This window comes from Puma concolor, chromosome B1 (genome assembly GCF_028749965.1).
Source record: "Puma concolor isolate L17-30 chromosome B1, mPumCon1.1.hap2, whole genome shotgun sequence".
Classification (NCBI taxonomy): domain Eukaryota; kingdom Metazoa; phylum Chordata; class Mammalia; order Carnivora; family Felidae; genus Puma; species Puma concolor.
Genome location: NC_141670.1, coordinates 68,383,388 through 68,455,476, shown reverse-complemented (window position 1 = coordinate 68,455,476; position 72,089 = coordinate 68,383,388).

The window sequence follows — 72,089 nt, the reverse complement described above, 5'->3', positions numbered from 1 at the left end:
TGTAGTGATGTCTCTGGTACTTTGTCTCACAGGGTCCCCCTTAGGATCTCTTGTAGGGCTGGTTTAGTGGTGACAAATTCCTTCAGTTTTTGTTTGTTTGGGAAGACCTTTATCTCTCCTTCTATTCTAAATGACAGACTTGCTGGATAAAGGATTCTCGGCTGCATATTTTTTCTGTCTAGCACACTGAAAATCTCGTGCCAATTCTTTCTGGCCTGCCAAGTTTCAAAAGAGAGATCAGTCACGAGTCTTATAGGTCTCCCTTTATATGTGAGGGCACGTTTACCCCTTGCTGCTTTCAGAATTTTCTCTTTATCCTTGTATTTTGCCAGTTTCACTATGATATGTCGTGCAGAAGATCGATTCAAGTTACGTCTGAAGGGAGTTCTCTGTGCCTCTTGGATTTCAATGCCTTTTTCCTTCCCCAGTTCAGGGAAGTTCTCAGCTATTATTTCTTCAAGTACCCCTTCAGCACCTTTCCCTCTCTCTTCCTCCTCTGGGATACCAATGATGCGTAGATTATTTCTTTTTAGTGTATCACTTAGTTCTCTAATTTTCCCCTCATATTCCTGGATTTTTTTATCCCTCTTTTTCTCAGCTTCCTCTTTTTCCATAACTTTATCTTCTAGTTCACCTATTCTCTCCTCTGCCTCTTCAATCCGAGCCGTGGTGGTTTCCATTTTGTTATGCATTTCGTTTAAAGCGTTTTTCAGCTCCTCGTGACTGTTCCTTAGTCCCTTGATCTCTGTAGCAAGAGATTCTCTGCTGTCAGCTATACTGTTTTCAAGCCCAGCGATTAATTTTATGACTATTATTCTAAATTCACTTTCTGTTATATTATTTAAATCCTTTTTGATCAGCTCATTAGCTGTTGTTATTTCCTGGAGATTCTTCTGAGGGGAATTCTTCCGCTTGGTCATTTTGGATAGTCCCTGGCGTGGTGAGGACCTGCAGGGCACTTCCCCTGTGCTGTGGTGTATAACTGGAGTTGGTGGGCGGAGCCACAGTCAGACCTGATGTCTGCCCCCAGCCCACCGCTGGGGCCACAGTCAGACTGGTGCGTGCCTTCTCTTCCCCTCTCCTAGGGGCGGGATTCACTGTGGGGTGGGGTGGTCTGTCTGGGCTACTTGCACACTGCCAGGCTTGTGATGCTGGGGATCTGGCGTCTTAGCTGGGGTGGGTAGGCAAGGTGCACAGGGGCAGGAGGGGCAGGCTTAGCTTGCTTCTCCTTAGGTGATCCACTTCAGGAGGGGCCCTGTGGCAGCAAGAGGGAGTCAGATCCGCTGCCGGAGGTTTGGCTCCGCAGAAGCGCAGAGTTGGGTGTTTGCGCGGAGCGAGCAAGTTCCCTGGCAGGAACTGGTTCTCTTTGGGATTTTGGCTGAGGGATGGGCGGGGAAGATGGCGCTGGCGAGCGCCTTTGTTCCCCACCAAACTGAGCTCTGTCGTCCGGGGGCTCAGCAGCTCTCCTTCCCTTTGTCCTCCAGCCTTCCCGCTTTCTGAGCAGAGCTGTTAACTTATGACTTCCCAGACGCTAAGTCGTGCTTGCTGTCGGAACACAGTCCGTCAGGCCCCTCTGCTTTTTGCAAGCCAGACTCGGGGGCTCTGCTTGGCCGGCGAGCCGCCCCTCCGCCCCGGCTCCCTCCCACCAGTCCGTGGAGCACGCACCGCCTCGCCGCCCTTCCTACCCTCTTCCGTGGGCCTCTCGTCTGTGCTTGGCACCGGCGACTCCGTTCTGCTAATCCTCTGGTGGTTTTCTGGGTTATTTAGGCAGGTGTAGGTGGAATCTAAGTGATCAGCAGGACGCGCGGTGAGCCCAGCGTCCTCCTACGCCGCCATCTTCCTCAAGGTCCTCAGTGGTTTTCTTTTTAACAGGTTTATTCTTAATAAATTCTACAGCATACTCTTCCATATCATTTGCTTTCTGTTTTGTGTTTATTCCAGAATATACTGCATCTACTGAATTTTTTTATTATAATAATTACATTTCTCTAGTACCTCAAATCAATTGTTTTGGATGTCTATCTGGGTTTGAATTATGCAGCCTATTTTATTTTATAATTTCTTATTGTTTTTATGAATATTTTTTGCCTTCACTTTTTTGATAGTCTTCATTGTAGTTATTTTTCACATCCTTTGAAAATGTGATGTCATTTACGTGTCATCAGTGACTTAATCTTCTGACTCTTCACTTGTTTTGGTGCTTTCTATAATATAATTTTTCCTCATGTGCTTGTGATTTTAATTTTAATCTCCATGCTCTTCTGTTTTACTTTTTTTTTAAATGTCTATTCTTGTTTTTTCTTGTCTGATAGTTTTGCAGTTACAACTTTTTGTATTTGAGATGCCCTGGTTTTATTGGCAAGTCAGAGTTTCTTTCCTGTGGAGAGATTGGGAATTTTGGAGATCAGTTTCTCAGTTCTGTATGCTTATGTTGCAGGATTTTTACCTCAATACCTGAGTTCATTGTCTCGCTGCTTCGAAGAATAAGGAGGTGGACACAAATAAAATGAGCAGCAGGCAAAAGTTTATTAAAGTATAAGATTATAAAGTAGGAGTGTGAAAGCTCTCTTTACAGAGAGGGGGCATTCGAAAGTGAATGTCCTCGACTATAGGCAAGGGACTTTGCTTTATAAGGTTCTGGTTGGCCCCCTTCCCCCTTGTTCTTTCTCAGGTTCTACCCTTACTGGCTGCACAACTCTAGGTGCTGGGTTGTCCATTCCTGATTGGATGGATTCCATTGTGTGAGGAGTCAGACTAAAATCATACTGTCCCTCATATAACATAAGTTTTATAGTTTACTTATTTTAGTTAGGTATTTTGATTGTCAAATTCCTCAGGGGAACCTGAGGGGGTGCGGGTGACGTCTTGTTACATTCTTAAGAGGAAACTTAGGCCTGAAGGAGTTTGCTCCTGGTCAGACACTCCCAGCATTGTTCTAAAATATGTGTTTTCCTCACTCAGGGGTCTCAGGTCCTAACCTTTCCTTCTCTGCCTATTTCATCCTACCTTTCCCTATCATACTTATACTTCTTACTGTCTCATTCACCAGCAAGTGTGCTGTTCTATATGAGCCATAGACCTAGGAATGTGCTCAATTTTATTTACCCTTATTTTCTGAGCAATTCTCAGTGTAAGACCCTTTGCCTCACTCCTATGTGCTGCTCTCCACCCTATGGATTCGACTATGGGTTCGACAACTGGGACCCAGCTGTGTATCAATCACTGTGGCTTCAGACTGTTATTAATGTGTTTATTTGTATTTCAATATATTTTCTTTCAGTGCCTCATTTAGGAAACATTTATTGTAGAATTCATAGAACCATATTTCTTAAAATCTGCAAGCACTTTTTAAAACACTGTTTTATATCATAAATCTTTATGTCTAGATTTTTTTCTCATTGTCATGTGTCTTAATTAGTCTCCTCATATCTGTTCTTGATTATCAACTCTTGCGACTGTAACTACCACCCTTGTGGCATTGTATATATTTCAAATGCAGGCTTAATGTGTATTAGGGATGCAGAAAGTTAGGATTAAAATGATGACATGGAGACTGAGAAATTGCAAAAACAGAAATAACATGTAAGGGAAATTTGTAGCTTCTGCCAGCCTTAGCCAGTGATGCAAAACTGATGCTCTAGACTTTGATTCTTAGAGTTTAATAGAAAGTGGGAAAATACACTTTAGTGTTGAAATGGCTTTAGCATTTTATTTTATTTTTGTAAATATTTTTAATGTTTATTCATTTTTGAGGGAAGGAGAGAGAGAGGAAGAAAGCCAGAGTGTGAGTGGGGGAGGAGCAGAGAGAGAGAGAGAGAGAGGGAGACACAGAATCCAAAGTAGGTTCCAGGGTCTGAGCTGTCACCCCAGAACCCGATGTGGGGCTTGAACCCAAAGATTGTGAGATCATGACCTGAGCTGAAGTTGACTGCTTGCCCAACTGAGCCACCCAGGCACCCCAAGCTTTAGCATTTTAAATAAATGGAAATATACTTTACTAACTTTACTTTTCTTTGATGACCACAAAAGAAGTCTCGTATTTTATATTAGTGGATATCTTAGGTGAATACCAGTGAAGTCAAAATGTAACTTTGCATTAAACTATCCTTTAAAATGTTGTCTATAATTTTAAAGCAAGCAATATTTAACTATCTAGTTAAAAATAATCTCTATGGGCGTAAAGAGTCCGATTAAGATTTTTGATTAACTTAGAGGTTTTCAAAAATGTTAACAGAGGAGTTCATATTTAAATGGAATCTAACAGGAGATTGATTTAAAAAAAAGCAAGCAAATATAAGTAGAAGAGTTATGCCTGGCCCCTGGATTAAGTAGGTGACTCAGTGCAAATTTTCTCCTAGCATTTGTTCCCTTGTCTCAGTAAGCTGTTTAGAAACCAGTGAGTTGGACAGATCAGTCACGGTGAATATTAGACATAATGGAAGTACTTTCAATCTGTACTTGAATTACTTCAAGGTAATGAATACTCTTTTTGACCTGAAAAGAGAAATTGCCTATAGATTGAGGAGAATTTATACATAGAAAACCTCCCCTGGTGCCTACCTCAAGGATTTTGTTTGTTTGTTTGTTTGTTTGTTTGTTTTAGTTTTAAGTGTTTTTTTATTTGTTGTACATCCCATTTTTCCTATAGAATAAGAGAAAATGATTATGTTTGTAATGCAGGCGGGCTGAGTCCAAGAACCCAGGGGAGAGTCCCACAGGACCAGCCAAGAGAGTCCTTGGCTTCAGAGAGAATAGGAATCAAACTCGAGCCAGAGAAAGTGAAAACCGAGTTTATTAAAATAGCATGAGTGACAGAGAATAGCAGACACAGTGTCTCGGAGACTCAGAAAGGAGAAAAAAATGGGTCCCATTGTTGCTTGGAGCTAGGGGTTTATGTTGGAAAAGGGTCTAGGGGATTGTCTCTTCAGAATCCACTATAGGGTCCAATCAAAAGTGAGTGTTGGGTGAAAAATAGACATTATTCCATAAATTACCAAAGGTAGAGGTATCCATGCCGACATCAGCTGAGGCCATTTGAAGCTAATGTCCTGGAACATTTTGGGATCTGGCTCTTCTAAGGTGTTACCAGGTGTTTGGAGCCTAGGACAAAACCCAGAGAATGATTAACCTCCTTGCTTCCCCCTTGAAGTGGGAACATAACTTCTTGGCTTATTCAGAGGCGAACTCTGGAATATGAGTACATGGAGTCTAGCAAGAAAAGAGCAGAGATGAGCTTTTCTAAAGTGTAGTCCCTTCAGCTTCCCTATGTCACTTGGGCTTTGTACAATGTACTTCTACTGCTTATAGATATGTTATTTATTAAATCAACTTCATATTTTCTTATGATTTCATTTTAAATACATTTCCAGTATTTTACAAAATGTCTATTTTCATTCTCATGGTTTCAACAAGGAGCAAATGCTTCCCTTTCTCTGCATATTTCTGGAAAAAGACAACGCTGACCAGGTGTCCTGTTAAATGAAAGCAATCTGACAGGCAGCACAAGTGGAGTAAGAGACAGACAGTCCAGGGAGTTTGGCAAGGTCTGAAGTCTGGGCATAAGAAAAGCAGCATTATAGAACAGTTGATCCTAGAACAGAGACTGACTGCTCTTTTTAATGTTTTATTCTCTTTGCCAGATCTAAGAATGTTGCCTGACAAGAGTAGACGGCAGGCAGAATGAGGTCAAAGGTATACAGGGAAGCCTTGTCCTTGATTAAATGATGTTCAGAATTGAGGTCTCCTTACACTACTATCTAGTTGGTGTTATTATAACAGAGTCTATTAATTCTGACTTGTCTTCTTAAATTGCATTTTTTCTCAATAAGAAGAAAAACTATGAAAAAGAAATAAAAATGAGGAATAAGGTGAGAGGGACAGAGGAATGAAGGGCAGCAAAGAACAATTGAATGCACAGTACCATTCTTTGTTGTTCTTACTTGGAATGAAAGGCTTCTCCTTTCAAAAGAATGGATTAGTGAAAAGCAAACACAGTGAAATGACACAGATATTGTTTGTGAATTTATGATGATTTGTTGGAAGCTTCATTCTACTCCCGTATTTCTTTTCATTTTAACACGGAATTAACAGGGTAAAACCAGGAAGAACACTTTATCATTTTAATTAACCTTGTGTCCTATGAATTGTGGTAGTAACCAAGAGATCACTTATAAATAAATGTTTTATAAAATGCATGTGTCCATTAATAAGTTTTACTGACAAGTTTTTTATTGTGTTTTCCTCTCATGGGATGTCATTCCATTTATCCAGAAATTGTGTGGTAACCAAATAAATGAAAAAATGCATATAGCTATCAACATCTTACTTTGATGAGCCAATTTCATTAGATACTTGGAAACGATGAGAAAACTAACAGGCGTACTAATAAATTTATGATATTTGTGGTTTTGGTGCCAGGCAGACAATTACAATTATCAGTAAAAGTAAAACAGTAATCCACATTATTTGATAGCTTGTTCAATAAATGTCAAAGGCTGCTGTGAATAGTATATTCACTTTTACTTATGTACAATGCTTATTTCCAATACTCCATAAAATGTAAAGTTAATATCAGTAATTTCCTAAGTCAACTTTTTTCAATATAAAGTCCAAACATCACCAGTATAGGGGCCACGGGTAGCCAGCTGTAAGACGGGCCATGTTGGCATGAAGATTATTTTGAGTTAAAAAGCCATCAAAATCCAGAAAATTCAGGAGAAGCTCTTTACTTCCCTGACAATTGCCAAAAAGGAATATAGATGGAGGACCTCCTGTAGGAAGAGAGCTATCACCATAGGTAACTACATTATACTCTGAACTAAGTATGGTAGACAGGGAGGAACCTAGCAAGGCCTATTTGATCAAAGTCCTCTATGTCCCCTCCTTTGTGAGTGGGCCAGCAAATATTTGTTTACCCAACATATTTCTCTTTTCCATCTTTCTGCGAATTGCATTCCTTCCCTTGGAAATCTCAGACAGCTACCCCCTTCTCCTTAGTTCAAAATGACATATATACCATGTTTTACCTGTCTTTGGGATTTCCATGTCTATGTGGATTTCCAGTATGTACACTATTAAATTAGATTTTCTCCTGTTAATCTGTCTCATGTCAATTTGATTATTAGCCTGGCTAGATGGATCTTGAGGGGACAGGACATTATTGTTCCCTGACACCAGTAAGACATGGGAGCTTTAAACAAAATTCTGATTACTAAACTAATCCCAGGCTTATTGGTTCAGTATATCTGAGGTGGAGATTGAGAATCTGACTTTTTATGAGACTTTTATGGGATTTTTATATACAAAAAAAAATGGAAAATCCTTACTCTGTGTTGTTGTGTTAGTTCCATTTAGCTGATACAATTATTGTAAGACTGCCTTCAATTTCAATTTCAAAGGCACATTTCCATTCATTGTTAGTAATCCAGTTAATTTAATTAAGAAAGAAAGTATAAGGGTATCAAACTAAAAGAAGGCACTTGAGGAATTCCTGTATGCTTTTTGTGCCAGAAAATGTTAAAGAAAATTTACTTTATATTCATAGAAGAAAGAAAACATACTCTAAATCTCAACTTAGAGACTGATTTTTTCTCCCAACATTTTCCCCCTGATTTTTTTATTATTTCCCACTTTATTTATTTATTTTTTTTTTAGTTTTTTTTTTTTTTTTTTTTCCAACGTTTATTTATTTTTGGGACAGAGAGAGACAGAGCATGAACGGGGGAGGGGCAGAGAGAGAGGGAGACACAGAATCGAAACAGGCTCCAGGCTCTGAGCCATCAGCCCAGAGCCTGACGCGGGGCTCGAACTCACGGACCGCGAGATCGTGACCTGGCTGAAGTCGGACGCTTAACCGACTGCGCCACCCAGGCGCCCCTATTATTTCCCACTTTAAAGAACCATATTTAAAAGCAAATGGTCAATCATTATATCATTATTAAGAAGACTGAATTGGTTGAAAAATTGCAAGGAAATGAAAATTCTATTGGAAAGGAGCAGCTATGGTAAGAAAATCAAGAAAGGGTTTCAGATAACTAAATGTAAGAAAGCACTGTAGATTCGCTGAAACAGAGGTTAATGATCTAAAATTGACAATCATGTTGATAACAGGCAATTCCAGGCATGCTATTTCATGACCTGTGAATTATTTCCTTAGTGAATAGTTGTTTTGAAGAATGCCTCCATTCACAGTTTTTTCTCTGAGCGGTAAAAGGTAGCAGTTCTGAGAGTCCGTAACAGGGATGCATTTTTAATGTCCTCATGTTTTTAGCATTCCTTATTTATGTTTGTCACAGTAAATTCTAACTGTAAAAACAAAATGTTTAATAGCTTACAAGTGTATTTTGTTCTTGCTGCTATTATTTAAAACCTATTTTCCTGCTTTAAAATCTACAATAGAAAGTCATGCTTATTATTGGATGTTTTGACAGTGTAGAAATGGACAAATAAAAACTCCTTTAATTATAACATGTAGTGATGTTTATACCTAACATTTTGGGATATGTTCTTCTAGTCCTGCTTCTATAAGACTACGAGTTTGCCTATTTTATGTTTGAAATGTATCACATATTGGTTTGTTATCCACTTTTCACTTCACCAGAGACATTGTTCATTAATAATTCCATATTAATATTTTAATGAAATTATGTATTAACATTTCAATGTTTATATTTAATTTCATTCAGTGAATGGACACATATGTATTCAGTAATGTCAACTATTTTGGTTTATATTGTTCATTTTTGATTGTAGAGGTGATACTACAGTAAACACAAATCTTTTAGTGGCTACTTTGTAATCATTAATCTATATTCCTGAACATAACATCTTTGACCAAATTTTATGGTCAATAGTTTTGATACAAGAATTGTGGTAGCAATTTAAATTTCCACAGCAATGGTCTGGATCCATTTTTCTATACACTTTGGAGGACATTTTTAGGAAAAAAGTGCTATTCTGTTATTTTATTTCTTGAAATTTTTATATAGATAATACTTTTCTTTACACTTCTTTTGCTCACATATATTTTTTATTTGTGAAATTCCTCAAATTTTTCTTTATTCTTTTTAGGGGGGGTTGAATTCTTACTAATGTGTAGCATAGCTTTATGTATATTCATGGGTATGTCCTTTCATATGTTTGTAACATATTGCTATAGTTACAGATTTTTTTTAAATTTTTTTTAATGTTTATTTATTTTTGAGACAGAGAGAGACAGAGCATGAATGGGGGAGGGGCAGAGAGAGGGAGACACAGAATTGGAAGCAGACTCCAGGCTCTGGGCCATCAGCCCAGAGCCTGACGCGGGGCTCGAACTCACCAACCGTGAGATCGTGACCTGAGCTGAAGTTGGATGCTCAACTGACTGAGCCACCCAGGCGCCCCTATAGTTACAGATTTTAAGAAATTATTAATATCTATTTTGTCAAATAAAGCAGCATACTTTTCTCACTTTTTCCATTTTTACTCTAAAAGTTTTCCCTTAGGCTGTATTAATTCCTACTTAGAGTTACTTATAAGCAAATTAGTAGCTGCAATGATAATAAGCTGGAGTATGTGTATTCTATTTACCCTAACATATATTGTGTTACTAACATTTACTGCATGCTGTTAGTATGTTCACAGTTTGGCACTTTGGTCTCTGTCTATTTCATACCTTAATGGGACGTTTTCTGCACAGTAATACACAGGAATGAAATTCAACACACAGATAGTATCTGGGTTTATTGGCCCTACTTGATGTATATTAGTAATAAAATCTTAATGAGACAAAGAAAAAGATTTGGCTGCAGATTAAACTCTATAGAAATATTTCTACCATGTTTAAGAAGTCTGCATTTATTTACATAATGCAGTATTTTTGGGTGGTTAGATTCTTAAAAGTGTAAATATCTCAGGGAGCTCTTAACTTGATAGGTTTTTGAAAATGTGACAATATCGTGACAATGTTGACAAAAGTTTTGGAGGATGGCCACTACTATATTCTGCTGATGAGAATATAAAATTTTAGAGCCTTATGGAAAATAATTTGGGAAGGTATTTTTAAATCATTTCTAGGACATTAATATCACAGTGTTTGAAGTAATATAGGAAAGACAGAAGCTGGTGTGACTTTTTGACATATTCATGAGAAATTAAAATGATGCCATACTAGAATAGCAGGATGGTTAAAGAGAATCTCTGTGTAGATGAAATCCCTTTTTAGTTAGAGTATCTTGTTATCTTTCTTTTTATCTTCTGAAACACTACCATTAGCCCAGCAACAGAGATATTTATCTCCAGAAATTTTATCTTTTGCGAATATCCAGTTTTACAGGTAAACACGCTTCCATGAGGACTAAAAGTTTTCCAGATTATTCTGGAGTTTATTTATAATTTGGCACTAAAGACATGACAAGAACTTTAGATCTTTTTACAGTAGCCTAGCCTAATAAAAATGTATTATATACAGATTCCTTAAATAAAATGTGAAAGTGAACATTTCCTCTCCTGTAAGACCATGAAAACTGCATTAATACCTAATGTTATAGAATGAAGGGAAGAAATCATTCATTAAAGCAACTGTGACTTCCAGACCTTACTACTTAAATGGAGAGTACAAAGTAAGTACTATATATAGTTCTTACTGGGAAACTCTAAAAACGTGTTTAAAAACTCAATAAAAATTACATAATAAGCTTAACTTGAATTCCACTTTTATTAATTAAATTAAATAAGGTTTTTAATAAAGTTTTCCCTATAATGATGTTAGTTGAAATTTTTTATAATGGTTAAAAAGTATAAACCATTTCGGGCTGCCTGGGTGGCTCAATTGATTTAAGGGTCCAGTTTTGGCTCAGGTCATGATCTCATGGTTTGTGAGTTGAAGCCTGACATTAGGCTCCGTGCTGACAGCTCAGAGACTGGAGCCTACTTCAGATTCTGTGTGTGTATGTGTCTCTCTCTCTCTGCCCCTCCTCCGCTTATGTTCTGTCTTTCTCTCTCTCTGAAAAAAAAAAATAGCATTAAAAAAAAGTGTAAACATTTCAATGCTTAACAATGAAAGATCTATTAAATTGGTGCAAATACTCTGCAGTCATTACAAATGAACATACAAATATCAATATGTATAACATATTTTGAGTGAAAAATTATAAAGAAAGAATGCACATCAACATGCTTAGAAAAAAAGATTAAATTTTTATTTTTAAAATTTTTTTTCAACGTTTTTATTTTATTTTTGGGACAGAGAGAGACAGAGCATGAACAGGGGAGGGGCAGAGACAGAGGGAGACACAGAATCGGAAACAGGCTCCAGGCTCCGAGCCATCAGCCCAGAGCCTGACGCGGGGCTCGAACTCACGGACCGCGAGATCGTGACCTAGCTGAAGTCGGACGCTTAACCGACTGCGCCACCCAGGCGCCCCAAAAAGATTAAATTTTTAAATCATTTTGAGGTCTTTGTACTTATATGTAGTTTATAATTTTTTACAGCAAATGCACATTATTTTATAATGAGAAAAATAAAGGTAACTGAAACATGCATTATTGAAGACAGAGCTGGAAGAGCTAAGTGACCCTTTAATTTTGCAAATCATATAACCAAGTTTATACTTGTTTAAGTTCACTTATAACAGAACCAATTAAAACCCATGTCTTTTTTTTCTCCCCACTTTTGGTCTTTCCTGTGCATAGTAAGGGTTTTTGCATTCTCTGGGCCAGTTTGAATATTATTAATCTACATGTCACTTATCATATGCTTTTCAAAACATATTTAATCAGATGATGCAAAGACTGCTAAAAATCAGTAATCTTGTCATACTACATCTTTTTCAGGAAGTCAAATGGGATAAAATTACCCCAGGGCAGTGTATTATAGATTTTACTCTGTGTATGCTAACATAATATCTACCCTCAATAGACATGAATATGAATCAAAGAGATGCAGCAAAGAAAGGTAAAATTTTGCCCAATTCCACTGTGTCACCGTGGTTTCAGCCTTTTGTTTTGAAAGATGGACCAGTGAAAAGGGATGCTCAGCCCCTAAAGTGACTCCCAGCAGAGCCCTTCTTTGGGCCAGTTTCTTATGCTCTTGGAAAACAAAAGAAAAAAATAAAAAAAGAGCCAAACTTAGAAATGCATTCAAATATCTAATGTTAGGGGACTTGCTTTTTGCTGAGAAAGCTCTGCTCATTCTGAATCCATCTCTGATGTGGAATTTTCTTATTTTCTTCCGTGTAGACCTTTGAATTAAATTTATGAAGTAGTACAATGAAGGATGAATACATAAACCATTCTTCAGGTGCAATTAACAGCAAGCATGGCACTCCAGCTGAGTTTTTATCCAGTACACCAAAGATATACCCTTTCCATTGTGGTCCCTTTAGGCATTTAAGCAGTAATCCCCTACAACTACTGAACTACTAGTTTTAAATTGCAGTCCCTGGGAAGACTTCAGTTAGATAAATTCTAACATCCTTATGATGTCAATTTCTACAAACCAAGAAATAATCTGAATCTTTAAATGCAGAACACTCATTGAAGTAGAAAGTAGGAGGAATAATGAATATAAACAAAACAAATAAAATAAATAAGACCAGAAGAGACTAGAGCTATTTTTCTGCTTTGTTCATCATTGATACTTTCTTTGAAAGGAATTGAGAACTTGTATTTAACATCTAATTTAGCTAAAATCTGTAATGTAACTGAGTATAAAGTTGATTTTTTCACCGGGTTGACAAATTAAATTTGTCAAATTAATATAGTGTAAAAGTGAAGATTAAATACTCATTAGCCTAAAAAGACGTCAGGTAAATTGTCACTTACAGTTTTATGAAAACATTTGCTCAGAACTCAGAATGTAGCTTTGTAATTTTCTCAATTCATTTTTCAAAGAAATACATTCTCTCTTGTATTCTATTTGTTCTTATGCTTGTTCTCACACTTTCTCTGCTACTTATGTTTCATTTTTCTCTCTCTTCTTCTTTTCTATATTCCCTTCCTTTCTGGCTCTCCTCTACATTGTATCATTCGTGTAATATGTGTATCTTTGTGTGTGTGTATGGAACTATGTGTAAATATATTTATGATCTGTAATATATATGATTTATATAAGATATACTCCCTTATCCTTAATTTGTTGGCCTGAAAATATTGACTTAGAATATGCAGGGCCAAAGATGTGTGTTCAGGTCTGTGAAACTAGAATTAGTCAATAAAATCATAGATCTTTTATTAGTTAATATTTTCTGATGTGTTTTAGAAGGAATAAAACAAGATTTGAAGTCCTTAATAAAAATATTGTGGATAGAAATATATGTAACACCGAAACATATGAGATATCAAGATGTATAATCTACAAATACTTCTATAGCACCACTTATATATTGATTTCTTTTGTATCAATATATGTGTCATGTTAAAGCGGGCATATCCTGCTAGACCATCAGCACATGTGAAACAATCCAATCGCTTGATTACTGCCTCTTCCTTGAAACATCCCCTCATTTGTTTTATAGAGCAACTTCCCTGGTTTTCCTTTTACCTCGCTGGCTGCTTCTGTTTCCTTTGCTTGTTTTCATTTTATCTATGACCATTTAATATTGGATGATCCATGGGCTTTTCTTAATCTACTTATATTCCCTGAATACACTCTCAATACACTCTCTCTGTTAGTGATCTAATGAAATTTTATTGATGTAAACAACATCAGTAAGGTGATACCATCAGGTTTTATTTGCAGTCCAAACATCCCTGCTTGGAATTAAAAGTCAAATATCCAACTTCTTACTTGACATTTTCATTTGATGTCTAATATCTCAATTCAGCATGTATTAAAGAGAATCCCTCATTATTCTGTCCCCAACATTGTTTTACTCTCATCATACCCTACCTCAATTAATACAGTCTTATTTTTCCAGTTGTTCAGGCCAATTTTGGGGATTTACTCATATTCTCTATTCCCTTTGTAAAATGAATTGAATGGATACCCATGATATTTATTTTCCATTATTAGTAGGTCAATCTTTGGTAAGCCTATAAAAGTCTGCATTGAACAGGGGAGAGAATTTCATGTTGACAAAAAGATAGGTACAATGGTACCCAAATGATTGTTATATAGCAATCATATGATTTAATTAAATATTATATGAACTGATAAGTTGGTGCAAATACATAGTTGTTTATTCTATGAAAAGTAAGTGGAGAACTTTCAGATGATAGGAAAATTCTTTTTGAATAGAGTATTAAAGAGATATCTTAAAAAGTTTGGGAGAAAAGAATGACCTGCCAGGAAATAAATAATTCTTCAAAATAAGCTTATTTTCCCACAAGCCATTAGCTTAATTAACAAGCTGCGGGAGACTAAAGATCTGTAGTGGATTGCAAAATTGGCTATGACTGTCACTTCTCCCATCAAAATGTGGAACACTTACTCACTATCTTGAATTTAAACTAATCCATCTCTTTAAAGGCAATAAATTATTCAGAATTTCCATTTCCTTTTTGTCACCTTTGTTAAGTAGTTTTTTTAAAATTATGCACTTCAGCCAAAATTTAAACCTATTGGCATAAGTATACCAAATGTGCCTTAACCATCTTCTTAATATAGGTAGGATTTGTATTGATATTCTAATTTCATTCCTAATAGAGTGTGTTCTCTATTTCTTGATTACTCTTTGCAGGATTTATTAAGGTTAATAAAGTTTCATACAACTAAAATTTGACTTTTTAATATTCTGTAGTGTACATTTGTTTTCTGTCTTATTGATCTCTACTCTTTTTATTATTTATTCTACTTTCCTTGCATTTGATCTGCTGTTCTTTATATTCTTTAGCTGGAAACTAAGATCATTGAGTTTCAGTGTTTTCTAACACATGTGTGTGAAACTACAATTTTTGCTCTAAGCTTTGTTTCTGCAGTATCACACAAATGTTAAGAGGCCATATATTAATGATTTTTCTGATCAATTTACTTCTTAATACAAGTTTTTATTTCTTCTTTGATTAATTAATCATTTATTAGTTATGTCCATTTAGTATACAGAAGTACATAAAAAACCTTTGCTTCTATGACAACATCAGCGAAAACCACATAAATAATAATTTTTTAAAAGTTAACTCTTCATAATAGGCTAGCAAAGAGTGGTGCACATAAGGAAGTTCCAGTGAACCATGGCACCTTGCATACTTGGTGTGGGCACAGGTGAATGCTAACAGAAGCCAGCCATAGGTAGAGAGACAATGGAGATACTGCAGTAAGTCAGCGAAGCCTTCGAAAATGACATGGGTTTGTGGGATTAATTAGAATTTGGATGAGTCCCAAAAGTAAAAAAAATCTCTTGCCTTGATCCCACACCCCATACAAATTTTTCCCCAGAATATAGCATAAAAAAAAGAGAGGTGTCGGGAGCAGGGACAAATCCTATCACCTCATACATTTTGATGATGTTTGCATTTGCATTCTGGGGACCTACTGAAGTTAAATCAAAATGTTAACTAAGTATATCTGAAACTGCAGCTTAACTGCCTCTGGGCTTAAATATTGACATAACCAAGAAGGTAGAAGCAGCAAAGGATGTTATAAGTTGCACTAATTATAGATGAACTCAATCTAACTAAAAATGAAGCCTGGCTCAACTTAACTCAATTCTAGGAAGCATATGAATAAGTAGCTCTTAAGTGTAATTTCAGACAAGAGTCAAGACTTGTATTCCCTTAAAAATCTATATATCCATGCATCTGTTTCTTTATAGATACATAGGTATGTATGCATTTGTCTACAGAATCCCAATGTCTGAAGTACAATAAAAATTATGTGCAGAGAAAAAGAGAAATATGACTCATGATTCAGAGAAAACATAGTCAATGGAAGCAGATGTTACCTAATCGTTGGAATTATAAGCCTATTGTTTAATATCAAGGAAGCTAAGATTTTTCAAGTTATATTTTTATTACTAATTTATAGCACAGTTGCATGTTTTCATATAAAACATGCTTGAAATTTCATAAGGAATTAAAATCTGTGAGGATATCTTTGTGACCCAATATATAATCTATTTTAGTCAGTGTTTTATGTGTGCTTGAAAACATATAAATACTACTTGTGTTTGGACCTGGTGCTGTATATGACTGTTAGGTCACCTTTGTAAACTGTCTTATTCATATTTTTATAAATGTTTTGTCTGCTTCTATCAGCTAAAAGGAAAGCATGTTACAATCTCTTATTATAAGTTAAAATTTATTAGTTTTCCTTTAGTTTTGCCATTTTTCTCTATGTGTGACGCTTGTTATTTATAGCATACAAATTTAGCATTGTGATGTATTCTTAATGAATTAAACTCTTTAGTTTTTTGAATTATTGTTAATCATATATCTTTTTAATTTTTTACGTTTATTTTTATTTTTGACAATACAAGAGAGACAGAGTGTGAGTGGGGAAGGGGTAGAGACAGAGGGAAATAGAATCCTAAGCAGGGTCCAGGCTCTGAGCTGTCATCACAAAGCCTGATGCAGGGCTTGAACCCACAAACTGCGAGATCGTGACCTGATCTGAAGTCAAACGCTCAAACGACTGAGCCACCCATGCACCCCTGTTAGTAATATATTTGCTTTGAAATTTATCTGAGATGAGTATAGCTCTTGCAGCTTTCTTTGGGTTTGTGTTTTTATGGATTTTTAAAATATTCTTTTACTTTCAAAATTTCAGTTTTCTTATATTTACTATATATTTAAATGTGTATCTTATAAGCAGGATATATTTATGTAGCCTAAAATACTACTTCATTTACATTATTTGATCAAATTACATTGAAAGTAATTAATGTTATAGTTTGGTTTATGTCTTCTATATTTTCTACTTAGCATATGTATGTTGTATATCCTTTTTGCTCCTTGTTTGCTGCACTTTTTATTTAATTTTTTAAAAGTTGAGTATTTCTTACTGTTAACTTATTAGATATACATTTTTGCCTACTTTTTGAGAGGTTACTTGTTACAATCTAAATCAAATTATTTTATCACTAGCCAAAACTGCTGGAGCCTTAGAAGCTTAACTTTATTTTATTCCTTTTTGCCTGTGTTCCTATTGTCATTCAGTTTAGCTAGATATATATTTTACAGTATGAAAGATTTGTAATTTTGTTATGCACAGTCAATATTGTTTTATTCATTCACAAATTCATGTGCTTTTGGTTGTATTGATTCTCCTGGACTGCATACTTTTACTTGGGACTATTTACTTCCACATAAATATGTGGATAAATATAAAATAAATGATTTCTCATTAAAAAAATAACAAGATAGCTACTGTTTAGAAGAAATATTATCAGAATATATATTGTGAGGTTTATAACATGTAGAAAAGTTATGCAAACAACTGCACAAAGGTTGAAAGAAAAAATTGAAATATACTAGTGTAATAAAAAGCACCTGTGGTAATTTAAAGAAAAAATTGAAAGAAAAAATTGAAATATACTAGTGTAATAAAAAGCACCTGTGGTAATTTAAAGATTCACTTCCTAAACCAGAAATGAAACAAAATGTTAGGGCTAAAAGACCAATGGTGAAGATAAAACTTAATACCACCTATATGTTCAAATAGTCCAAAATACACTAGGAAAATAGAAAAAAAAAGTTACAATTATTGCACAAGTGGAAAACAAATAGCAGGATGACACAATTAAATCTGAACATTCCAATATTTATACTAAAAGTAAATGGTCAATATCTGAAATTTTTAGTACAGTACACACATGTGACTGTTTAAATCTAAAATAATTAAAAAATAAAAGTTCAGTATCTTTGTCATATTAGCCATATTTCAAGTACTCAGTATTGTAGAACACTTCCAACATCACTGTTCTATTAGCTAGTACTTGTCTGAATTCCCTGATTAAATGATACCAATTGCTTTTTAGCATGGATTAAAAAGGAATATTCAATGATTTGTTGTCTTAAACTCAATTTAAATATAAACAGGTTGGAAACATCCCAAAATTTATCATATATGTACTTAATGAATTAATCCTTTTAACCACTATTAAGTGACTGTATTTCTGGTAATATATTAACAGAGCTGCAAAGAAAATATTAAGCAAAGCCTGACAATTAAACTGAGAAAGACAAATCCATAATTATGTTTTTAGATTTCAATACTACTCTGTCAGAGTAAGTAGAGAAATAATTAAAAGTTACCAAATAGAAGATATGAATGACACTAGTTTCACATGGAATAGTCACAAATGCTGGGCTATAAAATATTTCAGTAAATTTTAAATGATTGAAAATATACAAAGGATGATTCTAAATGTAGTGGGATTAAATTAGAAATCATTATACAAAGAAAAGGAAAAACAAAACAAAACAATAAATTGAAACATGACCAAAGAATAAAAGCAAGTTAAAAGGACTCGGCCATCAAAAAGAATGAAATCTTGCCATTTGCAACTACATGGATGTAACTGGAGGGTATTATGCTAAGTGAAATTAGTCAGAGAAAGACAAATATCATATGACTTTTGATTTTGGCTCAGGTCATAATCCCAGGAGCCTGTTTAAGATTCTCTCTTTCCCTCTGTCCTTCCCACCCACTCACCCTCTCTCTCTCTCTCTTAAAAAAGAAAAAAGTAAATGAAAAGTAAACATTAGATCCAAGTAGATTAGATTGTAATAGAAGAAGCCAGGAACTGCTGGTTTGGGATTGAAAACAACAGCAACAACAACAACAACACCTTTTCCAAAGCATTTGAACTAGCAGAGTATAAGAGTTCAATTTGCCCAACATCTTCACTAACATTTGGTTATGATCAGTTGTCTTAATTTTTTAGGCATTCTAATGGGCATGTAATGGTACCTCATTGTGGTTTTAATTTGCGTTTCTCCAGTTACTAATGACTGCAGTTTCTCTTTGTTTTTAAACATATTTTGAGAATTGTCAGGTTTCATTTCATTAGCAGCATAGTGCTTGTTAAATAAAATATATTTTAAATATGCATTATGATGATAATGCATTTTTATGGAAAGACTCAATTGTAATATGACATCAGTGGCATTGGTGATACCAGATTTAATTGGTGTGCTTTCATTCTAAATGTCTTAAATTTAAATCATAAGTACATTTTAGATATTACTTAATTCAGTCATAAAATTAAAAGGACCACTAGTTTAATCATTCGTATTCATTTTTAATACCAGCTAATTTAAAGCAAAAACGCAATAAATGCATTTGGGGTTTTTTTTAATGTTTATTTATTTTGAGAGAGAAAAGGAGAGAGAGAGGTCAGAGAGAGGGAGGGAGAGAATCCCAGAATCTGTGCTGTCAGCCTAGAGCCCAATCCAAGGCTAGATCTCAGGAACCCATGAGATCATGACCTGAGGCGATATCAAGAGTTAGAGGCTTAACCAGTTGAGCCACCCAGGTGACCCTAACTGCATTTAGTTTCTTAAGATTGCTTGCACATATGTAAATTCTACTTCCTCATGAATATAGTTTTTTTGGAGGAAATATTACAAAAATGTTTCTTATTGTATATGCTGTGTCAGTATGAGTTACTAAATAGGTAATTCACATGTTTAGCCCATTTATCGCATATTAATTTCAAAACATTAATAAAATTTCTTGAGCAAGAATCTTTGAGAAGTATACATAATTGTTGAGAATATATTCTTTTAAAATGAATATTTATTTCATTTTGTTCAATTATAAGAACTGCATTTTCCAAAGTCAAAACCTTAGGAGCTTTGAGTTATCAACTATTACTACAAACATAAGTATATATTTATGTAGTTATACATGTAAGTAATTATATAATATTAATGAAATATATTTATATCATTATATATCTATGTATAATTACATATATAACTATTTATATATATAACTATTTATAACTGCAAATTACAATTACAAGTATACATACACACATAATTAGTTATCTGAGGTAACAAATTACCACAAAATTTATCAGCTTAAAACAATACACATATATTACCTCACAGTTTCTGTAAGTCAAGCTTCCAGCTATGGTTTAGCTGGCTTTTCCATCTCAGATTACCTCATATAGACACCATTGAAGTGTCAACAGAGGCTACAGTGTCCTCTTGGCATTGGTGTTTGACTGGGAAGGATGCACTTACAAGATCGCCCATCTTTTTTGTTGTCAGGATTCATTCCTTACAATCTTTTGTAATGAGACCTCAGTTTCTCAGATGTTGTCTAAGGGCTTCCTTAGTAGTTCCTTACCATGTAAGTCTCTCTATAAAACATGTCACAACATAGCAGGGAGCAAGTAAGAGGTCCAGAGACTCCAAGCAAGAAGAAAGTCACAGAAATTTATAATTTAATTATCCAGGGATGTCCTATCATTTTCGCTAAGTTTATTTTACAGGAATGCCACTCTGAGGAATTGTGAGGTTGAGGTGTGGAGATATCTAATTTCCCATCTCATACCATTTAGCAGACTCTGTTTTTTCCTTTCTCTCCCTTTCTCCTTTGCTTCACTCTACACCACATTTTCAGAAACTAAAGAATTATTTTTCTTGTCTTGTAACGTTAGAAAATAGGGAGCCTCTCTCAGTGCTTGTAAGTTTGGGGAAGAGCTTTCTGTGTTTTAGCATGCTGTTTGTGACATCAGTCTCCAATGTAGTCAGTTTATTATGGTAGTTCTTCCAGGATAAAATCTGGTAAGGTTTTATCCACCTAATTACACACATAGTATACTTACACATCTTGGCGTTTCATTTAATATATTGCATCTACAGGCAAAATTACTACATACTTTTTTATGACTCTCCAGTTATGGTCATTGTTTCCTTGTGATTTTTCCTATCATCCACTCTATGAAGTGCCCATAGAAGAACTGGATCCCTCAAAGTCAAGAACAGAATTTTGGCTAAAGCCTAACTTTTGGGGAAAAAAAAATTAAAAGAGATTTCCATAATTCTCAGTATACTCATGAGGTGTATTCATAGGCACTTAGATCATCCTTAATCTGCCATAGTAACATTATAAAGTTTATAAATAAATACATAAGTGAGTGTATTGGGGGAAAAATAAATAATCAGTATTAACTTCCATGTAGAAGCTCTCAGTGAGAGTTTGCTATCTCCTCTGAAGGACAGACAGCTTTGATTTACTTTTTTAAGTGTAAAATGTTATTTTTCATCTATATTGTTTTTACTACTATACCAGGCTGAAACCTTAAAGTCATGTTCATTTAACCCAATATAGATAATTTTTTTTAAATACCTAGAAGACTTAGAAACATCTAGGCAAATCAGAGCAACCCAATTTTGTGTACAAAAAGACTTCTGCCTTAGAGAAACTTCATGAAGACAGTGGGCTTTAAGAATGGAGATCTACTGACATTTTCTTTGGAGGAACTTATTGATCTTTCAAAAGTACCTGTTTTATTCCATCACCATGAGAATGCCTGCTTTAGCCCTTTTATAGCAACACTCACCTGGCCATCCTCCTGTCCCTAGCCCCTAATATCATTAATCTGTTCTTCATTTCTATAATTTTGTCATTTCAGGAATGTTATATAAGTATAATCACATTGTTTTTAATTTTTGATTACATAGCAATGTCAGTGTACTCAATGTTTTATTGGACTATGGTTTTGTAAGATGTTATCACTGGGGAAACTGAACTGGGTAAAGGGACTCTCCATATTATTTCTCCCAACTGCATGTGAATCTAAAATTATTCAATATAAAAACTAAAATTAAAGCAAAATAAAAAAAAAAAAGGGAAGGAACCCCAAAGTAGTAATATAAGTATATTTTAGGAAATATGCTTATAAATGCTGTTTTTCTGACTTAGAGGCAGCAACTGATCCTAGACTGGATCCTATACTGGAAAAAAAGAATTTGACATTATTCTGTAAACTGACAAAATTAGAATATAAGGAGTAATTAGATAAATTATTATTGATGTTAAATATACTGAAGTTGATAACTATACTTTGTTTATGTAAAAGAATATCCTTATTCTTAGGAAAATTTGCTGAATTATTTAAAGCTAAAATGCCATAGCGTAAGTGACTTACTCTGCAATATTTAAGGAAAAATTGTGTGTGTGTGTGTGTTTGTAAAGAGAGAGTGCATGTGCACAAATGATAATGGAAATATAATATTAGGTAGATCTTGGCAAAGGTTATATAGGTGTTGTTTGTATTAATTTCGCTATAGTCTTTCTCTAAATTTGAAACTATTGAAAATAAAAAGTAAAAGTTAATACAACAAATTCTGAAAAATGCATTTGCTTCCGTATACATTTTTAAAAACAGAAGCTATATTACTACCAAGAAAATCTTATGTTTAATATTCTAGATAAAGAATAAATGGTATGTTTTACGTATTATATAGAATTCATAATTTTAACAAATGAAAGAGTTAAAGAGAATGAGGAGACACATCACAGACTGGATGAAAATGTTTGCCAATGACACATCTGTTAACAGACTGTTGTCCAAAAGACAAAAAGAACACATAAAACTCAACAATAAGAAAATAAAATGCCTGATTAAAAAATGGGCAAAAGATCTGGAAAGGCATCTCATTAAAGAAGTTATACAGGTGGCAAACAAGCATATGGACAAAATGCTCAACATGATATGCCAGTAGGGGATTGCAAATTAAAACAACAATGAAATACCATTAAAAACCTAAAATGGTCAAAATCCTAGACAGTGACATAACTAAATATTGGCAACAATGTGTATCAGTGGGGACTCTCATTCTTTGCTAGTGGGAATGCAAAATGGTTCAGCCATATCAAAGATAATTTGGCAGTTTCTTACAGAAAGAAACATACTCTTGCCATACACTCCAGCCTTCATATTCCTCAGTGTTTACCCAGTATAGCTGAAAACTTATGTACCTACAAAGAAATGCACACTGAGGTTTATAGTACTTTGTTAATAATTGCCAAAACTGGGAAGCAACCAAGATGTCCTTCAGCAGGTGAATGGATAAATAAACTATGGTTTATTCAGACAATGGAATATTATTCAATATGAAAAAGAAATGAACAATCAAGCCATGGGAAAATATGGAAGAACCTTAAATGTCTGCTACTAAGTAAAAAGAAACCAATCTGAATAAGCTATATGCTTGATGATTCCAACTATATGACATTCTGAAAAAAACAAATCTATGGGAATAGTAAAAAGATCAATGGTTGCCAAAGGTTGCTATAGGGAGGGATGAATAGTCAAAATGCAGAATTTTTAGGACAGTAGAACTATGTATAGTAAGATCCATACTCTCATGGTGGTGGACATATATCATTATAAATTTGTCCAAACACATAGAATGTACAGTACTAAGAGTGTACTCTAATGTAAACTCTGGATTTTGGGTGATAGTGATGTTTTAATATAGGTCCATCAATTGTAATAAATGGGCCAGTCTCGTGGGGATGTTGATAATGGATGAAGCTATGCATTTGTTGGGGCTAAGGGTATATGGGATCTCTTGGTACCTGACTCAATTTTGCTATGGATCTAAAACTATTTTAAAGATTAAAGTCTATTTTTAAAAAAGCTATTTGCTATGCTCAATTGATTGCATTCCTGCTGATATAATGCTGATTTATTGTTGATACAGGTTTACTATAGTTGTTTTATCAAGGATGAATATGTTAAAAATAATACAAATAGTCATTTGATAATCTAATTAAAATTGTTTTATCAGTTGGATAAGAATTAGAAGCTTAAATAAAGGTTGGGATACATCTATAGTTATTTCCATTTTATGGAAAATGATTAGTTCAGTGTGCATGTTCTGGTTATGATCAGGAATCCTACATTTCTCTGGGCACCTGGGTGGCTCAGTCGGTTGAGCGTACGACTTTGGCTCAGGTCATGATCTCATGCCTTGTAAGCTTGAAACCCACATCAGGCTCTCTGTGCTGACAGCTTGGAGCCTGCTTCGAATTCTGTGTCTCCCTGTCTCCCTCTCTCTCTGCCCCTCCTCTCCCCGCTCAAGCTCTGTCTTTCTTTCTCTCTCAAAAATAAATGAACATTAAAAAAATAAATAAATAAAATGAATCCTACATTTCTCTGTACCTGACTGAATGAAAAGTATAGATTTTTAAACCATATTTGTAAGATAATTGATAGGCATTGAATAAATCCATTTTTCTAAGGAGTATTGTATAGATTGAAATAGTTATATAAACATACTGAAAAAGTAAATATTATAAGATGATTTAGGGGAAATAAATTAATGTTATGAAATTTCAAATTTTACCTTTTTCCAAATTTGTTTTTATGCTTTAAACACCATTGACATCTCTTGCCTTAAATATACTAGTGTGGCTTATCCACTAATCAATTTAAATTTGGAAAGTCCTCCCATCTGTATTAAAAGCTTGTTCTCAATTACATACTGAATTAAATAAGAGATAAGAAGATTCTAAGAGCTTGAAATTTATAGTTTCATTACTCTGAAAAATTAAATCTAAAAATATGTAAAAATTCACATTAATCATTTAGTTTCAGCACATAAATGTAAATGGATTGGAACTGAAATTCACTTCAGACTGTAAGTAATAATTACCCAGAAACACTGCATGAGCTTCATTAGAGCCGTTGTTTAATAAAAATGAGGAGCACAAGGGACCTGCACAAATAAGAGGATTATAGTATTTAATCAGCATAAAACGGTCACTATAAAGCTTCATTAAGAAGCGTTTTCAAAAAAGCAAAATCAGGGATGATGATCTTGAAAATGAAGTCCCATTTTCAAATTGACAATTGCTTTAACAAAACGCAGCTAATTTTTATGCAGCTCTCTTTCATTTTCTTTTTCTGTATGTAAAAAATTAGTGAGGAAAAAAGAATCAGGAAGTTATTGGAAACACCAATGGCATTCAGTATTTTTGTTTAATACACAGCATTTTCAAATGCCAAGTTTTTTTAATTTCTAATTTTGTATGATTCATGCTGTTAAATAGCCTCTTTTAAGAAACATTTCTAGTTCTTAGGGGATATGGTGCACATTTCTTGTTACCAAGACAATGAAAGCTGTATTTCTCATTCTCTGCACAGAATGAATCAGAGAACACGCTATTGGAGACAAATTGGAGGCTCTGAATTTTAGAATTATGTTGAGAACTTTTTGTATATTATTATAAGATATAGATAAACCTTGAAGTTGTACTTGTTTAATTTAGAGAATCAGCTAAGTGATACAAGGTTTATACTCTTATGAGTACTTAAAGTCCACATCATTCATATTACACTGCTTTATAGGTGCTTTATTGATGCAGTAATAATAGATATGCCAGGTGTTAATTTTAGTCTTTCTTTTCATGCAAGAATACCTATTACTTTTTAATAAGCATCAATTTTAAAACACTATGAAGTTATCAATTGCCTAGTGCACTGTATAAGTTTAAAATGTGCAGCATAATGACTAATGTATCTTATAAAATAATTACCACAATAAGTTTAGTTAACATCCATCATCTCATTTAGATACAAAAAAAATTTGTCCTTGTGATGAGAACTCTTAGGATTTACTCTCTTAACAACTTTCAAATATATGTTCATCAGTGTGAACTATAATCATTATGTCGTACTATATCCCTCGTACTGAGCTGTCTTAAACTGGAAGTGTGTCCCTTTTGACTATCTTCATCCCATTCCCTTATCCCACCTTCATCCAATAACCACAGTTTTATTGATTTTTCTCACCTGCTGTCACTATAATCCCAAGTCTTCTTGGTTATTTCTTTTTCCAGTTATGACATCTTTGGGTAGTCTCCTATGTGTTCAGCAATAAGTTTAGAGGAATTATCTTTTTATGTACTACAAAGTGTATCTATATAGTATGTTTTCTTCTCCTGCTCAACTTTATATTATTTACTACTAGAGCTTTTACTAGTACCAGTAGTGTTCATAGGCATTGGCTGTATCCATTTGGAAATGTTATTCCATTTTCCATTCAACTTTTTATGGGCATAACTTCTGTTTTGACTAGATACTGAATTTCTCCAAATCTATTCTGTCTTTGGTGCAGAAGTAAAGTGAGTGGCCTCGTCACACATTGCATCACACATTGTCAGCTGGCACCAGAACAGGGTCAGGTCTTCTCTAGTTTCAGAGGCTCTTCCTGGTACTTTCTGGAAGGCACCTCTTTCTGGTTTTCTCCATTATCATCATAAGCTGGTCTTGGATATCCATGGCATGCCAAACTCCCTGTTAATTTTGCCCCAGTGTATATGGATGCACTTTTTCTGCTTTTGCTAAAACCCTCAGTGTATTTCCAGCATGAAAATAAATGTGGAGAGTCCAAATATTCTGTAAATTATTTGAAGAAATGTCTGAATCCAGTGGTCTGCTTGGGTTAAAGCTATCTGAGATATACAACAGAGTGTAACATGTAAGTATATATAGCCAGACTTTTCTCTCAAAGATCTTTTGAAATAACTTATTTTGGGGCGCCTGGGTGGCACAGTCGGTTAAGTGTCCGACTTCAGCCAGGTCACGATCTCGCGGTCCGGGAGTTCGAGCCCCGCGTCGGGCTCTGGGCTGATGGCTCAGAGCCTGGAGCCTGTTTCCGATTCTGTGTCTCCCTCTCTCTCTCCCCCCTCCCCCGTTCATGCTCTGTCTCTCTCTGTCCCAAAAATAAATAAACGTTGAAAAAAAAATTTTTTTAAAAAGAAATAACGTATTTTGCTTTGTAATATAGTTAATAATTTGTGATTTTTCTCTTGACTTTAGTATTATTTTTATATCATAGTTATTTCAACTTTATATAAATAGTAACACCTACTGATGTGTATTTGTAAATTATGTATTGTGTTTTATATCAAGACAATGGACTCCCATCTTGGATTTTATTACACATTCATTTTTTCTTTTCATTTTTTGTGATTTTATATTTATTTCTTTTATTCATCTGCCATTTGCTTCATATCTGTTGAAGTGAATATACAATTTAATATTAACATATAACTTGTCATTAAAACAGAGAAGGTATTGTGGTAAGAGCTGGCGACTCAGAAGTATGTATAAAAAAGCTTTTCCCCAGTGAACTTGAAATCTTGTGAATATACATGCGAAAAACAAATTTAATTAATAGCTAAGGGATGCCAAATGTGATAGTTTCTGCTATTACTATTTTTAATGCTTAGCATTTACTGAGTCCTTCCAGTAAATTTCACACTAGGAGGACTCATTATAACTTTTAGTAATCAGATGCAAGGTCTAGTTAACAAAACATCTAGTTTTCTGGCTTGAGAAACTGTGCATATGATGGCACAGTTAGAGAACTCTATAGGTGGATTGGTATAGGGACAAAATTTGTAACTGCAATTATGCTTGTGAGAATTCTAGGAAGGAGTGTCTCAGAGAAGTATCTTGATGACCTTAGCAGGAATAGTGTCCTGGAAGTAGCAGAGGAAGAAGGCAAATTAAATTGAATGGAGGAAGGAATTTGAAGTAAGGAATAGAAACAAAGTATATATGAAAGTTCATAAAAAATAAAACATAAAATAAATGAGAGAGGGTGAACTGGAGAAGAACAGGTTCAAGGCAGTGTCTATGTTTATATGGAAAATAATTAACATTAAAACATCTAACCATATTGAAAACCAAGAGTCCAGTATAAAAAGACAAATGTGTATTCAGAGGCTGTGAGAGGAAGTGTGTAACCAGATACTTGAGAGGATGAAGGGGATGTGATAAAGGGTCAAAGTACTTGGCTACAGATAAAACCAAAATTATTCATACATTAGAATGGTAGGGAAGGAGGTCCAAGTAAATACACACTTATGAATTTACTGGTGGCAAGTTGAGAGCTTTTTAACCAGATGATTTCTCTCTTCTCTTTAAAATGTATATGAGGTAATCCGCTAAGGAACCTGAAAGAAAGTCAAGAAGGTTTAAAATAGTGACTGATGAGATTTACAGAGTAAGTTGACAAAGGAAATAGTAATGTTGCTGATCACAACCGAAATGCTAGTGCTGACCAGCAGTTTATAGTTGTGTCATTTCTCTAGGTGATGTGATTACCTCTTGACATGACTCAGTTATCTTGAACAGGTGAAAGAAAGGGACTTGGTTTCAACCATGTACAAGAAAAGGCACACTTGTCTACAGGACAAGTGAGATGAAATGGTTAGTGCACTTAGGACTTACTATGTCAAGAGAAATCTATAATGATGTTAAAGGGTGTGAGTGGTACATAGGAGACTTTAGCCCAGTCCCCGAAATAGCTTTTAACATTCATTTTCTTAAGTACACAAATTACAATTTATGACAGACCCGATTTAAGACAAAATGGACTTGGCAAATTAAAATAATTAAAAACCACAGAAGAAGGGCAAAGATAATCTTGTTAAGGTGATCTGTTCATGAAGAAATTCAACCAAAATGTCCAGAAACCTCCTTGGGAGAAATTGGGAGTGTTTCCCTGCTCTTTAAGAAGGCCTGTGGCTAGTTAATATTGGTGTGATGACTGCTCATCTTTTATAATATGCTCTAACCTTTCCTTTGAGATATTCTTTAAATAGGGAGCGGTGAATATAGGGCTTTAATTAAGCCATCTCTTCTTTATAGCTCTGATCTTATGTTTGAATTTTTCTGTGGAGAATCAGCTACACTGTAAAAAGGTTTAGAATCTTTCCTTATTCTGCATCTTTTAAATACATATGTTATATGGAAGAATAATTTACCTCCATACTACAGCAGAAAATTCTGACTCTAACATTTATCAAATTTGTATCAACCATCTTAAAAAACGTTGGTGTTGAAAAAGTACCAGAAAAGAATTTAATATGGTGCGGTGCATGTGGGGAGGGGGAGAGAGGGATATGGGTATCGGGATGTGATTATTTATGTAAATTCACACAGATTCTAGCCTAGCAATGTACAAGTTCAATAGTAAAGTGAGTATGATGGTTGTGGGTTAAATAGCTGCAGGCACCAAAAATTTAAAGTTTGAGACAGCAATAAGGCATGATTGACAAGTGGATAAAGAAATAACTAAGTACTTTAAACTTCCAAGCTTTGCAAGAATGCTACACACTGTGATTTTTTTATGAGGGGCTCTGTAGGAAAAAATGTTGAGGCAGAGCATCAATCCTGGTTAAGTGCCATCCAATTACTGTCAGTAATTCACACCACTAGCCAGAAAGTGTTGCCTTAATCATGTTCATTTTAACCATGATAAAAATACATTTCTTGAGCTATGAAAATGTCATTTGTCCTATCACTAATTTTGGATAGTAATGTTTATTACAAATGATAAAGATAGAAAATTTGCTGAGAGATGAGAGGATTCTATAAAAAATTTTGACTGCCTAACACCGGATATAAGTAAACACAGAACATAGTGCAAAATAATGACAAAATTATGTTTTAGTTGGATTAAGAAATTTTATTTTTAATGCTTCAAAAAACACATAATTTTAGACAACATAATGATTATGGAAGGAGGGAAATTTCTTATAAGGAAAAAAAAACAAAAACAAAAATGTGTTTGCCTGATGCCTAGGGAAAAAATCAACTTCCCATATCCTAGTAACAACAAAATAATACAAGATAAAGCAAAAAGTAGTGCCAATGAAAACCAAACAAGAATGTACTGTGAGATGAGAACTTTGTAAGATTTTATGAGATATAAAACTGGCTGGATAAAACAAATGAAACACCTCACCAGTCTGGTTCACTATCTAAAATGAAAAAAAAAAAAAAAAACAAAAAAAACTGTCAACAGTAAGGGAAAATGTCACCAAATGTCAGAACTAGAACTCCTACAAAATAAAGCAGAATATTTTCCTAGAGATAAAAACTTCTGTGCAAAACTACTGGAACTCTACAAGTCAAATTCATGAAAAAGGGACATCTCTGTAGGCCAGAATGTCAACATCAATAAACAAAGTCAAATGGAACCATTACTACATTAAAGTAGTAATGAAAAAAGGAAATCTCATTTACAATTGCTGGGTTTTGCAGCAATATGTTACTGTGGGTTCTAGAAGGTGGTTGCAGTGAAGAATACCATAAGGAAGAAGAAAGAAGGTATTAGGAAAGTGAGTACCTAGAATAGGAAAAAAAAAAAAAACAAAGCAATGATCTGTACATGTTGCAATTTTATTTCAAACATGACCAGCTGTGAATAATAGCTACCATATATGGAGTCTTCCAACAGCTCTGCTAGCCACTTGTAAGATTATTCCATTTTATATTCACAATAATTTTAGAAATGTGTTACTTTTCTCTTTTAGAGATGAGAAGACTAGATCAAAAAGCATATATTTATTAACCAGCATCCCATACTGACTAAGTACCTGGAATATGATTCCAGCCAACACACGTTATTTTGAAATGCAATATATTCAGTCATTCATTGTATTAAAATTTTTCTGCTTATCTAATCTACTTAGGTAGCAAAGTTGTGATTTTGTGCTCAGATAATAAAAAAAAAATATTGCCAATGGTATCATAAAGTATAAAACGAAGAATTAGTGGGGTGCCCGGGTGGCTCATTCGGTTAGGCATCTGACTCTTGTTTTCGTCTCAGGCCATGATCTCATAGTTTGTGAGTTGGAGCCCTGCATCAGGCTCTATCCTGACAGTGAGGAGCCTGCTTGGGATTCTCTCTCTCCCTCTCTTTCTGGCCTTCCCCTGCTCACTCTGGCTTTCTCTCAAAATAACAAACTTAATTTAAAAAAAAAAGAATTAGTGATTTTTAATATAGAAAGTATATTTTCATTTTAAAAGTATTTAAGCAGGTAAGTCCACATTCCAAACGTAAAAATATGAGTGTGATACTGGGATTCTTATTAGGTAATAAACTATGTAAAATGAAGGGTTAAAAACTGGAAAATTTGAGCCTAGTAGAAACTTAATTTGGTCCCTGTAGAATGACTGATGATTTAGTCAAATAATTTGACCTCTGGGTAAGATTGTGTAATATTAGCCAGTGAAACCTTAGAAAATATTTGTCAAACACTAGGGTTCTGTTTTAGCTCGGCTGCTGCTAAGCTATTATCTGACAATAATTAGTCAAAGGTTCAATCGCTTAAGGCTTCTTCATAATGAAGCCATGTCATCTGCACAGAGAGGGATGATTATCTTCTAATTTATGGTGTTAGAAAGGGCTGCATCCAAATTATCTAATCAGTAGATAAGTTATCTAACTTATCTTCTGTCTCACACTGATCATATTTACTACATAATCTCCAGGATGATATCACTCTTTGCATCAACTAACTCAAAAATGGTGGGGAAGTAGGAGGGCAGATCACCCTAAGGTAATGCTTCTTAGATCGGGCTGTTCATCACAGTCACTTGTGGAATTAATAAAAAATATAATTATCAGATTTACATCCCTACAATTCTGATTCAGCATAGCTGAGAAGGGCCTAAGCATATATTTGTAGAATTCTACTTGCTTTGGAAGCAAAAATGGTCTTGAAAACAATTTTTGCAAGGAAGATACTGAATTCTTTGCATACAAAATAGAAGAAGTTGTTCAATTAAACAAATAAACGACAAAACAACAAGACTGCAACACTAATTCTGATATGCTACCTGAACTGAGTATTCTAGAATGGAACTGATAAAAATGCTGGATGATAAGTGCATTTCAGATTTTGAATTGCAGATTTGTGTGTGAGTATGCACATTTTTCTTTCATCCATGTCCAAATGTATTTGAAATAGCAAAAATCAAAATATAAAATATGATTACATAAAAGTCTTGAAATAAAAGATTGCAATCCTACTGAGTGAAAGTGAAGTGTAATTTTTTCAAAAGATGCCTGGAAAGGGGTAAGAAGCTCAATGATATCTCAGATATTAGGAACAAGGGAAGATGTGATTCAGAAAATAATATAGGGGCTACTGGGTGGCTCAGCTGGTTAAGCATCCAGCTCTTGGTTTTGGTTCAGGTCATGATCTCTCAGTTTGTGGGATCAAGCCCCCACAGGGGCTCTGCCCTGACAGCACAGATCCTGCTTGGATTCTCTCTCTCCCTTTCTCTCTGCCCCTCCCCCATTCATGTTTAGATCTATGCTGGGAAACAGTACATATGTTAGATTTAGGGGAAGATTGTGCTTACATCTGCATACAGCCAACAACATTCTGGTGCCTCAAGTACTAAGCATCTTTGCCATGAATATTGGACTTCTAAGAATGGACACCTTCTTCAAGGCAGAGGTAAAATTTCTCTAAGTGGTTTCAATAAGAAGAGCCACTGCAACATAGAACCTGAGTAAGAGTTGAAGAAGAGCCGTATAGAACTCATATGCTAACAGAACTCTTAACGTGTATGTATATATGATACCTTAACACATCACTTAAAAATAAATAAGTATGGAAACTAAAAAAAATAATTTCTAGTCTTAGTATTATAGAGAAAACAAATTCAGATTCTGAAATTGTAGAAAACTCTGGGCATGTATATATTTACCAGTGAAAATGTCCTCAGTTTCATGAACAGGTATTATTTTCCATTGATCCCCAGCCACCCAAAAGCTGAAAATCTTTGGTAAAGATAAAATAGCCCTCAACAAGGACTGAGGAAACAAAAATTCTAGGTTGAACAAATCAATTAACCCATTGGCCTTTACTTCCTTCAGATAAAGAATAAGGAAGTTGAACTAAATGCTTACTATGGAATTTTCCTTCTGAGACATCTGTGATACTCTTTTTGTTTTTAAGGACAATGAGTTATTATTGTAATAACTTCACCAAGAATAAGAAAATGACAAAGTCCTTGTTCTAATCAGCAGCTTATATTTCTTTGTTGCTTCACTGATTTCTGAATAGAAAGAAGAAAGGATTAATAGCCAACCTTGTGGAGTAAACATTTGGTAGGACTTTAGTTAATTATTCTTTAGAAGCCATTTTTTTTTCTTCCTGAGTCTGTGACTTTCCAGGTAATATCTTAAGCATTTTGGAAAAAATACAGCTTTTTCAGATTTTGGGAACCATCATACTATGTCAGTGGTAGAATAACTCCTATTTAATTGGCATAGTTGAGAATTAGCTTGATCCACATAGGCGACATTAGTTTTGAGTGCATAAACTTTAAGCTTCAGGGTATAAGTTTATGGTATCCTTTTTTTTTTTTAAGTTTATTTATTTATTCTGAGAGAAAGTGAAAGAGCATGCACAAGTGGGGGAGGGGCAGAGAGAGAAGAAAAGAGAGAATCCCAAGCAGGATCTGTGCTGTAGGTACAGAGCCCAACATGGGGCCTGATCTCATGAATGAACTGTGAGATTATGACCTGAGCCAAGATCAAGAGTCAGATGTGCAACCAAGTGAGCCACTCAGGCTCCCATATGGTGTCCTTTTTGATGGCTTAGTGGTCTATGTCAGTCCCTGGTTTTGAACTATCTTCTGAAAAATGAACTTTGTTAGAAATGTGCTACCCTAATTGGCATCATTGATTGGGAGATTTTGCTTGCCTTGAAGGTGTATAACATAATTTCAAAGTAATTTTGACTAAAGAGAATAGACAAAATTTTATTTAATTAAACAAGGGCTTCATATTTGTAAGGAAGATTTTGTCAATCAGAGATCTAGATGTTCATTATTTTTGGTTCAGCAAAATACCCTACTATAAGAACCCAATTGTAAGGGGGTGTGGGTAGCTCAGTTGTAAGCATCAAAGTCTTGATTTCAGCTCGGGTCATGATCTTGTGGTTCATTCTTGAGATCGAGCCCCATGTTGGGCTCCACACTGAGTATGGAGCCTGCTTATGATTCTTTCCTTCTCCCATTGTCCTTCCCCTGCTTGTGCTCTTTTTCTGTTTCTCTCTCAATTAAAATAAATAAAATAAAATAAAATAACCCAGCTGTAAGGGATTCTTTTTTTTTCCTTAAAAAATTCCCTTTCCCCTCTGCTTTTAAAACTTGTATAAAAGAAAAGTTTAGTCTAGATCCACAAATCAATGGGGGAAATTACCCTAGGGTAGCTGGTAGTAGATAGCACAACTTCACGATCTGGCAACTCTAAATTTCACACGTAAGTGTAGCCATAAGAGTTGAAACATAGGTTGCAGACCTAATGAAATTACCAGGTAAAGGAACCATCTAACCTACCAAATCCAGCAAGTAGCTATGGCTACATCACTGTCATCCAAAGAGCATGTAAATAATAGCTTTAAAAGCCATAGGGAATTCAATAAATTTTATACAAATGTGAAGGGATGATGTAAAATATAACGTGTAGTATTATCACCTGCCGAGAAAAAAATTATTTTTTCTTTAATGAAAAATATGTATTTCAACTCTCTAATACACTTTTAAATCCACAAACCTGTAATCTACCTGGGAAATCTACCTAAAACAGAATGATCTGAAAAGTTATCTACTGATTTCATTGTGCTAGAAGGAAATTATTATAATAGAAAATTTATAAAAAATTGAATTTGCGGTAAATTATCACTGATATTTTTGAGAAACAAGGACTACATTTATATTGATAGTATATATAGTATATACCTTTCCCTTTTACGTTATTAACATCTTGTGATAAATTTCCAAAAAATAATATGAACTGTTTAAATTATGCTTCAAAGCTAAATTTAAAAAGTATAAAAATTCTTTTCTGGATGTGTAGTAAATCTTGCATTTTCAGACACAACTCTATCTGATATATGATCCCTTTATGAAATCTTTAAACTTTACTTAGAAATTATTAGATATCTGAGAAATATTTTTGTAAGTCCTCGTGTCTCCCTCTGTACTTAATATACTTTTTCAGTAGATATAATTTATAACAGAAATGAAATTTGAGTTGATTATAGAGGTCCAAGGTAAAGTTAGATTATTATGAAATGGTATAGCCAGAGAAAATTTACTGGAGAAAAGAGTGAAGATCATCCGAAAGGAAGGGATTATCAGAACTGGTTTTATTATCAGAACTGTGTCCTGGGAAGGAGAAGCAGGATGTGGAATTTCGCATGACATAGGTAGGAACAATGAGAAATAAGAGTGGACAAAACAGGGATTTACACAGAAAAGAATAGAGGTAGAAGGTCAACAGATGCTGTTAGTTTTTAGTAGAAGAATAAAATTGTTTAGGCTTAATGTAGAAGAAAATAAGGAGTCATTGTATCTGATCATTACTTTTTAATGCTGAATAGGGACATGATGTAGATGTTATTTTAGGAAGATTAATCTTGGAGCAATATTCAGGCTGACTCTGAGAAAGCAAAAAACAATCACCAGAAAACACTGGGGAAAAATCCATTTTAATAATTCTAAGGTAAGAGTATGAGCATCTGGTTTCTATATAGATAAAATGCAGATAAGGGAGTGCCAAACCAAGGGCCAAACAATATTCAGCCCTGGTCAGAGGCTAAGAGGAGGTGTATTGTTTGTAAAGAATTTGGAAACAAAAAATAAAACTGAATAAAATTTTGTCTGCTTCTAATGTCAGTGATAAGATTCCTGAAAAAAAAGATCTTATTTTTGGTCTACATGCTTAACAACTGCCATTGTCACTGAAGAGTTTTAATAATTTATATATGCAAATTTTAATTTAGCACATTTTAATTACTTTCATTTAACGCATATTGTGTCTGCAGAGATGTTAATACAAAGAACTCCAAGTTATAAAATCAGTTCCCATTATATGTGGCCTCGGCTACATGAGATCATTTCCAGAGTCAGTTCATGAGAACTTGAAATCCTCTGAGCTCATTTCAGTCGAGTTTTTGTTTCAAGCCCTATGGCTTCAATGAAAAGCCACAAGTTTAAAATACGCAAAGAAAGTATAGTGATTTTTAAAATAGAGAAACAGAATTTGAGTTATTTTACTTCTGTGATATTTACTTAGTAATGTGCATATTTTCATATGATGTAATTAGATATAGGAGACTCAATAAAATCAAATATTCACTTTTTTTCTGGTCATTATTATCATTTGTTTTATTTTAGAATAATAATTTTCCTGCATAGAAAAGTGGATGTTAAAAAAATAATCCACTTCAGGTGTCAAATATGCTACATGCACTATAGAAAGAAAATGACAATAGAGGCATTTGTAGGTCTATATATGAGATCAAAGAATTTAAATCATCAAAGGATTTTTGTGGTTCTTATTTAGAGATTGGGAATATTAAATATAATAAAGAATTTGGAACAAAGAATAACTTGGCTAGTTTGTGAGGAGAAAAATGGGGATAAAAGACAGTGAGTTTAGTTTTTTGTAAATTTGATTTGATATGATGATGGGTACTCTAAGGGGATAGAACATATACTTTATAAATCCTTCTAGACATATATATTATAGCACTTAGTATATATCATCTTAACATATTTGTTGATATGTTTATATCATCAACATATTTGTTGATATGTTTATTTCTTTGGACTTATTGTGAATCCTTGAGCTTAACAAAAAGCATGGCACAGATCAGCCACTCAAAAGCACTCAAAAGATTGAGCACATGAACACATGTGGATCAGTTTTAGCACTAAGAACAGATCAGCTGTGAGGACCAGAATGTCTATATTTTGAAATCAGATCATTTATTTCTCCAAGGCTGAACAATAGGTCCTTTTTTAAAAATTTTAATTTATTTTATTAATAAAAACTGTATATATTTAAGGTATACAGGATTATGTTTTAATACACAAAATATAGTAATATGATTACTTAGTCAAGCCAATTAATTTATCCAGCTCCTCACATAGTTATCTTTGTGCATACAGTGAAAGCACCTAAAATCTACTCTTCTAGCAAATTTCCAGCATACATACAGAATTATTATGCTGTACACTAGATCTCATCACATAATTACAGCTTTGTACCCTTTGATCAATATCTCCCCATTCCCCCCACCAGTGGGAACCACTGTTCGATTCTTTGCTTCTATAAATTCAAGTTTTTTAAGATTCCACATATAAATGAGATCATGCATTGGTTTTCTGTCTTAATGTCTTAGCATAATGTCTTCCAGGCTCATCCATGTTGTCACAAATGACAGAATCCCCTTCATTTTTAAGGCTGGATAATTATATATGTGTGTGTATATATATGTATATGTATATATACGTATATACATATGTATGTATAAATGTATATATATGTATATATACATGTATATATGTATATGTATATATATGTATATATATGTGTGTGTATTTATATATACACATATATATGTATATATGTATATATGTATATGTATATATATGTATATATATATGTGTGTGTATTTATATATACACATATATATGTATATATGTATATACATATATATACATACATATATATGTATATACGTATATACATATATATACAGACACATATATAATCACTTTATCCATTCATTTGCCAATAGACCCTAAGATTGTTTCCATATCTTGGCTCTTATGTACGTATGTATAATGCTGCAGTGAACATGAGTGCACAGATATCTCCATGAGGTACTGATCTAATTTCTTTTAGATATATACCCAGAACTAGGATTGCTAGATCATATGGTAGTTCTATTTGAATCTTTTGAGAAATCTCCGTATTGTTTTTCATACTGGCTACACTATATCTTTTTTATAAAAACCATCGTAAAAGATGTGGGATAGTATCTCATTGTGGTTTTGATTTGCATTTCTCAAATGATTAAAATATTGAGCACATTTTTATATACATGTCGGCCATTTGTATGTCTTATTTTAAGAAATTTTTATTCAGGTCTTTGGCCCATTTTGAAACCACATGATGATGATGATGCAATTAGGTTATACAAGTTTTTCTTGTATCTTGGATATTAACCCCTTATCAGATATATAGTTTGCAAATAATTTCTCCCAGTCTGTACATTGCCTCTTCATTTTGTTGATTGTTTCTTTTCTGTGCAGAAGCTCTTCCATCTGATGTACTCCCATTTGTGTATTTTTTCTTTTGTTGTCTAGCTTTTAGTGTAATATCCCCCAAATTTTGCCAGAATCAATATTGAGATTATTTTTCTTATGTTTTCTTCTAGGAGTATAATAGTTTCATGTCTTATATTTGTCTTTAATCCATTTTGAATCAATTTTTATGTCTGGTGAATGAAAAGTGTCCAATTTTATTCTTCTGCATGTGGCTGCCCAGTTTTCCCAACACCATTTATTGAAGAGACTGTCGTTTCCTCATTTTGTGTGCTTAGGCTTATTTCTGGGTTCTTGATTCTGTTCCTTTGGTCTATGTTTCTATTTGTTATGCCAGTACCATACTATTTTGATCATAATTGCTTGTTATTTCTCAAGATTGCTTTTGCTAAGTTGGATCTTTATTGATTCCATATGAATTTTAGAATTTTATTTTTCATGTTTGTGAAGATGCCATTGCAATTTTGTTTGGGATTGCATTGAATCTGTATATTGCTTTCAGTAGTATGAATATTTTAACAGTATGAATTCTTCCAATTCATGAACATAGGACATATTTCTATTTATTTGTGTATACTCCAATTTCTTTCTCCAGCATTTTACATTTTTTAATGTACAGATCTTTCATCTCCTTGATTAAATTTATTCATAAGCATTTTTTTATATTGTCAGGAATAGGATCATTTTATTGATTTCCTTTTCAGATATTTTGGTGTTGGTGTAAAGAAATGTAACTAACTTTTATACGTAGATTTTGTGTCTTGCAACTTTATTGAATCTGTTCATTAGTTTTAACAGTTCTTTATGGAGTTTAGAATTTTTACATGTAGGATCATGTCATTTACAGAGTTTATTTAATTTGTATTTTTTTCTTATTTGGATGCCTTTTATTTCTTTCATTTTTTTTTATTGTTCTTTCTAGTACTTCCCGTACTATTTTGAATAGATATGGCAAGAGTACACATCCTTATCTTACCATCCTTACCAGATCCGAGAGGAAAAGCTTTCAGTTTTCTCTCATTGATTATGATACTAGCTATAAACTCTTCATAATTGGCTTTGATTGTTATAGTGACATCCTTCTAAATATATATATTGAGAGTTTTTATCATAAGTGGATGTTGAACTTTGTTGATTTTTTTACATCTATTGAGATGGTCATGTGTTGTTTATCTTTCATTCTTTTAATATATATCACATTGATTGTTAAAACCAACCTTGCAATCCAGCAATAACTTCCATTTAGCCATAGAGCATAATCTTTTTGATGGTTGTTAAATTTAGTTTGCTAGTATTTTATTGAGGATTTTGTAGCTACACTCATCAAAGATATTAGCCTGTGGATTTATTTACTTAAGGTTCCTTGTCTGGCTTTTGTATCAGGATGATGCTGGCCTCATAAGATGAGTTTAGAAGTATTCTCCTTACTTCTATTTTTTGGATGAGCTTAAGAAATATTAATACTAATATTAAATCCTCTTTGAATGTTGGGTGAAATACAGATGCAAGCCATCTGTCCCTGGGCTTCTCTTTTCTGGGAAGTTTTTTATTAATACTTAAATTCCTTTATTTGATATTGGTCTGTTAAGGCTTTATATTTCTCCTTGATTTACTCTTGGCAGGTTGTATGTTCCTATGAATTGTCTATTTCTTCTAGATTATTCAATTTCTGCATGGCTGGACTCATCCCCATATTCATCTTGAGCTTAGATTTTACTTAGTGAAAGAAGATCTCTGAGTATCTCACTAATGAAGTTTTCCCAGTCACCATCTATCTCATCATCTGGCTTATTTTCTGTATTTAATTTTCTGTATGATTTCAGTTGACATTAGTTGAAATTATGTGTTTTCTTATATATTTACTCTCATTAGACTTAGGTTCTATTTTTTTCTGTCCTATTCACTTGTATTAAAAAAGGTACTACAATTTTTAGCACATATATATATTTTAGAAGAAATGAATAAGGGATTATATTTTCCTATAAATACTTAAAGATAAAATGACTGTTAGTACTTTACCTTTCAAAAAGTTTTCAACTAATGCCAATTTCTAAAATATTAAACATTGCATAAACTTTAAAAACTAAGGGTTGATGGGGGGTGGGAGGGAGGAGAGGGTGGGTGATGGGTACTGAGGAGGGCACCTTTTGGGATGAGCACTGGGTGTTGTATGGAAACCAATTTGACAATAAATTTCATATATAAATAAAAAAAAAAATAAATAAAAAATAAATAAATAAATTTGATGTTGGCAAATAGACAAAAAAAAAAAAAATAAAATAAAAATAATACTTCTTGAATGCTAGAACTGCTAAAATGTGGTTTACGATTCAAATTCTTTACTTGCGGTGTGGAAGTTTCAGGTGATGTCTTATAATACTTACCAAAAATGATTAATTATTGCATTAATAATTAAACATATGACATCTCATACCATGTGCCTCACAATATAGAAATTGTGCTGTTATATTGCAGAAGAGATAGATACAGACACATATAGATATGGAATAAATACAGCTTCCCTTCTCTACTTAGTTTGAGAAACTACAAGAAGAAGGAAACTGCTCCTAGAGGAACCCAAAAGTCATGAAGGTTTATTGCTAGTGAATTAGAATATTAAGCTATATTTTATGTATAAAAGGAAACATAGAACTTCTTTTAGTTTTGATGCTTGGCTACTTGTTTCACTTAAATTATCTGAATTACATGATGACCTTGGTAAAATTACTCATAACAGATTATCTGTAAAAGACAGACTCATGATCATGGCTACTTCTCAGAAAGAGAATATATTTTTTCTAGATACTATACATATACTATAACTCTATTATGTACTTAACTACGTCACTATCAAGCATGAGTTTGATATAAAGATTTAAAAGGATTCTGAAGAGAGAAAGATACAAATGCCTCTTATTAAATTCTCATACATATATTTTTACCATTTACTTTTACCATATACCTGTTGACTCTACAAAGGTTGTTCTACACCAATATCCATTTAAGCTAATATGACTTATTTCAGAGAGAATCAAACTGAGCAACATGAACATTAATCTATATATCTATATACAGATAGAATCAGTATCAAGACTTTCCCAGACAGGACCATCATGAAACTGAAGTTTTGTTACCAGGTAAAAATCACCTACCCATTATGAAGTTACTTGCCCACCACTTATACTCTGCTTTTTCTCTTTTGGCAATAGCTCAAGTAAAAAATCAAACAGGTCTCTTTATTCAATTTTCCTTTCATTCAACTCTGTCAAACTGAAAAGACAAGAAAAAAAAAAAAAACAGAAAGATAATACAGTCTATTTTGATAGTTCTCTTTAGAATGGACATGACACCTGTCTAATTATAAGACATTGAAATGGAACAAAGTCCTTAAACAGACAGCCATCCTGTCTACCCTTGACAACCTTCTCCTGCCCTTTCTATCATACTGATTACAAAATAAAACTTCATAAATATGACCTCACTGATTTGGAATTTGTTAAGATTAAGTCAAAAGAAGCATAGTTGTTTTATTTTTATTTTGTTTTAATTTTTAAAATTTTAGACATTTTATTGAGGATTCAATAACAATTTTTTTTTAAATAAGCACGTTTGTTTTAAAATGCTCCATGACAAAATACATAGGGTCTTACTTGGAGATAAAATGCAGTCAATAATTAACAATTTTAAACTAAGGAAATTTTGTACTTTTAGATTGTCAATAATTCTTTTTTTTTTCTCAATAGACATTTACTATTATTTTTTAGATTAATAGGTATATTCAAATGTGTACCTATTAGGAACACCTGGGTAGCTCAGTTGGTTAAGTGTCTGACTTTGGCTTAGGTCATGTTCTCATGGTTCATGGATTTAAGCCCTGCATCAGGCTCTGTATTGACAGTGTGGAGCCTGCTGGAGAGTCTCTCCCTCTCTCTCTGCCCCTCCCCCACTTGAGCTTGCTGTCACTCTCTCTCAAAATAAATAAATAAACTTATAATATCTATATATTATATCATATATTATTATATGCTGATAATATATAATGCAATATATATTATTAATATATAATATAATAATATATTATATATACAAATGTGTACCTATTAAACTGATAGCTCTTTTTACTACAATGTATAATGTCTAATATTAAAAATACATTCTGTTTTTTATTTGTTAATCTTATTACATTTACAATCATATTTTCATATCACAGCTTAATGAAATATGCCTTCATAGTTATATAGTTATATAAAGTATATAAATAATTATTTGTTAGATTTTTATCTGTGTGTGGATTTTCTTTGACAATGATTTTTCTTCCATTATATTTTGTGTTTCATATATTCCTCAAACCATGTAGCATAGTGCTGTATGCTAATATGTAGCATAAGGCTGAATCAACTTACTGGTTTAAAAATTGAATTGTGTAAAAAAAATTATACCTAAATTTGTTCCTCTAATCTTGAAGTACTGAGAACAAAATACTATTATTCCCAATGTTAATTGATTTTATGCAATATCAAGCTCTTTTAGCACCAAAATCCACATATATTACATCAGCTTTCAATTTCAGCTCTCAATTTTAATTAAAAGAAAAAAAAAGAAGCAGGGGTGTCTGGTTGGCTCAATCAGTTAAGCATCAGACTCTTGATTTCAGCTTATGGTTTGTGAGTTTGGGCACTGGGCTCTGTGCTGGCAGTGCGGAGTCTGCTTGGGATTCCCTCTCCTCCTCTCTCTCTATCTCTCTCTCTCTCTCTCAAAATAAATAAATAAACATTAAAAAAAAGCAGTTCTTTGAAGCTTAAGAAGAAAATTTGGGGGGGGCACAACTTAGAAAACATAAAGACAAATCATTGAACTTAAGAAATTTGTAGTGAAATTGAATATTTAGACAAAAGTACATTTTACTATTTGATCAATTCTGTTAAAATCTAGTTTAATGATATGTCTTTGAGCCAAACAGAATAGTATATTCTTCTACTCCGACAATGGAAATTTTATTATTTCATGCAATAAAACTAGGGCATGTGGGTGTGCTTCTTCATTGTAATAGGATGTTGCTTTCTCATCTTAGCCCCAAAATGTCTTAATGTCCCTCCAGTCCAAACCTCCTTATTTTCCATCTACTGTTTGCCATCTTAGTAACTGTTACCATCATCAGTTCTTTTAATACTATTTTATTTTATTATTTGTTTAATGTTTATTTCTTTTTCAGCAAGAGAGAGAGAGAGAGCATGATCAGGGGAGGGACAAAGAGAGAGGGAGACACAGAATCTGAAGCAGGCTTCAGGCTCCGTGCTGATCATGACCTGAGACGATGTCAGATGCACAACCGACTGAGTCACCCAGGCGCCCCTACAATCATCAGTTCTTACACCAGAAACTTGGAAATCACACAGGTCTCTTACTCCTGTGTTCTTCTCTACTTCTCACATGTCTAAAATAGTTTTTCTCTATTCTCATTATCACCTCTTTAGTCCAATGTAGCATAGTCTCCCCTGGTGACAACTGCCAATCCTCCTATCTGGCATCTCTGCACCTACTTTTGTGCACCAGTTTCTTCACCAAATCACAGAGTGTTTTTTAATTTAAATGTGTATTTATTTGTTTTGAGAGAAAGAGAGAAAGCACAAGTGGGGGAGAAGCAAGAGAGAGAGAAATACAGAATCCCAAACAGACTCCACACTGCCAGCCTGGAGCCCAATGTGAAGCTCAAACCCAAGAAACATGAGATCATGACCTGATATGAAAAAAAAAAAAACAAAAAAAAAAAACAAAAAACAAAACAAAACTTAAAAGACTGAGCCACCCAGGCTCCCCAGAGTGTATTTTTTAAAACAAAAAATCTAATTTGGCTAAATACCTTTTTATTTTTTTTTTTTTAATTTTTTTTTTCAACGTTTATTTATTTTTGGGACAGAGAGAGACAGAGCATGAACGGGGAAGGGGCAGAGAGAGAGGGAGACACAGAATCGGAAACAGGCTCCAGGCTCTGAGCTGAGCCATCAGCCCAGAGCCTGACGCGGGGCTCGAACTCACGGACCGCGAGATCGTGACCTGGCTGAAGTCGGACGCTTAACCGACTGCGCCACCCAGGCGCCCCTAAATACCTTTTTAAAAATCATTTAATGTCTTCCTATTATTCTCGAGGCAAGTGGAAAATTCTTGTTTTGATTTCTGGATTCTTTTCTTACCTTATTACCACAGTTTCCTTCTCCTGATTTAATCCCTAAGATAATTTGTAGCCCCAGGAGGTATCAATTCCATTTCTCCTTCCCTCTGTTCTTTTCCTGCCTCCCACTTTCCTTCCTCCTTCTTTCCTTCTTTTCTCCTTTCCTTTCCCCTTACCTTTTCTACATCCCTTCCCTTCCCTTCAAATCTTTTACTTCCATCCTTCCTTCTTTTCACCCTTCCTTCCTTCTTTCCTCTCTTCATTCCCCTTGCTTTCTTCTTTTCTTCCTCTTCTGTGTTCTGTCTTCTGATATTTTTTATTTTACTAGTACTATAGAATATGATTGAAGCTCATAGTTCCTTCCCTATTAATCTCTTATCTGTAACTCCAAAACAAACACTGAGTCACATTTTTCCACAAAAATTTAAAAAAAATATGTAATCATCCCAAAAGTTTTAAAGAATTTTTCAATAAGAATTGTCATTGATCTGGGTGCCTGGGTGGCTCAGTTTGTTACTTGTCCAACCCTTGACTTTGGCTCAGGTTATGATCTCACTGTTTGTGAGTTTGAGCCCCGCACTGGGCTCTACACTATCAGTGAAGAACCTGCTTGGGATTCTGTCTCCTTCTCTCTCTAACGCTCCCCTGCTTGCTCTCTATCTCTATCTCAAGATAAATAAAAATAAACTTTAAAAAAAAAAAAGAATTGTCTTCGGTCTTTATCAAAGTATAGCAAAGAACCAAGAATTTTTTTTCTTCAAAATCATATAGTCTCATATAATCTTCTGCTTTGTGAATGCCTTATTTATACCAGAAGTTTTAAAAACTAAAATAAAACAAATCCTGATACTTGTCTACTCCCCACCCCCCCACTTTTCAACAAACAAACCCTCTTCATTTGCTTTCTATGTGTGATACAATATTTGATGCTAGGCTATAATATAATAAAATTGAATAGAAATAAGATACCAGGTCCAATTAGGGTTTTATTCTCTTTAGTTTCCCATAGTTACAGTGCTTGATAGTATGTGCATTGTTCCTGATTACTCAGAATAAAGATGGAATTCTTGAGCCATGATGGTAGTTTCAGGCTCTTGAGCAGGTTCAGAAATATCTGACTAGGCATATATGCTGAAAAGGAGGACATTATCAACCTGAAGCTAAAAACGATCAAGTGACTACCCAGGGGAGGGTGAGAGTATGGGTGGTAAGGAATGGCTTGACCCCCACTTTCTTTTACTCTGTGTGAAACTGTATAAGCATAACAACCCGAAACGCAATTTTCTGGTAGATAGATTTCTTAATAATCTATGTATAACTCTCAGTATTTTTATAGTTGTATATGGATATCTAGCAATATATTATAACAGTTAATAGTGATTCAGCAATTCCACTTCTGGTTACATAGCCCATATATTCAAGCAGAGACTTGAATAAATGGTACATACTCATATTCATAGCAGCGTTATTCACAATAGGCAAATGTGGAAACAATCCAAATGTCCTTTGAAGAATGAATAGGTAAGCAAAATATAGCATACACATGTAATGGAATATTATTTAGCTTTAAAAAGGATGAAATTCTGTTACATGTTACACATAGACGAACCTCAAGACATTGTGCAAAGTGAAATAAACCCACACAATAGGACAGATATTGCAGGATTCCACTCGTATTAGATACCTGGGATAGTAAAATTCATAGAGATACATAGTGGTAAAATAGTGGTTTTCAGGGGCTGGAGGAGGAGAAAATTATTGTTGATTGGATACGGAGCTTCAGTTTGGGCTGAAGAAAATGTTTCAGAGATAAAAGTGGTGATGGTTGCACAACAGTGTGAATATATTGCCACTGCACTGTTGACTAAAAAAAATGGTTAAAATGAGTTTTGTGTTATGTATATTTTACTATGATAAAAAGTTATATAAAAGTATTTTCCTGTTGACTAAAAAAATGGTTAAAATGAGTTTTGTGTTATGTATATTTTACTATGATAAAAAGTTATATAAAAGTATTTTCCTGCAGGCATTCCTATTGTCTCAAGAAATTCCCATCCCTTTTTCATGTTCATTTCTAGCAACTTCTGGATTATTCATTCTCATACACATGAATCCTGACTTTCTGAACACAAACAGCACTGACTTTTATCACAATTGTCCAACATCAAATTGTTCATGACACACTTACATTATCTAAGATATTCGCAGATTTGTATATTAAATGGTGGTTACATAGACCAATGGAATAGAATAGAGACTCCAGAAATGGACCCACAGAAGTATGGCCAACTAATCTTTGACAAAGCAGGAAAGAATATCCAATGGAAAAAAGACAGCTCTGTAACAAATGGTGCTGGGAGAACTGGACAGCAACATGCAGAAGAATGAAACTAGACCACTTTCTTATACCATTCACAAAATTAAACTCAAGATGGATAAAGGACCTGAATGTGAGACAGGAAACCATCAAAACCCTAGAGGAGAAAGCAGGAGAAAAACCTCTCTGACCTCAGACGCAGCAATTTCTTACTTGACACATCTCCAAAGGCAAGGGAATTAAAAGCAAAAATGAACTATTGGGACCTCATCAAGATAAAAAGCTTCTGCACTGCAAAGGAAACAATCAACAAAAATGAAAGGCAACCAACGGAACGGGAAAAGATATTTGCAAGTGACATATCAGACAAAGGGCTAGTATCCAAAATCTATAAAGAACTCACCAAACTCCACACCCGAAAAACAAATAATCCAGTGAAGAAATGGGCAGAAAACATGAATAGACACTTCTCTAAAGAAGACATCCAGATGGCCAACAGGCACATGAAAAGATGCTCAACGTCGCTCCTCATCAGGAGAATACAAATCAAAACCACACTCAGATATCACTTCAGGCCAGTCAGAGTGGCCAAAATGAACAAATCAGGGGACTATAGATGCTGGCGACAATGTGGAGAAACAGGAACCCTCCTGCACTGTTGGTAAGAACAGAAACTGGTGCAGCCGCTCTGGAAAACAGTGTGGAGGTTCCTCAAAAAATTAAAAATAGATCTACCCTATGATCCAGCAATAGCACAGCTAGGAATTTACCCAAGGGATACAGGAGTACTGATGCATAGGGGCACTTGTACCCCAAGTTTATAGCAGCACTCTCAACAATAGCCAAATTATGGAAAGAGCCTAAATATCCATCAAATGATGAATGGATAAAGAAATTGTGGTTTATATACACAATGGAGTACTATGTGACAATGAGAAAGAATGAAATATTGCCTTTTGTAGCAACGTGGATGGAACTGGATAGTATTATGGTACGTGAAATAAGTCATATAGAGAAAGACGGATATCATATGTTTTCACTCTTATGTGAATGCTGAGAAACTTAACAGAAGACCATGGGGGATGAGAAGGAAAAAAAAAGGGAACTGAGAATAAACTGAGGGTTGATGGGAGGTGGGTGATGGGTATTGAGGAGGGCACCTGTTGGGATGAGCACTGGGTGTTGTATGGAAACCAATTTGACAATGCATTTCATATTAAAAAAAGTGAATAAATGGTGGTTAATATTTCCTTAAAGTTTTCAAAGCCATTTTTATATCTAAAATGTCATATAATTTTATGTAATTTGGGATACAATATAGCCATAACACACATTGGAGCATGAATATTGTTACCAGTGATTCTTGGGTATCTAAGATAATTGTTTTTAAATGTTTATTTATTTATTTTGAGAGAGATTGGGAGAGAGCAATCACAAAGGAGAGGTACAGAGAGAGAGAAAGGGAGAGAGAACCCCAAACAGGCTCAGTGCTGTTGGTGCAGACCTTGACACGGAGCTTGAACCCACAAACTGTGAGATCATGAGCAGAAACCAAGAGCAGATGCTGAACCAACTGAGCCGCCCAGGCACCCCCTAAGATACTTTTTAAATATTTAGTGGAAAATAAGATTTGAAAAAAAAAAGAAGGTAGAGTTCAAATATAGATGGGTGATGACATTGTGTTACTAGCTGTAGTACATACTGAATCACTCAGGTTGTATGTACCAGAGGACTAGAACAAAGAAATAAAAATAGAATTTTAAAAGAAAAGCTGTAGGACACTAAGTATGGCATATACAAGAGAAGGCAAACTCTTATGTCACTTCATTTTCACTTCTCTTGATGTATGTATTTGTTAGTTTTTGCTGCATGTCAAACTACCCCAACACTCAGTGGCTTCAAAAAGCCAATTATGGGGCGCTTGGGTGGCTCAGTCAGTTAAGCCTCCGATTTGGCTCAAGTCGTGATCTCACTGTCTTTGAGATCGAGCCCCCTGTTGGGCTATGTGCAGAGAGCTCAGAGCCTGGAGCCTGATTCTGATTCTGTGTCTCCCTCTCTCTCTGCCCCTACCCCATTCACGCTCTGTCTCTCTGTCTCTGAAAAATGAGTAAACCTTAAAAAAAATTTTTTTAAAAAGCAATTATTTATTTAGCTTCCAATTCTGTAAGTCAATGGTTTGGATTAGGCTTAAATGGTGGTTCTTTTTAGTGAGTCTGAGCTGGGATGATTCATTCATCTGTGATTATTGACTGGTATAGCTGAGGGATGGCTGGTGTTGATGACTTCAAGTCTAATAGCTTGTCTTTACTTCATGTGTTTTCTTACCCTCCAACAGGCTAGCCTGTGCTTATCAATGAGGCAGTGACAAACCTAAGCATGCTAGGATTTCTGAGACTGAGGTTATAATTGACACGAGGCCACTTCTACCACACTTTATTGGTGAAAAATGTCATGAAGGGCAGACAAAGCTGTGAAATAGACTATGTTTTAATGGAAAGAGCTTCAGAATCTCATTTTAAGAGGGTATGGATAAGGGATGGAAGACTCCATTCGTATTTTTACAATTTGTCGCACTCTATAAGAGGAGTATTAAAGTCGGTTTTATGTGAAAATGAGCAAGATGTGATCTTTGCATTCTGGAATCTCTATAATATGATTAGAAAATGGTGCATGTTGTAGGAACTGGGATGATGAAAATGCAATAATAATGTAGTAAAATAGATATCTTCTCAGGACTGGAGGAGATATTCTGGAGCACATATAATTTTGCATTAGACCTTGTCTTCAGGGTCCTTGTAAGGGTTCCAGCAATGCTGTGCTGGTCTGAAATAATTTGTACTTTTTTTCAGTTATAAAACTAACCTCAGAGAGTGGCAATAGTACTGGAAGAAATGGTCTATAGTTATGGTTTCATGGCAACAACAGCAATATGAAACACAAATATGTTTTAAGAAAGCGACACAAAGGTGTTTCAAAATTTTTTCACTTCAATATGTATTGCAAGCATGCAGAAAAAGTGAAAGGAGAGGGATCACTAAATTAAAACAAAAAAATAGGAAAATGTCATATGAGCACCTATTTCAATTGCCATTGGGAGGGAAGAAAGAAAATGTATAAGAAGCTTACACTCAATAGTGAATACTAGATTTTAAAAGAATAAATACATACAAGAAGTGGAGCTTATTTTATGGAATATTTTTAATATTTCACACAGTATAAAATGCAGCTTTACAACACAGAAATAATGACGTACAAATTGCATTATTCCAGTCGCAGTTCTTGGGTTTTTTTCCTGAACAAAAATGTGATAAAGAGCTTTTTCTTTGGAGTATATAGTTCCCAGTCATATAAATTTTCTCAGCTTTTAGAATGCCATGGTTTTTGCCATTCTTATTTTAATCAAAACTTGAAGTTTTAAGATGGTCTGTTATTGTTTGATAATTTATTATTCCTAAATCTATACTGTGTGTTTGCTTTCTTGTTGTTTTTTTTTTAATGTTTATTTTCGAGAGAGGGAGAGAGAGAGAGAGAGTGTGAGTGGGGGAGGGGCAAAGAGAGCGAGAGGTGGAGGATCCAAAGTGGGCTCTGCCCTGACAGCAGGGAGCCTGATGAGGGGTGTGAACTCACGGACCGTGAGATTATGACCTGAGCTGAAGTCAGACACTTAACAGACGGAGCTACCACCCAGGTGCCCCCCACCCTGCCTTTTGTAAGGAAATATAATCTTGCCTATAAAGTAAATTTTATTTGTTAGTGAAGTGATGAGAGAGATGTAGATTCCACCCCCCCCCCCCTTTGGTATGTTACAGAATTGTACAGGAACATGAGGCATCTGTGTTATTCTTTAGTTCATGGTGTAATTAAGTAATCTTCAAACTAAGATATATACTCCTGGAAGTCCATAGAGTCTTTCCAAGGGCTAAGTGCAGCCAGCTAGCTTTGAAAAAAATTATTTCCATATCCTCCATTACTATATATGCTTTTTCCCAAAACTACCTTAGAATTTTCCCTTAAAGATTTTTTGGCTCCTACTATATTAAAATAGAAATGTTAGTCAATTTTGGATAACTCATGGTGTAGCAAAAAACAAACAAAAAACTGAATCAAAACAAACAAAAAACCCTCAAAACCAAAAAAATCCAAAAACCAAAAATTTTCCCAAATTTAGTGCCTTACAGCAAAAAATTATTTGGTACACACATTGCCTATTGGCTTCTGATTCGCTACATCTGAACTCTAGGCTGAAGACTAACTTTAAACATTTTTAAAGTGCCTTCTTATTCCTTCGATCCAGGTTAAAAGAGTAGCACTTATTTGGGACATGACAGGAGAAGTAAAAAAGCTATTGGAAGTACATGATGGCTCTCAATGTTTCCGTGTGGTCCTGTCAAAAATCACCTTTGCTTATACTTCACTAGCCAGAGAAGACTCATGCTCAAGCCTGAAAATGGGACACATAATTTTCTACATGGAGACTTATGATTCACATGGAACCTGTCATTGGGAATGCGTTATCCTGTTATAGGAGACAATAATAGGATCTAACACAGAAGTCAATCTCCTTATTCATACCAATTCCACTGTGGTACAGTACCCCAGAACATTAAAATATCCCACAAACCAAATAAATGGGCATTTCAAAGTTTGATATTTGCTTTAGGAAGCATCCTTAATTAATTAATGAAATCACTTTAATTCCATAGAATTTTGGCTTTGTCTCTCTTATTATATCTGTGTTCTTATTCTTATTTATTGGCACATGTTGGGATATTATGAATTCCAAACAAAAATTATAATTTTTGTACAGACCCTATTTTTAAAAATTTAACTAAAACACTTTCCAGATGTAGGGTAATTTTTATGATAAAATTTTTATGTACGATAACATTTCAAATCCATTGTGAGACATGCAATAAGATAGTTAAAATTTATTTTCATAAATTATTTTGTGGCATAGTTAGCCTATTATGGTTGAATTTTCATCTTATTTTATCTGGTAAAATGTTTAAGATTTCTAACTCATGTTAACACAAAACTAAATATATTTAAATCCATGATAAATTTTTCAAATGTCAGCTTAATAATGTGTAAAGTAGTATGTAATCTTTTAAAGTTATTACAAGGAGTGGCATAATCAGTTAAGCTACTGCCTCTCATTTTCATCTCCTCATTTTTATGCCCTCTCCTGTGAGGCAGGGAGTGAGGTAATGCAAACTTCATCTCTCCTTAGTCGGCTGACTTCTCATTGAGTCCTGCCTAAAAGAATCAAGAGGGATAACAGACTTGAAGACACGGAGGTAGAGTACTTGTGTCTTCCTCTTTTGTGCCACCTTAGTAGTAGCTCTTTCTTTCCCTCAACGGTAGTTGGTTTTAGTTTCCAAATTCTAAATATATTGATATAGCTGTTCTACCATGAATTCTAGATCTAATGAGTTAGCTCGAGCATGTGGAACTGCCTTCAACAGTACTTGTTTAATTGATTTAAACTTAGATTAACAATGATTGATATGTTATCAACTCAAGAGCAGAAAGAATTTCTTTGGGAGAAAGAAATGGTGGAGTGCATTTATCATGTGTGACCTGCATACCATCCTCCATTACATCCCTAATAGGGCCTAGAAGACACTCTATTCACTAAGACATTGATGAATACAATAATGAAGGGAATGTCAGAAAACTTGAAGATCTCTGGGGTGGTGGCCTCTGGTAGGCTGGAAATGACTATGGGAAACGCTGCCATTAAAATGGATTAAAATTGATTAAACCTATTTTAGTAGCTATGATACGATCTTAGAATAGTGAGGGTCTAGTGGTAGTACTTAACTCTTATAGGCAAGGTGTCACAATTACCATAATATGCAGCAGGGACATGGTAGTGATCAGAGTGTTTTGATCTATTGGAACTCTTGCTAGTGGTTACTGGTTAATTGCATAAAATGTCCCTGAGAGTAAACAGATTATCAGTCTACTAAAATATTCTTCAATCTTCATAACAGAAAAAACTCCAGGTCCAATTCCACAAACTTAACTTGAATTATCAAAGGAGAGTGAGTCACAGTCCATCACCATGTTTTCATGCCTGTCACTTGACGGAATGGAGTTTTCTATTTAAAAGGAAATTGAATTCCCTGAAAGTTTCAGATTCTATCACATGAATGCAGTATTTTCTTTGAACTACTGAAGAGTATATGGTACTATTCTTTATGGCATGAGTCTAGAAAACAAGGAGTCAAAGGAGGATTGGTAATTTTAACTATTATTCTTTAGGATTCACTCAAAAATTTTGTTTCCAGCTTCATAAATGTGGGATTTGGTAAGTTGGAGGTATTAGCTCCCAAGGGAGTAATTTGTGGTTACATGAAATTGAATACTTTGACTAATAACTGCCTCTATTTTCACAGGCAAATAGGAGTATTATTATATTTTTGTGGTGATTACAAAAGAAATTGGGTTTCTACTCTATGATGGTGATAGGGAGACCTTTACTTTTGTTTTTTATGTTTTGGACACAGGTGATTCTCTGGGCTATATTTTAGTTTCTTTATGTCAAGTAGTCATAGTTGAAGAGAAACCACAACAACAAAAAAAGAACTGCTGAGGATTTTGATTCTTTAGGAGTGTAATTTTGGGTCACCCAGACATGTAAAAATCCCCAACCACTGAGGCTGTGGCTAAGGATAAAGGGAACATGGAAAGAAATGTAAAGTGAAACAATAAAGTAATAGATATACAAGGGTAGTAATAGATTATAACATTTATGCTTATTGTTTCCCCTGCTTGTTAAAAGTGTGTGTGTGTGCACGCGCACGAATTTCTTTTCCTTTTCCTTCTTATCCCTATATTGTTTTTACATAATTATTTTTTACAATTTAGTCATTAAATTAATGAATTGGCATACAATTTGAGGAGTGATTAATACCACCCAAATGTTAGTACCATGATGATTGAAATGTGGGAATTCTCTTCCTTTGGGAAAGAGTGAAAATATTTTTATATATAAGAAGTGTTTATGTTGTATGGAAATTCACATATGTGTAGACCATACATATGGATGCTGACTTGGCATAGTAGTGGACTGTGAGGCTGGGGTTAAATCTACACTTCTTCTTTGTTCGTTGACTTCCTGTTAGCTTCTACCAACAGATGATGCAAAAGCAATCCTGGAACACAGTAGTAAGGATAAGAGACATCGTTCTCCCTGTTGGCTTCCTGTTTCTGCCAGGGTCATCTCAGCTACTATTTTTCACATCAGGAGAGGCAAAAGATTTCCGTTTCTAGCTTCTTCAGTATTCCCAGATCCACACTCATTATCCTCCTTAGAGACATCAACAACTCTGTGCTGTCCTTTAGAGAGGTCCATGTGACAAAACTTGAACTTTCAGACAACACTGAGCAAGAAACTGAGATCTTAGGCCAACAGCCATGTGTTCGAGTCATCTTGTATGGGGCTCCTCCAGCCCCAGGCAAGCCTTCAGATACATTTAGCCCCAGCCAACACTGACCTTCAGAAACAATGGGATATAATAAACATTTGCACTATTCTGTAATGCTAAATATGGGGATAATTTGGTACACAACAACAAAAGAATACGTAGCATGATTTCTGTCTTGTACAATTGAATTTTAATTGTCAGAGTATGTCCAGTAAGATAAATATTGCAATGATGTATATAGAGTTTGTTGCAATAATGCCTGAAGCATGAGAATATAAACTAATTATGTTTAAGTTATATATGTCTTCATTACTCTCCACATTTAGGAAGTTTTTAGAGTGGTGGATCCAAAGAAGCGGGACCCTCTGAAATATTTGATTACTTTGATCATGTTATTAAAAACATTAAACAGGGGCGCCTGGGTGGCGCAGTCGGTTAAGCGTCCGGCTTCAGCCAGGTCACGATCTCGCGGTCCGTGAGTTCGAGCCCCGCGTCAGGCTCTGGGCTGATGGCTCAGAGCCTGGAGCCTGTTTCTGATTCTATGTCTCCCTCTCTCTGCCCCTCCCCTGTTCATGCTCTGTCTCTCTCTGTCCCAAAAATAAATAAACGTTGAAAAAAAAATTTTTTTTGAAAATAAAAAATAAATAAATAAAAACATTAAACATGTACTATGTCTCCCTCTCTAAAATTTCTTTTAGCAATGGTTTGTATCTCTTTATTTAAGTAATGAAAATGTAGCTGACATTTTTCAAAAGGATTATATTTATGAAGAAAAAAAGTATTATATGAACATATGGTGCTCTAGGGCTTGATATCTTCCTACTATTAGATTCATACTTTTTTGTTTATCTAGTCTGTAACTTATAACAAATCTTAATCTCAGTGTTAATATTTCTTTGCTTATTTAAACTCTAATTGTGTCCCTCTTCTCAGCTCCTCAATTTTTAAATTCACTTTCTATTCCTTAAGTCCATATCCAAGAGCCACCTGAACATTACTTGGTTCTTTAAAAAATAAATTTCTTGGGGCGCCTGGGTGGTTCAGTCGAGCGTCCGACTTCAGCTCAGGTTATGATCTCATGGTTTGTGAGTTCGAGCCCCACTTTGGGCTCTGTGCTGACAGCTTGGAGCCTGGAGCCTGCTTCAGATTCTGTGTCTCCCTCTCTCTGGCCCTTCCCCGTTCATGCTCTGTCTCTCTCTCTCTCTCTCTCAAAAATAAATAAACATTCAAAAAAAATTTTTACATAAATTTCTTCATTGTGAGGAACCACACCAAATTCTTTTCTTTCAGCTTAAATGTCTTGGTTTATAAACCAAAGCGTTCAGATTTACATCTTTGCTTTTCTAGTCTTTTCTGAAATGGTTACCAGTCTTGGTCATTTAGATGTAAATCATTACTAAAATTACAACAAAAAGAAAAAAATTGCTTTCATAACTGGACTGATCAGAAGAAATTTAATGGAACAGAATTTTAAACAGAGAAAGAATTTTACCTTGTTTCATCTAATTATGGTACTAAGTACATGTACTAAATTTGATCTTATAGTACTAAGACATGCTCTGTACCTACTTCCTCTGCAGTGCCTATACATAGAAGGGTTATAATTAATTTCTTGTGCATAACTATGTATGAGCAAAGGCTAATTTATGTGAATATGTGCTCCCCTTTTACTATCTTTTCAATTTTGCTATGATTACATAGCTATAAATATTAGTAACTTCACACATTTATTCAAAAGTATTTACTGACAAACCACCACATCACCAACGATGTGGACAATACTGTTTTAGATCAAGAAAAAAAACTATATTAAAGGAGCTTGCATTTCAATAAAAGGAATAAGGTATCCATTCAAATAACTACTGGCATTATCAGTGTTGGGGAGGAAAATTTTTGTTTACCCTTCAAATTTCTTCCAGCTGATCTAAAAACTTAAATTGACATAAGACTGAGGCTTTAAAAGTGAGAAGGGCAATTCACAGGGCAATAGGTTGAGCACGTAGATATTTGTCCTGCCATATAGGTAGGTCATTCAGATAAAATTTATCTGTGGTAATAATTCTTTTACTCTGAGAAAGACACTCAATTTAGATTGCTCTAGGTAGGTAAGGGAGGGGCAAAGTTTCTCTAGAGCCTGAAGAATCTTGATTTTTTTCAGCTCAAAATAGTCCATATGCCTTGACTTTACACCAGCTATTTGGAGAATAACATCTATTTGTATAAATTAAATTAAAATGGAAACATTTTAATGTATGAAATTATTTTATGGACTCTTAAATTTTGTTTTATGATTCTATCCTTTCACTGACTTCAAAAAAATTTTTTGATGTGCAGTTTGGAGGCTATAGTTAATAATACTCTATTGTATACTTATAATTTAAGAGAATAAATCTAAAGTGTTAAACACCTTTCACAAACAAAAACCAACAAACATAACTATGTGAGGTGATGAATAATTAGCTTTTCAAGTTTTTATCAGGCACCCTTTATTTTAATTCCTCAACTTAAATAAATACAATTAAATGGAAAGCAATAAAAAAGGTAAACCAGAAATTCTAAATACTTGAAAAAAATTGAAATATTTCACTAAGACACTTCATGTTAAGAAAAGGAAGTTGAAGGGGCGCCTGGGTGGCTCAGTGGGTTAAGCGTCCGACTTCGGCTCAGGTCATGATCTCACAGTTCGTGAGTTCGAGCCCTGCGTCGGGCTCTGTGCTGACAGCTCAGAGCCTGGAATCTGTTTCAGATTCTGTGTCTCCCTCTCTCTCTGCCCCTCCCCTGCTCATGCTCTGTCTCTCTCTGTCTCAAAAAGAAATAAACATTAAAAAAATTTTTTTTTAAAAAGAAAAGGAAGTTGAAGTTTTCAGCACATGTCCAGAGGATAACTGAGAAGATGGAAATTGAGTTTATGATGATGTGACATCCAGGGCTGGGTTCCAGGCTGAGCATCCCTCAAAGGATTTGGTGGGATTACTAGAGGTAAAGCACTCTTTGACATGTGCCAAAGGTTTGCATATTACATGCATGAGAGAAGAGAAAAAAGGCTGCAATCACTCAAGTCAAATTCCAACCGCTTCCCTAGTTGGCTTGGGCACGTTGAGAATAAATATCAAATAAATCGTTTCTCTCCTTCACAGCAAGTGGTAAGACTGATATTTCCTGCTCAGATGCAAAGCTGGCCCTGTGAAAAGATGTATGAAACTCTTCAGGTGGAGTGATTTATGGAATATCAAACACGTTCAGGTGGCCAAATACCTTATCTTGAAATGTGTGTGTTTGTTGGGGGGTATGGTTGCCCCAATTCCCATCTTTAACATTGAAAGCCTTTGGATTAAAGCAGTACATGTGTCTATTTCAAACAGAAAACTCACAAAGTTTAAGAAATTTGATAACATCTATATTGCATAGTGTAAATCATGTCCTGTTAAGGTATATTTTCATGGCTTTTGAGGGGAAAAACTTAGCAATAAGCACCAAAATTTCAAATGAAAATAGAATTGTATGTAATAGTTGGCTTCAGCGTTTTCATAATACAACTGCTGTTATACACATTGTAAAATGGAGTAAGTACCAATATTTATTGTTTACAATTCCAAGAAAACTATGAACAGCCTAAATGTTCACAGCTAGAAAAACAGGTTAAGTGAATTAATACAAAGATGTATAATGAAGCAATTAAAACAAAACAAAACAAACAATAAATCAACATATGCTTATTAAAGAAAAATTGCCAAGGAAAATTATTAAGTGAGATAAAAAATACAAAGAACAGAAAACATTGATTTTTTTTTCTGTATACATGTACTTGCAGACATGCATTTATATATATGTTTAATTATACCTAATTGTCTAACTTGATATATTTCACATGAACATAGAAATTCCCGAATAGATACACAAGATGTTCTTAGTGGTTACATATGAGTGGCTCAGGTAATTAATTTTACATTTCATTTTGTACCATTTCTCTATTATATGCTTTGTAGGTAGTAGTAGTAAAAAATCCTCCTCCCCACTCTTCTGGGTTTTTTTTTAATTTATTTTTTTTTATTTTTCTAGTATTTATTTAAATTTCAGTTAGTTAACATAGATGTAATACTAGTTTCAAGCGTAGAATTTAGTGATTCATCACTCACATACAACATCCAGTGCTCATCACAAGTGCCCTCTTTAATACCCATCACCCATTTAACCCATCCCCGTGCTCACCTCCCTCCAGCAACTCTCAGTTTGTTCTCTATAGTTAAGAGTCTGTTTCTTGGTTTTCCTCTCTCTTTTTTCCCCCTTTGGCCATTTGTTTTGTTTCTTAAATTCCACATAGGAGTGAAATCATATGGTATTTGTCATTCTCTGACTGACTTATTTCATTTAGCATAATATTATCTAGCTCCATCACATCCTTGCAAGTGGCAAAATTTGATTCTTTTTTTATGGCTGAGTAATATTCCATTATAGATATATTCTTTGAGCTATTAGAACTAATCCTATTATGCCTGTTATCCTTGTTTACAACAACAAAAAAGAAGAATCCCAGAATTCTCACATCACCCTTCACCTCTATTTTTCTCATCTCCAAAGACTTTTTTACATCTCTTAATCTGCCCCAACTCTCATACCTTTCCAACTGCTAAAATATTTTAACTGTGCCCCTGAAATTTATAGTCTACCATCAGTAAAACTTTCTTTATCTTCCCCAATTGTTCCTTCAATCTGTTACTCAAACTGAAACTTGTTTCTCCTGTGAGGACTCTGTTTCCACTGTGCCCCTGTCACATGGTGGCTAGATGACTGACCCCTTTCCTCCTTGTTTCCCATTGTCACTTCCAGATAAGTATCCTTACCACCTTCCTAACACTCTCATATCTCTCTTCTCATTAAGTAATGCTTACATGGTCTTCCCTAGGTGCTATCTTCTACTGACGGGTCACTCTTGTTCTTTAACATTTTAGTGCCTATCTTACTGCTTCTCTGTAGCACTACTCCTGTCATGACCAGTGGTGATTTTCATATTCATTTAGATAATCATTGTAATAACCTAATATGTAATGTTTCACTGCTTGTTCTTCATGACCTATCCACCACAGCATCTCAGTCACTTCCATACTTTGCCATGGAAAATGACAAACAACATACTTCCACCTCTTAACTTTCCAACACACTCTCAGTACTTTGATGGCTCTCGGTCACCATTGCTGTATATAATTTACTGAGCTTGATTCATCTGATTGCTTCTACTCACCTCTGATGGTCATTTCCCTAATTACTCATATTAGATCCTTTGAGTTTTTTCTTAGTCATTTCCTTGCTACCCTTAAAGTTCCTTGCTCTTTTCTCACTTCATTGTGCTCACTTGAATTCATTGCACTCACCTCCCTCAGTGGAACAGTAGTGCTGCTTAGCATTCTTATACTATTCTCTAGTATGTTCACTTGTTCACTGAAATAGACTTCTCCTCTTTCATTAAACTTCCAACATCTCTTTATATATCCTTACTCCTATCTAATTATATTATTTTTTTCTTATTTTCAAGTAAATAGAAGCAAGCAGAAATTATTAGCATTCTGCCACTGTATAACTCTCAATGTATGATCATCTGTACCCGTACAAAATGCCTTCCATCCTTTAAAGATAAAAAATGTGATTCAATTGTTCTACCTGGACATTATATTTAGGTTTGCCTGGACAGATTCAGTTGTTTCCAAGTGGGTGGTGGTTTGAGTAATGATCACATCTGTGATATTGCGGTTTATAATAAATATATATTGGGTCTTTATTCCCATTTCTTGCACAAAGCTCTTAAATCCTTTGGAATTTCCTAAGTAGTGAGCCTATAAAAAGCATCTTTTGTTATGTTAATGAGGTAAGTTTTGGACTGCAGCTAAGGACCAGTTGTGGAGCCAACCATATGATTACAACCATATGATTACAGCCACCTCCCACCACCAAGAAAGAAAGAGGGGTTCAAATTGAGTTCAATGTATTGCCAACCAACAGTAATTTAATCTACTGTGACTGTGTAGAGAAGCCTCCATAAAAATCCAAAAGTTGGGGTTTGGAGAACTTCCAGGTTCTTGAATAGGTGAAAATTTGGGGAGAGTGACAGTCTTAGAGAAGGCATAGAAGCTCTGCACCCTTTCCCCATATCTTGCCCTATGCATCTCTTTCATCTGGCTTTTTCTAAGTCATATCCTTTTATAATAAACTGCTAATCTAGTAAGTAAAATGTTTCTCTGAGTTCTGTGAACTACTCCAGAAAATTAATCAAACCCAAGGAGGGTCTTTTGGGAACCTCTGATCTATAGCTAGTAGGTCAGAAGCACAAGTGATAGCCTCACTTGTGATTGGCATCTGAAGATGGGGAGTAGACAGTCTCGTAGGACTGAAACCTAATCTGTGGTATGTGATGCTTCAGCTCTCATTGCTCTTAAACTTACTCTAGCTATGCTTTGTTTTTAGCACTCTGCCCAAGTATTGATTTTGACATGGCCGCATTCAAGGATCACTTCTCAGGCCATATCTTACTGGATCTATCAGCATCATTTGAGAGGCTAAACACTTTTCTCTTCTTGAAACCTACTCTTTACTCATCACCGAGGACCCAACTATTCTATTTTTTTCCATCTCATTGGCTCTGCGTTTCAATTTCTTTTGATTGTTCCTTATCTCTCTCTGACAATTAAATATTGGTATGCACTGATATTAGACTTTTTGAATCCTTGTTTAGACAATGTGGTAAATTGATTACAAAATCCTCTATTTATTCCCCAAATCTAACACCATGCATCTGCAATGTGATGCTGTGGTTGTTACCATCAAAAGTTGGGGTCTATTTCTCAATTCCTTTAGTCTTTGCTCTCTTTAAGAGAGAGAAACAGAAGTAATATTATGCATGTTCAGAGTCCAAGCCTCAAGAGACTTTGCACACTTCAACTTTCTTTTTGGGAATACTATCACCATGATATTAACAAGGCTGGTTTAGCTTGATAGATGAAGAAAACATCATGGTTCAATTACATCTGCTGTCCCAGATGAATGCCAGTAATTGTTTGCTACATAAAAGAAACCAACTTAAAATAGCCTGTTTCTGGTCAATCTAAGAATTGACCACAGTCTTATGAAACAAGGACATCTAAGATCAAATGAGTCTGTCTAGATCAGCAGAACTGCCTAAATGACCTACAGACATGAGACAATAATGGATATGTATTTTTAAAGGCAACTAATTAGTACCAGATGTTCTAACTACTCGTATGTGAACACAAAAAGAAATGTATGGCCAGTCCTTCAAACTGTTAGACTCCTAGAAACTAGAGAAAAATTAATCTGCTTGCATAATTGGTATGTTATAGCCATCAGATAACTAGGGAGTTCTTTGTTCTGCCAGATTCTAAGGCTTATTCCTTTAACCAGGAACGCGAAGGAAGGGATGAAGTAGGGTTTGGAGCCACTGGAGATTAAAGCTTAAATAAGATTTAAAGACCTTGTGAACTGAAACTGAGGGATCTCATCTTTTTCAATTCATTGTTTGCCTTGTAGAGAGCTCAGGGGCTTTGTAAGAAAGGGTCAAATAACTGTAAAAGTTATGTCAATAGGTAGGAAGTGATGAGGAAAATAGAAGTTATCTGAATATTAGTTTTAAAAGAAACAAGCAATTATAAAAGAAATGGGAAACTATAAGAGGTTATTGCAATAAGGAATAGATTTGGGACATTACCTCCTTCCAAGTTTCTTTAAAAAAGTTACACTTCCATACTAGAATTGTTTTAATCATTTTGCTGACATTTATATAAAAATAAATGTTTTCATAATTATTAGATGACTTTCTAACCAAGTGAGTTTGCTTTAATTTCTTTTAAACTATGTTTTTCTAGTTTTATGTAAAACATAAAAATTGTTATCTCTAAGTAATCCCATTACATGATATATTTGCATAATATTTATGTGAGTAAATAGTGTTTGTATATGATTAGTTTACCTCTAGCAGAAAGTGTTGCCCTATAGCAAGAAAACTTGAAATTTTTAAGAAGGATAGAGGATGGAAAAAAATCTAGAGGTTGGATTATTTTGGGGCCCAGAATTCATGCTCTAATGGGGGCAAACATTAAAAACCTGGATATCTGGATATTTTATTAAGTAAAACACACACACACACACACACACACACACACACACACACATACACACACACACAGAATAGATTGAGTTCATATATAGCAATGATTTAACTTTTATAGTAGAAGCCGTGATTTTTTGTTCTTTCTCTTAAAATTGAATGTGGAGCCCCAATAGCAACAAGCACATCTAGCAACCAGATATGGGTTTTATAATATCATTCCCCAATAAAGGAAACCAGGAGCTCCTGGATGATTCTGGGACTGGGACAGGAAATACTCAATATGTAGCTTCTTGTGTGTCAGAAAAGTAAGGAAGTACACATATACACACACATAAACACATTGATGTGAGTATGTCAAAGGGACATATGAGCCAATGAAACAGCTCTAAGCTGGAAAAATTTGAGCAAAAATAAATAAAATAAAATAAAATAAAATAAAATAAAATAAAATAAAATAAAAAATAATACATAAAATAGTATTGCCTTATAACCCAAATATAAGCAAATACTGAGTTCATTCTGACATAAATAATTGATTGGATAGATAGATAGATTTAAAAAAATAATAAATAAATAAATAAATAAATAAATAAATAAAATCCCACACAGAACTCCAAATAATTAATGTAGATACTCCCTTCTCAATAATGTAAAATCATCTGTAAGTGTGGGCTGCTCATAGTGACTTTTTTTCCAAAGAGTAAAGTATAAAAATGGATGAAAAGTTACTTCAGAGTGAGCAAATATGACAAACAACCTGAGCCAGGTGATGAAGGTTAATGTCAATATTGGCAAGTCATGTTGGTAGAAGCTACTCTTGACGTGATGCTATGAACATGGTGTTTTACATGACATTCCCCCAGGCTAATCATGAGAAAAACATCAGACAACCCTAAACGAGGGACATTCTAGACATTATCTGATCGGTATTTCTCAAAACTGTCAAGGTCATCAAAAAATATGGAAAATCTGAGAAACTGTCACAACCAAGAGGAACCTAAAGATATCTGAATACTACATCTAGTGTAGAATGCTGTATAGGATTCTGGAACAGAGAAAGGACCTTAGGTAAAAGTTAAGGAAATATGAATAAAGTATTGGTTTTAGTTCATAAGAATGTGTCAAAATTGGTCCATTAGTTGTGATGGATGTACCATACTAAAGTAACATGGTAAAACTAGAGAAATCTGAATCTGCTGCCCCTGAGAAGCCCTTGAACTGTCTTTACAACTTTCAGTAAATTTAAGACTGTTCAAAAATTTTTAAAAAAATGTAATAATTAAATGTGGGTTTCAATTATATATGCAAGAGTTAAAAATAAGTTTCCTTTGTGTAGAGTGAAAACATTGGGCTTGCTCCTCAGCTTGCATGGGTTTCTACATATTCTATAAATCCCTCTCAGTGGCCTGAAGACTGTTCCATGATATCCCGAAGCTTCATAGAACATTATCCTTTTTTTATGGTTATTTTATTTCCAGAGAGAGAGAGAACACAAGCAGGGGAGGGGCACAGAGAGAGGGGAACAGAGAATCCGAAGCGGGCTCAACACTGAGAGCAGAGAGCCACACATGGGGCTGAAACTCGCAACCCGCAAGATCATGACCTGAGCCGTAGTCAGACTTAACCAAAGAGCCACCCAGGTGACTCCATAGAACACTGTAAAGAATCCACAGACTCAAAGAATAGGATTATTCTTAAGATTCATGAAATGAGTAATAATTTCTAAATTCTCATGGGAGAAAAAAAGTATGGATTTAAGTACTTGTTTTTATTTCCTCCGCAACATACACAAACATATGTGGCACTGTACTGGCACAGAGAAACAGTCTAATTATTGAGAGGCAGTGTTGCTAATTTGTACAATTTTTATAATACTACATTATGTGTTTGTGCACAGGAAAAGGAGAGAGTGATAAGTGGAAAGAGAGAAGTGAGATGTTATTTCATAGAATTTCATCACTTCATAGGTGGTTAATATTTTCATTATTTGTTTTAAGAAACTGTAGATAAGATTTATGATTCTCTCATTCTCCAAATAATAAAACCATATACATTGCTTCTATCATTTAGGAGAACATAAGTCAAATATAGCACTGAAAGCATCTATATTGGAACACTCTATCTTTTAAGATGTTACAAATAGTTCTTGTATCTCTCTTTTAGCTGTGAGGATTATTCTCCACTCTGTAACATATACTGTACCATTAAAGATGCATATTTCTCTTTTAGGGAGGATGACAAGATGGAGTTTTGGTAGCTAGAAAAAAAAACTTGAATTGGATATTTTCTAAATCTAGTGTGGGCTGTCTTTATAAAAGTACCTCAGTGAATGATATCTATGAACAGAATTTGGTTTGCTGATGAAACAGAAGTGTGATAGAACATTAGCAAAGGCATTTTGGGATCATTATTCGTTTTGGTAATTTTGTGAGTTGATAGAGAGCTGCTGAAAGCTGTGGTCTGCAATTTGATATGATATTTTGCCATTCCATCTAGGAATAAACTCAATCTTTTCTGACTGCTTTAGCACTGATATGTTCATTTAAATTTAAGATGTTCTCAAATCGAACAAGCATCTAAACAGCAGTAAAATTCAACCATAAAAAAAATGAATTCCCTGACTAACATAAATGAAGCAACTGTGACATCTGAAGGGAACATATGTCCTTAGATCATTGATGACTTTCACTTCAAAATGCTGATTTTTCAGTGCCACGATAAATCTACCTGTAATGACATATCACCTATATGGTGTTTCCAGAGCTTTATCCTCTATGTTAGATTAGTTTGCATCCTCTTTCTTTTAGTAAAATGGATCATCAAAAGACCAACTCAAGGAGAAATAAAAAGAAGATCACTTGAAGCTAATATTTTCATGGGATTTAAAAACAGGCTTAGACTTTGATCACTTTTCATTTGATCAAAGAGCATTTGGTACTCTTTGAAGGGAATTGTACTATTGTAGTATCCATCAGATTTGATTCACAACTTCATTATGACAAAAATGAAAGAAAAGCTCTCCTTTTATTGTGAATTGAATGTGTTTAATGAAACAAGCACAGATGTATGCACATATATAAATTTAATTTAAAATATATAATCACTGTTCTTAGGTAAATCGATGACATCCATTATGGAAGAATTGAAATAAATAATTAAAAATTAAATAAATGCAGTAGTATTCAAACTTCTGTGAATATTTTTAATCATGCTCATGTCTCTTACATATTAGTGATAAACAGTAATATCTCTGGTAATGATTTATCCCAGTATTTTTCTTAAAAAATACTTAAGTAATAAATGTGTTAAATTTAACAATGACTATTTTTTTTTAACTTAAAACTCAGACACTGGATCTTAAGGCAGATTGTTAAATATAAATCTACTTGGGTTCTTAGGCACTTCCTATAAAGTTAGGTATATTAAAGATAGAAAATAAATAGTTTAATACCCAAAGATATATAAAAATAAAAAATAATTTATTTGTATTTCAAATGTTTTGTACCTATGTAAATACTTTAACATTTTAACTGACAACTCTATGGAGACTTATTTTAATCTAGTATTTAATCATTTCTCATACTGTGATAAATGTCATGAAATATATATACATATATATATGTATACACACACCCATACAAACATATGTGAAAAAGTGAAATAGAAACTCTGGGAGTTTTGTGTATAAATTCGTAAACTCATCTTATTAAAAACACATGAATATTTGTGGTCTTATTGAAATATTTTAAGCTACTGCTTGAGAGAAGTTTAGACATTAGAGAGAATCTACTAATCACTGGATGACCAGTAATAGTCTATTTTAGGATTTTGCCGCAGTAAATAATATATTGCTGGCATTATTTTGTCTCAGTGTATAATTTTTTTATTGCCCTATTTCTTAGAAAGAGAAATTATTTTTAGGGATCTAAGTAATTTTTCTTTTTCTTTTGTCAAGTGCTGGTAAAGACTCACTGTCTTTTTTTTCTCACTGTCTCATGATCTGTTTAGACATCAGTAATTCAGAATGAATTTGATAGTAACTGGGAAGTAAAATGTTTTCTTTTTGCTTTGCTCATTTAATTTACTGAAAGGAGGGCTGAATTTTTTTATTATGATAATTTAATGTGGCTTTTCTTACTACCTTAAAAACTTTTTAGAGTGATTCAAAAAATTGTTCATAATCCCTTCTTTCTAATTTATTCTTTATTCACATTTAGGTAGTATTTTTGTTGTGGGGTGGCTTTTTAGGGTCTTCTTATACTCATTTGTGAGTTCTGTAAATTACTAACAGCGAGTAATAAACTTTATATAGTCTTATTAAATCTACATATATGGTTATTTTTTCTACCTCCTCGACTACCACACACACACACACAACAAAGAAATAAAAACATGTATTAATGGATAAAATGTGCTATAGGCAGTTTATCAAAAATCTTAGAAGCTAATAGAGATAAAACAATGGTCAAGAACAAAGTTATAATCAGGCACAAATGATAAATGTTGGCAAGGATATGAAAAAATTGGAATCCTCTTACATTCCTGTTTAAAATGTAAAATAATGCAACTACTCTGAAAGATAGTCTGGAAATTCCTCAAAGCATTAAACATTTATCATATGACCTAGCAATTCTACTCCTAAGGGTACACAAGAAAATGAAAACATACTTCCACAAATAGACTTACATATGCATGTTCATCACATTATTCTTAATAGTAAAAAAAAAAAAAAATGGGGAAAGCTCATATGCCCATCAACTGATGAGTCATTAAACAAAATGTGGTATATTCAGACAATGTCGTATTATTTGGTAATGGAAAACAATAAGGTACTGATACGTGCTATAGCATGGATTAACTCCAGAAATATTATACTAACTGAAAAAGTCACAGAAGATCACCTATTTTACAATCCCATTTTACTGAATTGTGCAGCATAGGCAAATCTATAGGAAGGAAATAAATTAACGTTTGCCTAAAACTGGTGGAGGGGCAGGGGCTAGGGGAGATAATTAGGAATGAATGCTAACATCTAAGAGGCTTCTTTCTGAGTCAATAATGTGCTAAAATTAGACTGTGTGGTTTGTGATTACACAATATTTTGTAATTGCCCCATGGATGTTGGGATCCATCTGCTACCCAAAATTAGTTTGTATATGGAGACTGATGGTGACATACACACCAGAAGGATAAAAAAAAAAGGGTTATTAGCCACATTATGGACTCTATAGGGAGAGCAAAGCCATTGCAAGTCTGCCCAGGTGACAAAAGTGCAGAGACAAATGATTTTGGATATTACTGTGGCCAGGTGGTGGGTTCTTGCTCAGTGGCCAAGGTTTCCGTGGCTTACACTTTGAACTAGTATCAAAGGAGGGAAGGTAAGAGCTTTTCTGTTGCCTTGCCCACATGTTAGACAAGAATGGAAAGGAGGGGAAGGAAAAGGGTAGTGTTTGAAAGCTTCCAGGTCAAACATCCAAAATTGAGTTTTTCTCTTTATTACACATAACCCTGTAAATATACTAAAAACTATTGAGTTGTACATTTTTAAATGGGTGAATTTTATGGTATGTATATTTAAACAAAGCTATTTACAACAAATACAACATTTTGGCTAAAATATGGAACCAGCAGGAATCTCAGATATTGCTGATGGGGATATAAAATAACAAAACCACTTTGTAAAAATTTTTGGAAACTTTTAGCTTTAAACATCACCTTACCATTTGAGCATGCAACTCGACTCCTAGGTATTTTAACCCAAGAGTTATAAAAGATATTTACATTAAAAACTTATACAAGGGGTGGCTCAGTCAGTTAAGTGTCCAACTTTGGCTCAGGTCATGAGTTCCTGGTTTGTTTCGTGAGTTTGAGCCCCTGCATCAGGCTTGCTGCTGTCAGCATGGAGCCCACTTCAGATCCTCTGTCTCCCTCTCTCTCTGCCCCTCCCCTGTCTCCCTCCCTCTCTGCCCCTCCCCACTCATGCTTTCTCTCTCTCTCTCTCTCTCAAAAATAAATGGACATTAAAAATATATTTATTTTTTTTTTTTATAAATTTTTTTTTCAACGTTTATTTATTTTTGGGACAGAGAGAGACAGAGCATGAACGGGGGAGGGGCAGAGAGAGAGGGAGACACAGAATCAGAAACAGGCTCCAGGCTCCGAGCCATCAGCCCAGAGCCTGACGCGGGGCTCGAACTCCCAGACCGCGAGATCGTGACCTGGCTGAAGTCGGACGCTTAACCGACTGTGCCACCCAGGCGCCCCTAAAAATATATTTAAAAACTTATTATTCATAGGTTCAACAAAAGAATGGATACACAAATTGTGGTATATGCATACAATGGAACAAAATACTGCTATCTGCAACAACACGATGAATCTCATAGACATTATGTTGTGTGAAAGAAGCCAGACATGAGTTATATGATTCCATTTTATTAGATTCTTGAGCTGGCAAAACTGATCCTTAGTGAAAATAATTAGGAAAATGGTAACCTGTGTTTGGAGGGATGAACCATTCAGGGCCACAAGGGAAATTTCTGGATTGATAGAAATCTTCAATAGCTATCTAGGACTTCAGGTTAAATAATTGTATTAATTTTTCAAGTTTATACAGTTTAGATTTGTGAAGTTCAATGCTCATTGGCTTTATCTCAAAAAAGACTATGAAATAGTAACAAATAAAGAAGCTTGGGGGGGCACCTGCATGGCTCAGTGGGTTGAGCGTCTGACTTCAGCTCAGGTCATGATCTCCTGGTTTGTGGGTTCAAGTCTTACATCAGGTTCTGTGCTGGTCAGCTCGGAACCTGGAGACTTTCAGATTCTGTTTCTCCCTCTCTCTCTCTCTGTGCCTTCCCCTCTCACATTCTGTCTCTCTCTCTCACTTTCAAAAAAGAATAAATGTTAAAAAAAATAGAAGAAGAAGATTGGAACTGGAATAGGTATTGATGAACTCAAGAGTATTGAGTTATTGAAGCTAGGAGATGGGTACATGAGGCTTATTATATGATTTGGTTTGCTTTGTTTATGCTTAAAATTTCCCATAACCAAAAGGTTTTCCAAAGAGTTTCATGGGCAAGGATATTGTCATAAGTACGCTTGAGAGAACCTGGAGGTCTCTGCAAAGGAAAATGATATGGTAGACCAGTGCTCTTTTACTGAGAATGTTTTGCTCAGGCCAGTGAGTTGGAGACTTTATTGTTGTGATGGAAAGCTACAAACAAGATTGCATCCAATAAGGAGAAGTCATTCAGATAATACCAAGAGAATATAAATCAAGAGTGATTAATGTGCTTGAAAAGAGGTACAGCATTCTTCCAAACACATAGTGTACTGCCATGATATCTTTGTACATTTTTTTAAATGTTTATTTATTTTTGAGAGAGAAAGTGCAAGCGGGGGAGGTGCAGAGAGAGAGGGGGACAGAGAATCCAAAGCTTGCTCTGTGCTGACAACAGAGAGTCCCATGCGGGGCTGTTCCGAACTCATGGACTGTGAGATCATGACCTGAGCCAAAGTTGGTCACTCAACCAACTGAGCCACCCAGGCTCCCCTACTTTTGTACATGTTTTAAAGGATCTATTTAATGTATTGGTTATTTCTAATTGCTTACAGTTGTGAAATATATAGCATTTCAGTTTTTATTTTACAATACTATATTTATGAACCATAGATTTAAAATATCAAGTATTTTACTAATGTATATATATACACCAAGTCATGCCTTTAGGCATTGGCACAAAGTCATGATCTCTTCTTTTGCTCAATTCTTTTTAAAATAATAGTTTAAGTTCATTATTCAGGACTATAAAATAAACTTATTGCATACTTAAAGCTTGTTCTGAATTTCTAATTCCCAGGTCAATTCTCTGCTAAAATGCATTTTCTGTTTTTTCCATGATAGAAGGTAATGGCCACATTTGAAAGTCAATTATTATGCCTCACAGTAAAATATAAAGTTATTGTTTCAGATATTTACCTTTCATAACATCAAAAGTTTTTTTTTTTAATATTTAAGAGTTCATATATTTTCTTTAGAAATCACATATAAATATGTATTTGACTACAGTGTATATGTAAATATGTTTTCTATAGTTTAAACCAGGTGTTTTGTGCAACTGCATGTATATTATTTTTCTTATCCTCGTACTTTATTTTTGAAGGATCAGTGGTCAGTGAAGAATATCAGATGAAAAGAGCTCATTATTTATTAGACTTAGACATAACCTTCAGTTCATCGTCAGATAGTTCTTTAAAAACATCAATGAAAATTTCCATATCTTTTCATTACAAGCAGATTGATAAGTTGATTCAAAATAATGCTAGGCCTTACAGCCATAGCACATGCAGGTTGGATGGCATAATTGAATTACTAAATTGGGACAGAGTTTAAACCACAATATTTGGAAATAGAGTCTTCAGAATTCAGAATTACACATAATGGAGAATAAGATTATGTTTTAAATATAAAGGACAAGGATGAGAGAGCTAGTACATGGCAGGACACACTCCAACTACAACAGACATGATTTTGTTTTAAAAAACAGCTCCTTAATTTTACTTGCTATCCATTCTCACCTTATTCTGAATCTTCACGCCTCACTCTCAGCGATCCTGCTTCACTAGCCCAACAGCTATCAATGCATAATGGTAAACCAAGTTGAACCTTCACATGGCTTTTAGGAAACTACTATCAATTTCTTTGCCACAATGGCTGGGCCTTCTCAATTTTCTTTGCTGATTTTGCTTCATCACTTTGGGGCATCATAGGACTCAGACCTCAGATACCCTCGTCTCTCTCTTCATTTAGACTTTTGCTGTTTCTATCCAGTCTTTGGCTTTAAATATCATCTTTGCACTGATGACTCAAAAATTAATTCTACTTTTTTCTTGAACTTCAGATGTGTATACACCTGCCTGCTTGACATCTCTATTTTGATGTCCACTTACATATCTCTAACTTAACAAATGTCCCCCAGAGATTTTTATATTTCCTCAAAATATATGCTCCTCCACGTGTTTACCTGCCACAGATAAGGGATATCCTCCTCCACGTTTTTACCTACCACAGATAAGGGATATTTCATCTCTTTACCTACTTAGAATAAGCAATTGGGAGCCATCCAAGATTTGTCTTTCTCATGTCTCACATTCAATCTGTCTACTATTGATGCCGCCTTTAAGGTATCCCCTGAATCTGAAACTTTATTACTTACTACTCCTCCCTTTATCATCTTGACCCGAGCCACCATTACTTCTTTCTTGGAATACAGCAATAGTTTCCTAATTTGCTTTCTTTCCCTAAATTATTCCTTCTGTTTCCAACAATCCACTCCTAGAATGAACCTTTAAAATTTTAAGCCAGTGGTGTCACATCTGTGCTCAGATCTCTCTAGTGACATCTCATTTCACTCAAGGTAAAAGCCAACATCGTTAAAATGCCCTTCAAATTCTATAATGTATCGACCCTCATTATTTCCATGACCTCAGTTTCTAGTTTCCTCACCATTGTTCCCTGGATTGCAACCACACTGAATTCTTTGAAGTTCCATGAGTATGACAAGAACTTTTTTCACCTCCTTTACATTTGCACTTTACCAGAAATTCTATTTTCTATCCCTTTGTCTTTAAGTTTTTCATGCCTTTGTTCAAATATCACCTTATAATTGAAATTTTTCTCTTATGCTCTATGTAAAAATGTAACTCTTTTTCAATATTGTCAAGTTGTCAGTTCTTCCAACTTGATCTATAGATTCAATTCAATCTCAATCAAACTCCTAGCATGTTATTTTATGGATATTGACAAACTGATTCTAAGTTATATGGAGAGGTAAAAGAGTCAGAATAGCCAATGCAATATTAAAGAAGAACAAATTTGGAGGACTGATGCTAACTGACTTCAAGACTTACTATAAAGCCACAGTAATCAAGACAGTGTGGTATTGTTGAAAGAACAAATAGATCAATAAAACAGAATAGAGAGCTCAGAAATAGACTTCCATAAATATAGTCAAATGGTCTTCGACAAAGGACCAAAGGTGATAAAATGGAGCAAAGATAGTTTCTTCAACAAATAGCACTGGAACAAGTAAGCATTCATATGCCAAAAAATAAAACAAGACAAAACAAACAAACAAAAAAACTAAATGTAGACTTTATACTCTTCAGAAAAAATAACTCAAAATGGATAATTGGTTTACATGTAAAATACAAAGCTATAAAGCTCCTAAAA